We start from the raw sequence: 72,089 nt of genomic DNA on the forward strand, positions 1-72,089 counted from the left end.
GAAGTACAAAATAAAACAGAAATTTCTGAATGGGAATAATACTGGGAAACAACATAAACAGCTGATCAAAACATCAAGAAACTAAAATCTTATCTTAAATATTAAAAACTTTTTAATAAAAACAGAGCTAGTTGCTAAATTACAACCCAAAATAGTTGCTATTCAAGCTATGTTTCACAATTCACATGGTTCTAGTAAAGATCTGTGTACCTTCATGGGAAGGAAATACCACATACATAATTTAGATGAGTTAGATATAACTAGGAATTGGCTACCGATATAAGAAAAGAGACTACTTAATTATAACAGAATAAACTTTTTTGGTGTTTGAGTCCCCCCGGGTAGTGATATGCTAGAAAATTGGAAAGGAAAGTTGTACAAAATATGTAGATAATTCTAGGGCCTATTTCCAGCTTATGCGCAAGTGGGGCTAATAAAATGTGATTTCTCTACACTATCAAAGAAATACCCCAAATCTTGCTTTGCCAAGATGGCATAAAAATTTCTAAATTTATCTAGAAATGCAACTCAGGATTTATTGAAACCAGTAACCAAAAGGTTAATGGTACTACTCACCACTGCAGACTACTAAGCCAGCTGCAATTTTTACTCAGACCTTTCATTTGTCTTTAAATTTCCCAACTCTCTTCCTCCTCCAGAGAGTGAGATTTGAAGCTTGCCCTCCTGTCTCCTTATCTGGCTGCCTCTCAAATAAACCCCTTCTTTGCTACATAACTCAATGTCTCAGTGATTGCCTTTGCTATGCATCTAGCAAATGAACTTGGGTTAATTTACATTACAACAAAGGAAACAATGCAATCCAGTGGAGAAGTAGGATTTTTTCCCAATGAATGGTGCTAGATGAACAGAATATCCATACAGGCAAAAATAAATAAATAAATAAATAAATAAATAAATAAATAAATAAATATAAAATAAAATAAAATAAAATAAAATAAAATAAAATAAAATAAAAAACTGAATCTCTATCTTACAACTTACACAGAAATAAATTCAGTGGACTGCATATCTAAACATAAAATGTAAAACAATAAGACTTTCAGAAGAAAACATAAAAGAACTTCTCTATAACCTAACAGTAGGCAACGATTTCTTAAACAGGACACAGAAAGCACTAACCATGAAATCTAAAAACTGGACAAATTGAACTACATTAAAATTCCAGCTGGGTGTCAAAAATCACAATTAAGAGAGTGAAAAATCAACCAATAGAGTAGGATGCTATACACCATAATGCATCTGACAAAGGATCCTTATCCAGAATATATATAACATATCATATGTAACATATATATATATATATATGTATATGGGGGAGGAATAGAAAAAGGAGATCAAGGATCTGAATCAGTCTCTGCACCGACAGCAGCGAGCCCAATGTGGAGCTTGAACTCACAAACTGCGAGATCATGACCTGAGCCAAAGTTGGATGCTCAACTGACTGAGCCACCCAGGTGCCCCCCACCTCAGAATACATATTTTTAAAAACTATTAAACATAACAGCAAGTGTTTCACAAGGATATGGGAATGCAAACTCGTGCAGCCACTGTGGAAACAAATATGGAATTTCCTCAAAAAATTAAAAATAGGGGCATCTGGGTAGCTCAGCTCAGGTCATACCCCCATCAGGCTCAGCGCTGGGCATGGAGCCTGCTTAAGATTCTTTGTCTCCCCCTCTGCCTCTCTCCTGCTCCTGTGTGCTTTCTCTCTCTCAAAAAAAAAAAAAAAAAATTACAAATAGAATTACTCTTATGAACTAGTAATCACACTACTGGATATTTACCCCCCCCCCCAGAAAAATAATTCAAAGGTTTAAATGCATCCCTATGTTTATAGCAGCATTATTTACAATAGCCAAATTATGGCAGCAGCCCAAGTATCTATTTATAGATGATTGGATAAAGAAGATGTGGTATATATACACAATGGAATATTATTCAGCCATATAAAAGAATGAAATCTTGCCATTTGCAACAACATGGATGGAGCTAGAGTATAATGCTAACCAAAATAAGTCAGGCAGAGGAAGATAAATACTATATGATTTCATTAATATGTGGCATTTAAGAAATAAAACAAATGAGAAAAAAAATAGATAAACCAAGAAACAGACTCAACTGTAGAGAACAATCTGATGGTTATTGGGGAATGGGGATGGGTTAAATAAGTGGTAAGGATTAAGGAGTGTACTGGGTGATGTAAGGAATTGTTGAATTACTATATTGTACACCCAAAACTAATATTACATTGTATGTTAAGTATATTGGAATTTAACATCAAAAAACTATTAAGTATTAATGAGCTAAAGACATACAACTCAATAGAAAAATGAAGAAAAGACTTGAATAGTCACTTCATAAAAAAGAACAGAGAATGACTCATAAAGATGTAAAAAAAAGGTGTTCAACTTCTTTAGTCATCAGGGAAATGCAAAAGAAAGCCACAGTGTAATACCACTAACCACACACAAGCAATAAAATAAAACCGTGCCCCATTGGGTTAATGAGGTTGAAACCAGCAGAAAGTTTAAAGCTTGTTTTTCAGAGAACTGTTTCTCCCTAATCAGCTATTGTGTCTTTTCAGACTCCATTAACAAATCCACTAGCTGTCTCTAAGCAAGCCTGGACTCAATCAAGGTCAACTGATATGGTTCCAGCCTAGGAACAAGCAAGGCCCTGCATTTCTTACCTGAAATAAGAAGCCCCAAACCCACCTAGTTTACACCTGCTCTCAGAGGATGCTGATAGCCTTTCTTCTTGTGTTAAGATAACATCATGAGCTCAGGGGCTGAATTTAGCCTTCTGACGTCTCCACTCCCAAAGTGAACATGGAATGTATCCTACATATATGTTTGCTCAATGCACATGCTCCACCTTTCCTCAAGTTTCCCTACCCTTTTTATCAATATGTATAAATCTCAATCCCTATGATTATTAAAAAACAAAACAAAACAAAAAAACAAACAAAAAATTTGTTCTTTCCCCCTTGGTGAAGCACTTTTGAGGTTTGTCCTCCTAGCTTCTGTTCAGCTGCTTCTCCAATAAGCTCTCCTTGCTGCATACCTGATATCTCAGTGTTTGGCTTTCCTTCACATAGGTCAGACAGATTTGGGTTCACTTACAGAGCAACCACCTTGGAAAATTGCTTAACATTATTTATAGAAGTTGAACATCATAATATCTTCTGACCCAGTAATTCTAATCCTGGATAAATATGCATGTTTCTACAAAAGGCATGTTCCAGAACGTTTAGTTACAATTACTATTTTCCCAAATTGGAAATAACACAAACTGTCATCAACGGTAGAGGTGATATATTTAGGCAATGGAATATCAGACAGGAAAGAATATGAAAAACTCCCAACTACACACAAGTAGCTGAAACAAGTATAAGTTGGGCAGGGAGGGGGTACCTCAACACAAAAAGAGTGTATGCGCCATGATTCCATTTATACAGAAACTGTTAGAAATCTAGGTGATGGTTACTTTTGGGACACCGGATCAGAGTACTGGAAGGGGATCTGAGCGGGTATTTCTGGGGTGTGTGCAATGTTCTGGTTCTCGATCTATATTCTGGTTATATGGATTTATTCAGTTCGTCAAAGTTTACCCATATGTATCCAAAAGAAGAAATTGAAAATTGAAACAAATAAAATAGTGGCAACAACTGTCCAAACGTTGCATTTTAAAACCAAGGAGATCCTAATAAACTGCACATCCCCACCCCCTAAGCCTTGCGCACGCATCAGGAATATAACGTGAAAACCTCATTGGCTGGGACTAGGTGGCGCACTTTGAAAGCCGCGTCTTAGCATCGCCCCTTCCGTCTCCAGGGTGTCCTGCCTTCCCGACAGCCAGCGTCCGCGTCGTCCAGTCCTACGACTTCGGCTCCCTGGACTCAAGTCCTTGAGGCAAAAAGTGACTCTTGCACTTGGTGGCAGTCTCTTTTCGGTGACCACCATCCAACATCCATTTGCTACCCGCCGCCATTATGAACATCCGCAATGCTCGGCCAGACGACCTGATTAACATGCAACACTGCAACCTTCTTTGCCTTCCCGAGAACTACCAGATGAAATACTATTTCTACCATGGCCTTTCCTGGCCCCAGCTTTCTTACATTGCTGAGGATGAGGACGGGAAGATTGTGGGCTATGTCCTGGCCAAAATGGAGGAGGACCCAGATGATGTCCCCCATGGACATATCACCTCACTGGCTGTGAAGCGATCGCACCGGCGCCTCGGCCTGGCCCAGAAGCTGATGGACCAGGCCTCCCGGGCCATGATCGAGAACTTTAGCGCCAAGTACGTATCCCTGCACGTCAGGAAGAGTAACCGAGCAGCCTTGCACCTCTATTCTAACACCCTCAACTTCCAGGTTAGTGAGGTGGAACCCAAATACTATGCAGATGGGGAAGATGCTTATGCTATGAAGAGGGATCTCTCGCACATGGCCAATGAGCTGAGAAGGCAGCCAGAGCTGAAGGAGAAGGGCAGGTACGTGGTACTGGGCTCCAAGGAAAACCAGGAAACCCTGGGAAGCACACTTCCTAGTTCTGAAGAGGATGGTGAGGAGAAGATCCCGGCCGCTGATGATAGTAGCAATGACCACAAGGAACCCAGCAAGTCCATGGAGAGCACCCATGCCCAGAACAGCTCAGAAGATACAGAGTCTACCTCCTAGAACCTGCTTAAGGTATTCTGTTTTCCCTGATCCAATCCCTTGCTACCCTAAATACCGTGGCCTGCCCCATCCCATCCTATGCCATCGCATCCCAGTCCTGCTGGACCACCTGGTGACCTTGAGGAAGAGTATAGACTGGGTTAGAGCAAACTCATTGCTCACTACCGGAAGTTAATAGGACTCCCATTCATACACTGAAAGTAGATTAAATTCAGTAAAAGAAACGAACATTTTCCCTGCTTTTTTGGTGTGAATTATATTTCAGGGTGTCCACATAGTTGGTGGAAGAAATTTCTTCTTTATGGAATTACAGCTAATAAATGCAGAATGAATAATAGGACTATAAAATCACAATTTTGCAACTCTTGGTGAAATAATAGATCTAGCCCACTGTCATCAGTGGCTAACATTATTAGGTGAAAGTTGAAGCCACTTTGTCATTATGAATCAGACTGACAACACTTGAAGTCACTGGGCAAGTATAACATCACTAAAAGAGTGCCTGACAAATGTCATATGTCTCCTAACGCAATAGTAAGTGCACAGTAATACCTGTGAAATATTCTTGCCCAAAGAAAATTTTATGTGTGAGCATGTGTGTGTGACATTAATCTTGAATACAAACAAGGCTTTAGATCTAACTATCATTTTTATAAGAAAGAAAAAAAAAAAGACAGGGACATTAAACCTTGCCATGATGCAATCAGCCAAATCCAGAGTGAGACAAATTTTTTTTTTTCAACGTTTATTTATTTTTGGGACAGAGAGAGACAGAGCATGAACGGGGGAGGGGCAGAGAGAGAGGGAGACACAGAATCGGAAACAGGCTCCAGGCTCTGAGCCATCAGTCCAGAGCCCGACACGGGGCTCGAACTCACAGACCGCGAGATCGTGACCTGGCTGAAGTCGGACGCTTAACTGACTGCGCCACCCAGGCGCCCCATGAGAGTGAGACAATTTTTACAGAACAGATGACCTGGTTTCCCCAATAAACAAAATGTCATTTTTTAAAAGGGAGGAGGAATTTGTTAAAATATATTAACCAAATGCTACTGTTGTGGACATTGTTTGGGTCCTGATTTAAACAAGTCGAATACAAGACATTTTGAGACAACCAAGCAAAATTTGAACACAGGCTGTGTTATTAAGGAATGGTCAATGATTTTGTTTGGTGAGCTAACTGGTATTGTATTTTTTTAAGTCTTTATCTGTTAGAGATACATACTGAAATAATTTGAAGTGAAAGAATAGGAGGTCTCTGATCTACTTTAAAATATTCCTGCAAAAAAAAAAAAAGAGGAAAAAAGTTGGGGGGCAAGAAATGTATAAAATAAGAACGGCAACATATGATCATTCTTGAGGTTGCCAATAGGTACTTGAGGGGTTCATTGTGCTATTCTTTACTCTTTCGAATGTGTGAAAATTGACATAAAAATTTCAAAGAACCAAAATTATTATACTTTCTAATACACGTTAGTACTAATACAAAGCAGCCACTAAAAAGTAGTTTTAAAAGACTATTTCATTTCCCTCAGGAACTTTCTAACACCCTAAGAATTTCAAGGATCAGTGAGCTACTGTCAATGTAGAAGCTTTAAATTCTAAACACAGTCACCTTACCCTTACATGTGAAAAAGGCAACTTTCTCATAACAAAGCCCAGTCATGAGTGATAGACATTACATATAGTTAAAATAAATGTTGTTTGATTTACTCATCCATAAAAATTTTTACTTGCCAGGGCATGAGGCTTGGAGTTGGTTACAATTGTGATCTGGACAGGTTGATGTTTATATCACATAACACTTAAAAATAAATGCATTCTATTTTTTTACACATTTTAATGCTGAAACCCAAACTGTATTGCACACTAACCCTATTTTATTTTCATTCATGTGGTTCCATAGGTTATAAAAATTTGTTTAAAAAAGAGTCTGTCCTCAGAGGAGTCTTTGCATCTGGCTTTTAACAACCTGAATGTTTCAAAATGACTGATTCATTTAGTCTAAGGTTAAGATAAAGGCAGCAAAACAGTCTAAAAGGGAAGGTAAAATTAAACAAAACTTAATTTCTTAAGAGAAGTGTTGTCAGATTTTCATCTGCTTTAAGAACCCTGAAGGAGGTGGGGGTTTGGTTAAATAAGTGATGGAGATTAAGGAGTGCACTTGGCATAATGAGCACCGGGTGATGTAATGAAGTGTTGAATTGCTATACTGTGTACCTGAAACTCATATAACACTGTATGTGAACTAACTGCAATTAAAATAAATACTTAAAATCAGGGGGAAAAAACCCTATGAAGGGTTCTGTCAAGACTATTCTATCTAATTCAACAAGCCTTTTAAAAAATTACCAATTTTCAAATTCCTGTATAGAAGGTCTTATATAATATTGATCTCATCTTTGTGGTACTGGCTTCTCTTCACTTGTTACCCTGCAGCTAAGAAGGATTTTAAGTGGAACAGAGCTAGTTAAAGATAGCTTTAAAAAAATAAATTATATATATTCATATATAAAGGATTTATATTTTTTTAATTTTCATGTTATTTAGATTTTTATTACATATATTTACATTTATATTTATATGTATATAGTTTGATGAATTCAAAAGTACTTACTATGAGAAACAAAAATGACTGTCACCCTAATAGGGGACAAGAAAAAATAAATATGAAATAGGAAAATTATTGTGTCACAATTATAAATCTCAGGGTCCAAATTCAGGCATAATTGAAATGTTTCTTTATGTTACTGTTATTAAACTTTATTTCTAAGTTCCAGGAGATGTTTCCTGCACTTGGCATCATTATCCTTCTAAGTTGATATTTGCTGAGTCATCTTCATGGACCCCATCAATCTTTGGCCCTCACTATATACTTCAAAGTCCTTTCTACCCAGAGGCCTCTTAAGGTCTCTACCCTCTCTGTCATGTTTGGGCCATTTTCCTAGCACAAGGATTAGTCTACATAGGCTAACTGTTCTAAAAAAAAAAAAAAAATAACCTGCAGTCTCAGTAAGTTAACAGAATACCAGCTTATTTCTCACATCTTAGTCCAATGTAGGTCATCAGTGCGATTGGGATATGAAAGGGAGAGGAAAAAAGAGACTCCTGAATAACTGTAAAGTTATTCAGGAATCCATCTAGAACAATTGTTCGTAACTTTTTTTGTTCCATAGCCTCCTTTGGCGATCTGGTGAAGCCTAGGGATCCCTTCTAATAAAACTGTTTTTTAAAGACATACAAATTATATGGGATTTCAAAGGAAACCACTTTTATTGAAATACAGTTAGCAAACTCTGTTTAAATAAATTTATTCCCATATGAAATTTAAATATCAAGCAGTGGGTCTCATTACTGTTACTTCAATGAGAGTTTAGTTGTAGATGATATTTTGAGATACCTTCAACAGCTGTAATATAATTCAAAAATACCTATGGTTTAGGTGTTCTGGTCGGTGACAAAGCCACACGTAATGCTGGTACTGCTATGCATTGGTGCCTACATTCATAATAGAAGGAAATGCTAAATTTCGTTAAAGGTTAATGAAAATACAGGGATTTTTTGTTCCAGATCCAAGGTCATCATCTCCTGAATTCTATTATTAAATCTCAGATCAAGAACCCTTGATTCAGTGACTCTGCCATTTTCTAGAATCATGTGTCCACTACGGGTTTACACACATTCAGCTTGCAGATAGGGGAAGAGAATTTACACAGAGGTTTATGTAGGTTTTAAAAGTCTGTACCACTTTTCTAACTAACTGCAGGGGAAGCTAGGAAATGTAGTTTAGCTGTGTGCCCAGGAGGAAAAATAATGACTTCTGGTAATGAGACAGCATAGTTTCTGCAACAGTGGGAAACATCCTAGTGGTGCTGTGGAGTATCAGAAATTCTGCTTCCCCGCAGAGCTTGGGAACATTCTGCTGCTCCCTCTCCAAAATGTGGCCCAGGGAACTCTTGAGGCCACCCAGTGCTACCTGCTTAGTTGCAGGACACATGTTTTCTGCTCTTGTACAAACTTGGGCGTGGGAAACTGGGATTCTGCCACCTTGCTGCCTTTATGCCTCTCATTAAAGCCCAGAAGAAATGCCCCTTCTATTCTGAGATCCCTTAAACTGCCTAAAATCTCAGTTATCATCCTACTCAACAGGGTCTCACTAGTATATACACTTAGTTGTCTGAATGGGAAAAAGCCTGTGAGGACAGAAAGAACAGGGAGAAAAAAATTTAAAGGTTAATTATCCTGCCACAGTTATGGCACACCCTCTTGTGGAGCTGGAGTTCAAATACCTACGGAATAAAGTCCTTAAAGAATAACTTTCCATTTTCCTTTATCTCCTCCATTGGGTCTAGGCAACAGAGATGGTTAAAGTTAGAAGTGATGGTGAATAGGGCAATTGGTAAAGGAGACTGAATGTCTTCATGTACAAAGCAATAAAAATTACTGCTAAAAATATGAGAACTCACTATGTTGTAGATACTATTCTAGGGAGTGTCTATGAATGCTCTCATTTAATCTTCATAACATCCCCAGAAGTAGGTACTATTACTCCATTTTATAGATGAGGGCTGCATGTCTTACAGATAATAAGTGGAGAACAGGGACGCAAACCACGGTAGTGAGATTCCGTGATGGTACGGATTAAATGAGACAGTTCCTGTAAATTGCTTAGCACAATACCTCACATACAAATATTCTGTAAATTTTAGCTCTTAATATAATCTGTAGCAATAGGAACCATTTAACCTCTTTCCTTTTCTTTTCCACAGTAATCAAATGATAGACTGTTGTGTATGAGCAGCAACAGTTTGCAATCTTGGAAGGGAGATGCATCTTAATGATTAAAATAGCTTTCACTGACAAGCTGAATGTCAAAGCATTCAGCTGAATCAATGCTAATCAACAGCAAAGTTTCTAGGGAGCCATAGCAATGAAGACAGGTCAGTTCAAAACATGCTAGTTGAGGCAGGAATGCCATCAAGCTGATGCTTATCTCCTGACAAGAAATATGTGCTTGATGATTAATAACAAAAAAGAAAAAAAAAACGCAAAAAGCTCAAAATTTTCCATTGACTTGGCAATATTGAGTTAGCCAGGGTTACTTCAGTGACTCTCCTTTCTGGTTTATTCTTTCTGTCGCTAAGCTGTCATCCTAACAAAAAGTTGTTAAATGTTCACATGAGCATTCACTGAAATAGACTGTTCTTAATTTTACCAGACAACTAATTATAACTGGAATGATATAATGAAATATGGAAGAAAGTTAGAGACTGACAGGTCTGGTAAATTCCTAGTATAACCTTACCCCAGATATGCCAGAAACCATAGATTTCAAATGCAAATGCACTCTATGAAGATAAAGAGGGGGTTGGGAAGAGATAAAATATTGTTTTTGAAATACTAATCAGATAGATACAATTTGTTGAATTATTTATAATCTCTAACAATGTCACTTTTCAGTCAGTGAATGATGTATATTTAGGGTGAATGAAATACCAACTTTGTCAGGGGTAACTGATAAAAGCAGAGGTTTTTCCTAAATTCTGTACTCTATCTCTGCTCCAGTATATAAATTCTAATGAGCTTTATGGTAAAAGATACAAGGAAGAGATGATATGTGAATGGCAGTGGTTCTAGGAACCAGAGGAACAAACGTAAAAATGCAGAATGAAAACATTCTGCAATGCTTTTCTATGGACTAATATCCTCAAAACATCATAGGTTTTTTTTTTCTTTCTTTAAGCAAAGCATAAAAGTAAAGCATAAGTTCTGTTTTGTGTTCATAAAATCTTGTTAATAATTAAAATATTTCTCAGGCTTCCATTGCCCACCTTTAAGAAATCCTGGATATGTAAAAATTTGAACTTTAATAAGCTCAATTCAGGGCTTTAATATTCATATTTTAAAAAGAATCATTATAAAAAATGTCTGTACCGTTAAACAGCAGACTACCCTAGGGCATTTATTATTTCTTTATTTGACTTTTAAAATTTAACTTCTTAAAATGATCAAGCAGTACTTACTGAGAAAATTAAAACAACTATGTAATATTTGGTTTTTGTATAACTACCTTTGCATGCCTATCTTAATTCTATTTGAAACACATTGAAAAAGGTAATGATAATAGTCTTTCTGACCCATTCTCTCACATCTTATTATTTTTATATTACAGTAAATACACTTTAAAAAAAAATAAGATCTTTGTATTGTGTGCCTCTGACTGTCCTGCAACTTGATTTACTATTGTTATTCTAGAAACTGACTTTTCTGTAAGTATGATTTTGTGGAAAACAAAATGCTTTTTAACTTCTCTGTGCATCCTAGCCTTTATGTTCTTATTTTTATTTTATAGACGAGAAAAATGCACCTTTCTTGTTGTAATGTCCCATTGTTTTGTTGGCAGCCATTCAGCAATGGGCAGCAATACTCGACTAGCTTTTCTTTAACTTATATATTCCGTTCACATATCCTATACACCTTTCTACCTTACTAAGGATAGGGTCCATGTCTCATTTATCTTTGTTTCCTAAACTCTTGGCACATTATTCATTCATGGTAGGTACTCAGTAAATATTCAGCGAAGGAAGGAAGGAAGGAAGGAAGGAAGGAAGGAAGGAAGGAAGGAAGGAAACTCCCAAATTACCTCTGCAGTAATTTTAAAAAGGAAAGTAGGGAAAAGGTATGAAAGGTACTACTTCCTATTACCTAATATAATTAGGACACCTTAAGGTTATGAATAAAGAGACATAATGGATATTTTGGTTTCATCTCCAGGCCTCACAGAGAGAAAATGTGACTTATAGAATCAGACACATTGTATCCAGCTTATCAAGAGCTAAAAAAGGCCTCTCTTTTCTTAAGAATTGAAATAAATTTCTTTTTGAGTGGAGTAGGATGGGCTAGAATTTGAAGATGCCAAGAAAAAGCATCTTGGTTTCTTTAGGTTTAAAATAGGATTTTGCAGGGTGTTTCAGTGTTCTCCCTCCTCCCCGTTCTCCTGGAAGAAGTGGCTTTGAGGTGTCAGGAAAAGTTCATGTGTCCTCATGGCTGAGAGGGGAGAGAGCCCCAGATCCCTGTGTGGATCTTTGTGCTGTCATCTAAATTCCCACTGGCATCCAGAGATAGATCTAGTCTAAACGGGTTACTGGTACCTTATTGGTCTGCTGCTAAAGCCAGTATTTTATTCTTTTAGAGTGGTTAAAACCTGTAGCCCTCTCTTGCTCACCTGCTCTCTTCTCACTTCTCAACAGCATTGCAGTTCCTCGTGTCTCAGCCACGCCTGCCCTCTGAGCCCTGGCTCAGCCTATATGCTCTGCAGCACCTTTTCTGGGGTCATCTCACAGTGACCCCAGTGGCTTCTCACTCTCAACAACCTTCCACATATCCCACTGGGATTATAAAGGAACACCTGGAAACCAGAGCCTCCTGCACAAGAGCCAAGAAAGTTTGAGGCCTCCCATCACAGAACCTTCTTTGGCCTCCTCACACCATGCCGCCGTTTTACTCTGTTGTAGTCCTGTGCTGGGTGTGGTTGTCTAGCAAGGTTGCCTCTTCCTGGAATGCTAAACAGGAAGCCCCTCTGCTTTCAGTTTTTGCCATTATTTATCTGGGTTCTCATCCTTGAGGGGGCTGTCAGAACCATCAAGTCAGACCTCGTGCCCCTTTCCTCTTCTTTCTTCCTCTTTGCTGGAAGAAGTATTCTGTTTTCTCTTCTTTTCTCTGGGAACTCGTCCTCTGTCACACCCTTCCCTTTCTTGAGGAGGTATTCTCCTTTCCAGTGGGAGAAAGTCATGAGCAAGGGCCTCTACAATGTAATCAGAACTTGGAGATATTAAGAAAAGGACAACCAGTAATTAAATTGTAATATCTGATCTCCTTGTTTGTGTCAATTTGGTTTTCTTGTTAATGACATAACTTGCCATTTACTGAGTGCCAATGATATTCAGGCAATGCTAGGATTCTTATTAATGACATATTTAATTTTCTCAGCAACCTTACAAGGTAGGCTTATTATTCCTGTTTTATAGATGAGGAAACTGAAACTCAAAGAAGCAAAGTAAATATCTAGGATCTGAACCCGAGTCTATTTGAATTCAAGGCCAAACTTCCTTTCACTTTCCTATTACCACTCTTTGCATTTTATTTATAAAAGTGTGAAAACTATAGCAAAAAAAAAGAAAATCTATGGTTTAAAATGTTCTGTTGACTTGATCCATGGCAACTATATGTCATTTGTAAATATTTGTATATAATCCACCATTATAATTCTGTTTTACTCTTTTTCTCCCGTAAAAATAAGTGAAGACAAAGTACTTTGACCTCTGCAGTATAAGTCACCAGATAAATACAGAGTTACCATTACTTAACGTTGCTCTTATATCCCTGAATGTGAATTACCATAGTATATAACATTTCGTATGTTTAAATTTTTATGAAAACCAGTGTATATGGTTTTAAGTCAAATCCTTGACATTAACCATCTGATGACAAGAAATAAATCTGTTCTCTGTAATCATAATCAGCCCTGCTAAGCACTTCTTACAAATCTGCCCCAATGCACTCTAAGAATGCTTACCTAATAGTAAATGATTGCCTGAGGCATATAAAAGTTTTTTCCCTACACAATAAGGATTTGCTATTTCCTGTGGTAATACAAACCTCTCATCTATCTTTCCATTTTTCCTTTTTTTCTTTTTAATTTTCTCTCCCAGCTCTAAAACTATTCCTTCCCCTCAAGCATGTGTTTATCTCTTTATTTTTAAATATTGCAGCTTTCTAACATCTGTCTCTAGGGCAGCATAATCTTACTGATGAAATATTCCATGTTTTCCTTGAGCCCTTGTCAATATGTCTTCGTGTTAACAGCTTAGCAGATGGAGAAACAGAAGGAGTAGCCTCAGCTTACCTGAATGATTTCTCTCCAGCACCAGGCACATTACTGTCTGTATTAACTTGATGATAGGAATTGGAGTAATTGGAAAATAAGAAATGATATCTGAGTTTTGCAGTTATTTACTAAAACTATTGGCTGCTTTTCTTTGTTACCATTATATCCTTTTTCCCAGTCTCCTACCAAAAGAAGGCAGAATTATAGCAACTACCTAGTTTGGACTGTGCCTATGTAGATAATGAAAGTAAAATAAACAATAATACTAATATTGCTTTGGATGTAAATTAGCATGTTCCCAAGTGGTTCCAGAGTAATAATGGTGATTTAGCAGCAGCAGCAGCTTTCTGGAACACTGAAACGGAGGGAACCTGTGACACTTCTGTTTGTAATAACATTGTTCTTCTTGCGTAGAACAAATTTTTGTCGTTTTTTAAATGGGCTGACTTCTTTTTACTTAAATACAATCCTAGAAAGACATCAGCAAGACTTTGAAGCAAGGATGTAGGGTAGTTAATGATGAGCACCATTGTACTAGCTGCAGAGAATGACTCACACCCTCTCCTTTACTTGGAAGAACCTACTGGGTGGGCTCAGGTCTGTCAGAAAATCATTCAGAAATATTAATTCTCAAAATGAAAAGTTTTCTTTGGCCAAAAGAGAGAAACTTGCGAATGAAGCCTGTGAGTTACCTAGTTCAAATCTGTATGATTTTCCCTTTGAAAATGAGAACGAGGGGCAGGAGATGCTCATCTAAAATAAAAGTCATGGGGTGTGTGGATGTGTTGGAAAAGTAGGGAGTTGTGCTGGAAGTTAGTTCAAAGCTGGGAAAATCTGGAAAGGATCAGGACTCTGAAATAGCTGAAGGGAAGTTTTCTCAAATTTTTACTTGCAGATGAGTCCTCTCGGGGATCATGTTAAAAATGCGGATTTTTGTTTCGATGGGTAGATGAGTCCTCTCGGGGATCATGTTAAAAATGCGGATTTTTGTTTCGATGGGTCTGGGGTGGGGGCTGAGTGTCTGCATTTCTAACTAGTTCCTAGACAACACTGATCTTGCTGGTCTAGGAACCACACTTTGCCTAGTGAGGGTCTTAAAGCTCATCTCCAACCTTGGAACTGAGTTCAGAACACCTGTGACTGGCCCTTGGGTCGGTTTGGATGAGACACTAATTCAGAATCCCATTCTGAAATACACAGTCACATAGGTCCAATTTGTCTTTGGAATTTTGTTACATTACATTGACAGCCTAATAATTTCAATGAAAATTCCAGATATATTTCATCAAAACGTGTACACCAAAAAGTATATATACAGTACACAAAATATGTTGATAATAATTGACATTACATCATCTATTAGAGAGTTTTGATACATTAATATTTCCTCACCTTTGATGTCCAAACAAGTAAACAGTATATGAGATTTTTAAAAATTTCACTTTCCACTGTCACTCAATTTATTGTGTTCTTTGGTTCATAGACTGCTCCAGACACTAATAATTTTTTCCATGCTGACATCTGACACAGAATTTGAAAATGAACACAACCTTTTGTTTTGTTTTAAATTGGAGCATCAGACATCAGACCTTTATGTGGAGGTGGTGTGGGAAGCACTTTCAAGAGAGTTTTCTGTCCAGGGATGAGGATTTCTGGCCCAGGAGTTTTCAACCTATGCATCAAAGTCACCCAGGTGCTATGTTAAAGATGCAATTTCTCTGACTCCAGCTCAGATTGTTTCGCATTCTGCCGTCTGAAAATCACTGACCAGTACAAGGTATTGAATTCCTCATAAAGGTAATTTTAAGGGCATTTTTTTCCATGGTGATACTCCCCAGATTTAAATTAATTTGTCAAAAGTGGCAAAAAAAAGAGAAGATACAACAAATTTTTGTTTCTAGTAAAATATATACGGGGATAGTTGAGGTGGTATATGAGAACTCTGTACATTCTGGTTATTTTTCTGTAAACCCCAAACTGCTCTGAAATAGTCCATTAATTAAAAAATAAAATATACATACATAGAATTTTACATACGTGTGATCATTTAATACATGTATATGATTATTCATGTATTTTACATAAATGTGATTATATTATGCATGTTATTTTGAGGACATCCTTGTTTTGGTCATGACTTGCCACCCATCCTTTCCCAAATCCACCCACATCCCTTTCCTTTTCCCTAGCACGTTAACATAGTTTTATCCTGTGTTTTTTCTCCCAAGTTCTTGTAAAGCAAACAGTAGTTACAATTTAGCAATTGTGGTGTACAGAACAAGCTTGAAGAATAAGAACACTCACAAATCACATTGGAATGTTCTTGTTTCTAGAACCAAAAGCTCAAATAATGCAATGTACAGTTAAGAACCAGATACCAGGCCAGTGTGGAACCACATGCCCTTCTATTCATGTTTCATTAACTCCTCCTATCCCATCATCATTTGGGTGTTCTGAGTTAGAATTTGTATTAACGGTACCCAGCCAAAAACCAATGAAACAGACCAAGTGACTTACTAGCAAGGTCCTTCTTTATACTTTTTTCTAGACCTGAATGCTTCTTTGAAATCTTAAAAGATACAGTTCATTTCCTTGAAGCACACTTGAAGGGTTATTTAAACGCCATGTTTCCTTATATGGACATAGGAATTACATTTTGTGAATTTCTGGGGGAGGGAAGTCCTTTCATTGTAAATCATACATAAATTGCTTTCCTACACAAAATTAAGATAGATTTTGCACTTTGGGAGCGGGGTCATCACCTCCACTGCATATTATAAAAGCTTACCTAGAGAACATAGTCTTTAGCAAGTTGAGCAATTTTCGCAAGAGGTGGTTTAATAGAGTGGGAAATCACAGACTTCAGAGTCCAAAGGCTTAACTTTTAATCCTGGTTTGGTTTATTACTACCTGGATATCCTCTGCCATGTCAATTTTCTCATTTGTAAGATAGAGATAAAAATAACTTCCATACCCTCAGGGCCATTGGGTAATGAGGTAGTATAAGAAAAACTTCAGTGTAATTTGTAAGAAGACATGTAAATGTTATTACTAACACTTCTACTTTCAGAGGTTTTTATCTCCACATTCAAACCTGTGAAAAATAACAGTGATCATTCATTTTCCTCCCTAGGCATCCAGAAAAAAATCAATGCTTTGGCATGATGAATGTGTAATGTGTGTGAGTATTTTAAGGGATGACGTCTGAAGAAGGGAGTGAATTCCTATAAACGTAGGAAATCAACTATATATTCATTTAAAAAAGGGGGGGGGGCGGGGCGCCTGGGTGGCGCAGTCGGTTAGGCGTCCGACTTCAGCCAGGTCACGATCTCGCGGTCCGTGAGTTCGAGCCCCGCATCAGGCTCTGGGCTGATGGCTCAGAGCCTGGAGCCTGTTTCCGATTCTGTGTCTCCCTCTCTCTCTGCCCCTCCCCCGTTCATGCTCTGTCTCTCTCTGTCCCAAAAATGAATAAACGTTGAAAAAAAATTAAAAAAAAAAAAAATAAATAAAAAAAAAAAATAAAAAAAAATAAATAAAAAAGGGGGGGGGGGCTTCTTAAAATTGTTTATCTCTTGCTGTCTATGACCTAAGCATTCATATCAGTAAGATTAGTCATGCAAATCAAACTGTACTTACCTCCCATTTGCATGGTTTTAAGTAAAAGATACACACACACACACACACACACACACACACACAGTGACCAAAGTTTTCACATACTCAAAAGCTTTAGTGAACTATGGTAGTGCATTGAGGCAAACATCTGGTTGGTTTTCCATACCCAAGCCCTAAAGAGTCCCTACTTTATTACTGAAAGCAGATACAATTTAGTTAAATAATAGATGTTACAAAGAATTTTGAAAACTTATGGACTCCTTCACATAAGGAGTCTTGTAGAAAGCAAATATATATATATATATATATATATATATATATATATATATATATTTAATGTTCATTTATATTTGAGAGAGAGCATGAGTTGGGGAAGGGCAGAGAGCAAGTGAGACACAGAATCCAAAGCAGGCTCCAGGCTCTGAGTTGTTAGCACAGAGCCCGATGCAGGACTCGAACTCACAAGCCATGAGATCATGACCTGAGTTGAAGTCTGACTCTTAAAGGACTGAGCCACCCAGGCACCCTGAGGAAGCAAATATTTCTAATTGGACATTTTGTGTCCTGGGACAGTGTGCCCTACGTAGACTCTTGGTGAGTGAGAGGTATACTTTTCTTTGGTAAAGTAGAAGAAAGACTAGTGTGAAGGAAAGTTGAGAAAGAAGAACCCACGCCACCAGAGTGGTCTTATCAGTCTAGGAAGATGTACATTTGGAAGTTGAGAGTATAGATTTTAAGTCCCTTAAAGTCACTCTTGCCTGTGTATCCCTCGTAAAGTACTCCTCGTATGAAAAGCAATGATTTTCAGCACTTCATACATGTGCCTCGTTTTATTTTCTTCCTTAAAATTGGGGTTCTGGGGCAGGATTAGACTAGTTTCTATCCAGTAAGAATCTAAGGCTAAAGTGTCACAGATTTTGTGTGCCTAGTTGATTAGCATCTTTGTCTCAACTGCCGTAAGTTAATGGGTAGTGGTATTGGATAGTGGTTAAGCTCACATATTTCAGGTTACAGCTGAAGTTACACTCTGAGGCACCTGCTCTGGAAATATTTAAATAATCCCATATACCCTGCTTTGTAAGGATGGCAACTCTATGAAAACTAACCCTTCGCAGGCTTAATAATAGCACCTGAAATAACCTGAAATAATTGTTCGTCAGCTGGTGATAAACATCAAAATTCAGAGTTAGAAAATCAGTTTAAGAGTGATGGTGTATAATAATGGAAGAAACTATCAGCTGTTAGAAACTCAAAGATTGCTTGTGAAATTTGTTTTAGGTCTTCTGTTATCCTTGTCCAAAAAAAAAAAAAAAAAAGTATAGATCATTTTTAAATAACTGATTGGAATCCTATTTGCACAATGAAAGGGGATAGTTTCAGAATAAAGAAGGCTGCATTTATAGTTTAAATTTTTGTATACAAGTACAATTCTAATTGGAAAACATTTGGGTCAGTTTCACTAAAACACAGGAGTTCCTGTTTTTGATGAGGAAAAAGCATAATAGGGGCTTATCTTAGAATGTAAAGCTTTTACAATCACCCTGTAATTCATGGCTTATCCCTGGGAATTCAAAGCTTTATAAATTATAAACCTTTTCCAGGACATGGTACACACTGTCTTATGTCAGATAGGGCTAGGCTAAGCCAAGGGCATAAATTAATTTTCACTTTTTCACCCTGAATTCTTCTTCCATCCCTGATACTCAGTATTCTACTATTCTTTTCTGGCTTAAAATTTACACCCCTTGCCTAGACCTGAATTCAAAATAACTCGTATTCTTAGATCACATTATCATTTTTCCCCTTCTGTTCCTATTTCCCATAAATAAGCCAATAGATACATGGTTACAGATCTCACATCAGAGCTGATAATAAACAGGTTTTTTTTTTTAATTCACATTAAATGATTAATAGCTGGCAGGCTTGATCCTTTAAAGAATATATGTATTTAATTCAAATGAATTTCTCTCTGATTGGTGGCCTAAACCTGCATCATTAATATCATTTTTATCCGGTGTCTTGGAAGATCTAAACTGAGACTCCATGGGGGGTGTCCTGCCATCTTGGGCCACAGTTTTCAACAGAAAGGAGGAATGTATTTCTTATCTGTGAGCAAATGAAGGGATAGGGCACTAAGTAAGTAATGTTTGTTTTGGAAGACCCAAAACTTTTTTTTTTCTTTCTGCATCTTTCCTCTAGTTCTTATTCTTTCTCCCATTATCTTCAATAATCTTAAAGTCTCAATTTCTACATCCACAAAATAGGAATAATTGTAGGAGTTCTGTAAGGACTGTAAACTTGTTGTAAGGGTTAAATCAGAAAATTAATGTAAATTATCCAGACCAATATTCGTAAAATATTAGGTGCATAATAAATATTGGTTCCAGCCACTTCCCTTTGAATTAGTAAACAGTTTAGGAGGCTAATAATTCGAATGTAGGATTTTATGTTTGAATATCATTTTATGCAAAAATATTATTCAGTGATCATAGCTGTTTCTGTCTTCCTGATGTCTATTTCCATTCTCCTCTTATTTATCTCTGAGTGCACTCAGGCAATAGCAGGTGCTCAAGTAACAGCATGACTGAATGAAAAGGAAGGGTTCACAGATGAGGAATAATTGAGCCAATGAAGATTATAACAAATCCCACTATATATCAAATAATGGTAGAACAAGGGTCTTTTGCAATCAATAAACCTTATTTTAAGAAGAAAACACTCCAGTGCAGTTTTATGCCAATACTAAAGTGCTTCTATTTCCAGTCTGTTTTCAAATCTAAAAGCCAAATAATATTATCCTAACATTTCCTTGCATAAAACATAAAAATAAGAGGTAGAGTAACTAAGAACACTCACCAAATCTCTTAATCAAGATGTGTTTCTCCAAATATAATAGAAGAAATTCATTTAAAGTAAGAAAGCACGATTATCAGTGAAAACTGGGACTTGCAAATCCAATTTGCACTTTGGATATTAAATTAATATTTGAAATGTTTTTAAAATACCACAGTAAAATGTGTTTTTCATAGGTATTTCTTTATGCTTTTGAAAGGGGAAAAATAGCTAAAGTACTATTTTATTCTCTGTTCAGAACAAAGTCTGTTTTGTCTATGAAAAAGAATAAATGAGAAACGATCTCCAAGAAATCATCTTGACCAGCATTAATGACTAGTTTGGTAGTTAACAGCCTGAGGCATAGCCAGAGGCCATTAAGGCTCTTGTAGGGGGAGAAAGGTTGGGGGATTGTGGTTTACCAGTAATTAACTATAGGTATGAATCAAAACTTCCTAAGAAAATAGATAAAAGTTCTTTGGATGATTCTATCAGTATTTATCTTTTCATTAACCCCTCCCCCACTATTTTAATAAATAGGAAAAGAGGATGTTACCATCATGTCACAAACCAGGTTGGATTGGAAATAATTCATTTAATGAAATGAGGACACTCAGGGGACCAATTAATGGTTTTTCAGGCTTAGACTATACAACTATAAGAACCACTTAAAAAAAAAAAACTGAACCCTCAGTCTAACACATTAGTTGATTGTTGGTGAATTGAAACTCAATCATGAGATCATAAGGATTTTTTGGAGCTTCCAACCCCTCCCCTTTAGTTTTAATCCTATCTCAATAAAGGTAAATACATAAGGATTATAAATAAACAAATCTGAAGTAATATAGATTGGGAGAACCTCAAGAGGGTCAGGAGATAATGAAGATTATACCTCAATATTGGGATTATGATGTTAGTTCTTTATTTCAATAAAAGTGGATAGAGATCTTTCATATCAGGGACAGGGCTTAGCTGTAAGGACAAAGTAATCTTCTGGGAATTATGCATACAGGCTTGACATCATTTTTATTGGATGGCTGATGAACTGGAAAACTCCAGGATAGCCAGGCTTTAATTTGTAATCTTAATTTTCATATAAATCGGTACATTTCAGGGGGAGGGAGTTGGAGCTGTGGGGGGACTTTGATGCTTGCTAGCCTTGCAGTAATAAGACAGCGCTGAAACACAGACTGCAATACCAACTCATCCAGTATCTGATTCTGTCTTTTCCTCTATCCATCTGTCTTCCATCTTTACATCTATCATTTAAAGAAATTTACAGCCTGCAAATACCAGAGAAGCTAATGTTAGCGCAATCTTCCCTCCACCTCCTCTTGGAATGATCTATAGTAATCTACTTATCATAGACATGCACACTGTAATGTACAATAATTTAGTCTTCAGCCAGGAAAATGACTGCAATTGTTTTGCAAGTATAAATTAATAAGGGGTTTTTCCCCTCCTTTTTATCTTTTTTAAAGGCTATAGGACATGAGACTATACTGGTTTCCCTCTATAAAATAATTATCTTGGTGTTTCCCAAATATACTTTCATATCCATAGGATTACATAGGAGCAAAGTTACCAGATGGAACATAGTAGTGATTTATTTGGTTGTACAACAAGTTGGCCCTTATATTTCCAATATAGAATACAGATGCCCTCTGCATTGTAAAAGAAGTTAAGTGCTACTGAATGGAATATTTTAGAAATAAATCAATAAAATAGAATTTTTTTTCTCTAGATTGTTCTAGCCTCTTACATCATAAGTAAAATTGAATCTTCATGAAAAATTATTCTGATCAAAGAATTGAGTTGAATCAACCATAGAAAACAATATACAAAGGTGAAATTATTTATTCACAAGAACATATTTTCTCTCTCCCTTTCAAATAATGCTTCTATAGCTTTTCAATTTAAAATTTTTCATTTTCCTTTTGTTGTTTTTCCAGCTATTTTAATTCCTGGTCCAAAATTAATATGTCTTCCCACTGACCACTTTCTATATTCCTTCTTTTGCAGAAATGTTGACCTAAGTCTTGTGTATGTTTAGGCTAGAATGATACTTGAGGCAGGTATACTCAGGGTATATAGTGTTTTACTTAAAGAATCTCATGACTTACTGGGGAAATAAATTTACCATCAGAAAACCTTGAGAAATCTTCCAGGAAGAAGTGATATTGTAGTTGGGACTTAAAGACAAGAAGAGGTCAGCTAACCAAAGTTAGTGATGGAAATAAAAATGGGGTAGAACAATTTCTAAAGGCAGAGCATATGAAAGAGAATTGGGCACATACTGTAAGAATGGATTCGGCAAGGGTTTACAAAAATGTATGAGTCTAGTTAGTATAATTTGATAAATGGTGGAACCTCAAAAGAAAAGATATTGATACAATCTTCATTCAAAGGTATTAATCTTTAATATAATATCCATTACCATTACCTGAATAATTCCAATGTTTGGAATCTCATTGCAATAAAAATACTGAATTTATTTTCAAAATTCTAATATTTTGGAAATTCCCAAAATTTTCTAAATTTATAGAACTAGAAAATATATAGCTATCTATTTTAGTGCTTTAACTACGTGGAATATGATTAGTCTTCTTTTCCTATTATTATCCTTGAAGTGTTTGAAGATACTTATGAAGTCCTTCAAAGGTCAGTTGCTTAAAATGTTCCTTATTTATAATAGTTTTCACAACTTTTAACATTTTGATTTCTCTTCTCCAGATAAGCTCCAGATTTGTTCCTTTTAAAGTATGGCATTTGGGACTGAAAGTAATAGTCTATGTTTAGCATGACCTGTAGAGAGCAGAAAGGGAATATCCAACGACCTTTATCTCATCACTTTATTTCTATTATTGTGCCTAACTTGAGTGAGATTTTTTGGCAGACTTATATTAGTAATTTATACAGAACTTCCATTCAACTAAAATGCTAAATCTTTGCCATGTGTGCTCCTGTTTAGCCATGTCTCTGCTGTCCTTGGTCTGGGTTTTTAAAAATCCAGAATATTACTTATACCTCTGTTTAAGTTCATTACTTTAATTTGTTGCTCTCCATATATCAAGTAACAAGAAGTCTTACATATGATACAGTGTAAAATTTGTCAAAATAAGCGAACGGAATATTATTGTTAATACTTTTTGTTAGTAATTAAACACAAGGGACTAAGGACATATGATACCCAGTCAATATAAACAGAGTAAAGTAGCTCTTAAATTAAATAAGTACAAATGTGTACATATTCAGATATTTCTCTTTACTCATTAACCACTAAATTATGTAGATAGTGGGTAGAGCAATTTAGAATTAAAAGTGAGTTCATTCATTGGCATACTCTTTATATATAACAATGACTCAAACAAGTTAGACAGGCTCAAGAGTAAGATGAACATCTTTGTGAACCAAAATAAAGTATAAACTCAAAAGACATGAATTCCATGAGCCACAGGTCTGGAAGCAGGTAGTTAACAGACAAGCATCCTGTGGGATGATAGGGAATGAAAAGTTTCCAGGGAAATCAGGAAACTGGAGTTAGTATCTCTTAAAAGCCTGAAAAAAGTGCTGCCAACCTAATTTTTCAGATAACAGATTTATAGGGAGTTGAGTAGTAGGATTGTAGAGAGTTGATTGGGGGGACCCTGGGCTTTCCTTGTCCCTCAAACACAGCTGCATTGAGGTCAGATTACTTGGAACACCCAGGAAATTCATCTGTGGAGTGGTAGAAGGATCTCCACAGTTGGAGGGAGGCAGATTGGCAGATGCAAGGTGCATGGATGTGAATTGGGGGAGAGAAAAATGGCGGCACCATGCGGGGGTAGGAAACCCTTTCCATGGAGAGACAAAAGGGAGAAAGAGAGAGGGGTTGAGATAGTGCAGCATCAAGTTAGCACAAGAGGGAAACCTCTCTGGGCCACAAGAGGGGGACCGAGAAGTACTGAGTTTCAAAGTTCTTTTTTTGCAAACAGCTTTTGGAGCTCAAACTCTGAGATTCTGGAAGTGCGTGACTTTCTCCAGTAACTAGAGCAGAGCTATTGTGCATGCTCCTGGGGAGGAAGCAGCTGGCCCTGGAGTGCATAGCATGGTATAGTGATCTTTAAGGTGCACTGGGAGAGAACAGTCCCTTCCTGGAATACTTTTGGAAGAGGGTTTATTGCCTCCCCAAGGACAAAAGACCCTGCAGGTGCCAACCAAAGACCTTTCATCAGCAGGGTGAGAGACTCTACTCCAGAGGAAGGGACTGGAACTGCACCGTACTGGGTCTTTAAGACTATGGGTTTTAAATCCCAGCCATGCATCAAAGAAGAAATGTAAGAGAATTTTGATACAGGGTGAGCTAACTTCCCTTGCTATTCTATGACGGCTACCTGAACAGTGGGGAGTGAGATCCCCAGTCCTGGGACAAGAAATGGGGGTGGCACCATTTTTCCCTCCAACACCAACAGGATGGGACTTCAGAGAGCAACATAGCAGGCCCCAGTAAGGCATACTTGCTTACACCAAACCCTACCCCTCCATGCCCGTCAACTGCTTATTTACTGGGGCAAGACTGATGCTGAGTCAATGCAGTCCACCTCTCCTTCAGACCAGCACAGACACCATCCCACAGGTACCAACAACAGCTCTTTTTTTTTTTTTTTTTTGTCTACTTCTTTCTCTCTCTCTCTTTTTTTTTTTTAATGTTTATTTATTTTTGAGACAGAGGGAGACACAGCATGAGCAGGGAAGGGGCAGAGAGAGAGGGAGACACAGAATGTGAAGCAGGCTCCAGGTTCTGAGCTGTCAGCACAGAGCCCGACGCGGGGCTCGAACTTACGAACTGTGAGATCATGACCTGAGCTGAAGTCGGATGCTTAACCGACTGAGCCACCCAGGCGCCCCTTCTTTTTCTCTTTTGAAATCAGGTTCATAGTTCTTTACTGTGTTTTTTGTTTTGTTTTCTTTTCATTTTCTTCTCGCTCTCTCTTCTGGATTTGGCTTTTTTGCTTTTTTTTTTTTTTCCTTCTTTTTTCTTTTCTTCTGCTTTTCCCCCTCACTTTTTCTATGGAGTCAGCCTTATAGTTTTCTGATTCCCTGTTTGCCTGTTTTTTTCTTTGTTGTTCTCTTTCTTTTTCTCTTTTTTTGGATAAGCTTTTTCCTCCTCCCCCCCTTTCCTTTTTTTTTTTTTTCCCCTAGGGTTACTTCAACAAACAAATCAAAGCATACCTGGTTAAAGGCCAAAACTCTCCACTGCAAGCAAGGAGGAACTCTGCAGAAGACTGACCAGTAGGAAAGAGCAGCTAAGATGCAACAGCAGAGTGCACACAGCATAACCAGAAACACTTCCTGGAGTGCCAGGCCCTGGACAGTGTATGACCCCGATTTGGTATAACAGTATTTTCAGGTGCAGAACACACATAACAAGCTTTTAAAACATGCAAAAGACAGAAACTTAGCCAAAATGAGATGGAGGAATTCTCCCCAAAAGAAAATTCAAGATGAAATCACAGCCACAGCCAGCGACTTACTCAAAACAGATATAAGGAATATATCTGAACAAGAATTTAGAACAACAGTCATAAGACTACTAGCTGGGCTCGAAAAAAAACATAGAACACACCAGAGAAACCCTTGCTACAGAGACCAAGGACCTAAGAACTAGTCAGGATGAATTTTAAAATGCTATAGCTGAGATGCAAAATAAACTAGATACAGTGACAGCAAGGACTGAAGAAGCAGAGGAGAGAATAGGTAAAATAGAAGATAAAATTATGGTAAATAATGAAGCTGACCAAAAGAGGGAAAGGAAATTACTAGGTCATGAGGGGAGACTTTGAGAACGAAGTGATTCCATGACACAAAACAATATCCATATCATAGGAGTCCCAGAAGAAGAATAGTGAGAAAAAGGGGAAGAAGGTTTATTTGAAAAAACTAGCTGAGAATTTCCCTAATCTGGAGAAGGAAACAAACATCTAAATCCAAGAGGCAAAGAGAACTCCTTTCAAAAATCAACAAAAACAGGTCAACACCATGATATCTCATAATGAAACTTGCAAAATACAAGGATAAAGTGAAAATTCTGAAAGCAGCTGGGAAAAAAAAGGTCCTTACATACAAGGGTAGTCACATAAGGTTAGCAGCAGACCTGTCCACTGAAACTTGGCAGGCCAGAAAGGAGTGGCAGGAAATATTCAAATGTGCTGAATAGGAAAAATATGCAGCCAAGAATTCTTTACCAAGCAAGGCTTTCATTCAGAATAGAAGGAAAGATAAAGACTTTCCCAAACAAACAAAACCTATAGGAGTTTTTGACCAGTAAACCAATGCTGCAAGAAATTTTAAGGGGGATGCTCTGGAGAAAAAAAAAAGAAAAGAAAAGAAAAAAGAAAAAAAAAAGTATACCAAAGCAGCAAAGACTACAAAGGATGAGAGAACATCACCAGAAACACCAAATCCACAGATAACACAATGGCACTAAATTCATATCTGTCAATAATCACTCAATTTAAATGGACTAAATGCTCCAATCAAAAGACATACGCTATTAGAATGGATAAAAAAACAAGACCCATCTATATGCTGCCTAGGAGAGACTCATTTTAGACATAAGGACACCTACAGATTGAAAGTGAGGGGATGAATAAATCATCTATCATGCTAATGGAGGTCAAAAGAAAGCTGGAGTAGCCATACTTATATCAGACAAATTAGATTTTAAGACAAAGAGTGTAACAAGAGATGTAGAAGGGCATTATAACATAACTAAGGGATCTAAGCAGATCAAATAATTATAAATATTTATGCCCCCAACTTTAAAGAACCCAAATATAAATCAGTTAATCACAAATATAAAGAAACTCATTGATAATAATACCATAATATTAGGGGACTTTAATACCCACTTACAGCAATGGACCCATGATCTAAGCAGAAAATCAATAAGAAAACAATGGTTTTGAATGAACACACGGGGCTGGATGGACTTAACAGATATATTCAGAACATTTCATCCTAAAGTTGCAGAATATACATTCTTCTTGAGTGCACATAGAAAATTCTCCAGAATAGATCACATACTGGGTCACAAATCAACATTCAACAGGCACAAAAAGCTCAAGATCATACCATGCATGTTTTCAGATCACAAAGCTATGAAACTTGCAATCTACCTCAAAAAATAAATTTGGAAAGCCCTCAAATACACAGAGGTTAAAAAATATCCTAAAGAATGAATGGGTTAATCAGGAAATTAAAGAGGAAATTAAAAAGTACATGGAAGCAAATGAAAATGAAAACACAACAGTCCAAACCATTTGGAAAGCAACAAAAGCATTTCTAAGAGGAAAAAGTACATTGCAATTCAGGTATATCTCAAGAAGCAAGAAAGGTCCCAAATACACAACCTAACCTTACACCCGAAGGAGATAGAAAAGGAGCAGCAAACTAAGTCCAAAGCCAGAAGAAGGGAAATAATAAAGATTAGAGAAGAATGAAATGATATAGAAAGCAACCATCACCACCACCACTACCACGGCCGCCACCACCACCACCAACAAAACAGTAGAACAGATCAACTGGTTTTTTGAAAGAATAAATTGATAACCCCCTAGCCAGATTTCTCAAAAAGAAAAGAGAAAGGACTCAAATAGGTAACAATCATGAATGAAAGAGGAGAGATCACAACCAACACCACAGAAATACAAACAATTGTAAGAGAATACTACGAAAAAGTATATGCAAACAAACTGGAAATTCTGGAAAAAATGGACAAATTCCTAGACATTCACATAATACTAAAACTCAAATAGGAAGAAATAGAAAATTTGAAAAGGCCCATAACCAGCAAAGAAATTGAATCAGTTATCAAAAATTTTCTAACAATACGACTCCTGGGTCAGATGGCTTTCCAGGGGAATTCTCCCAGACATTTAAAGCAGACTTAATACTGATTATTTTCAAACTATTCCAAAAACTAGTAATGGAAGGAAAACTTTCAAACTCATTCTATGAAGCCAGCATTACCTTGATTCCCAAACCAGATAGAGATCCCACAAAAAAGGAGAATCAAAGGCCAATATCCCTGATGAACATGGATGCAAAACTTCTCAACAAGATACTAGCAAATCAAATTCAACAGTGTGTTAAAAGAATTATTCACCATGATCAAGTGGGATTCACTCCTGGGCTGCCAGGCTGGTTCAATATTCACAAATCAATCAATGTGATACATCACATTACTAGAAGAAAGGATAAGAACCATATGATCCTGTCAATAGATGTAGAAAAAGCATTTGACAAAATACAGCATCCTTTCTTAATAAAAACCCTCCAGAAAGTCGGGATAGAAGAAACATACCTTAACATCATAAAAGGCGTATATGAAAAGCCCCAGCTAATATCATCCTCAATGGGGAGAAACAGAGCTTTCCCCCTGAGATCAGGAACATGACAGGGAAGTCCACTCTCACCACTGTTGTTTAACATAGTGTTGGAAGTCTTAGTCTCAGCAATCAGACAACAAAATGAAATAAAAGGCATTTAAATTGGCAAAGAAGAAGTCAAACTTTCACTTGTCGCAGACGACATGATACTCTACATGGAAAACCTGAAAGACTCCACCAAAACACTGCTAGAACTGATATATGAATTCAGCAAAATCGCAAGGTACAAAATCAATGTACAGTAATCAGTTGCATTTCTATACACCAATAATGAAGCAACTGAAAGTGAGATCAAGGAATGGATCCCATTTAAAATTACACCAAGAACCATAAAATACCTAGGAATAAACCTAACAAAAGAGGTAAAAGATCTGTACACTTAAAACTGTAGAAAACTTATGAAAGAAATTGAAGAAGACACAAAGAAATGGGAAAATATTCCATGCTTATGGATTGGAAGAACAAATATTGTTAAAATGTCAATACTACCCAAAGCAATCTACATATTCAATGCAATCCCAATCAAAATAGCACCAGCATTCTTCTTAGAGCTAGAATAAACAATACTAAAATTTGTATGGAACCACAAAAGACCCTGAATAGCCAAAGTAATGTTGAAAAAGAAAACCAAACCTGGAGGCATCACAATGCCAGACTTTAGCCTGTACTACAAAGCCATAATCATCAAGACAGTATGGTATTGGCACAAAAACAGACACATAGACCAATGGAACAGAATGGAAACTCAGAATTGGACCCACAAATGTATGACCAACTAATCTTTCACAAAGCAGGAAAGAATATCCAATGGAAAAAAGACAGTCTCTTTAGCAAATGGCGCTAGGAGAACTGGACAGCAGCATGCAGAAGGATGAAACTGTACCACTTTCTTATACCATACATAAAAATAAACTCAAAATGGATGAAAAACCTAAATGTGAGACAGGAAACCATCAAAATTTTAGAGGAGAAAACAGGCAACAACCTCTTTGACCTTGGCTGCAGTAACTTCTTACTAGACATGTCTCCAGAGGCAAGGGAAATAAAAGCAAACATGAACTACTGGGACCTCATCAAGATAAAACTCTTCTGCCCAGCAAAGGAAACAGTCAACAAAACTAAAGGGCAACTGATGGAATGGGAGAAGATATTTTTCAAATGACATACTGGATAAAGGTTTAGTATCCAAAATCTATAAAGAACTAATCAAACCCAACATCCAAAAAACAAATAATCTAGTGAAGAAATGGAAGAGAACATGATAGACACTTTGCCAAAGAAGATATCCAGATAGCTAACAGACACATGAAAAGATGTTCAACATCACTCACATCAGAAAATACAAAGCAAAACTATAGTGAGATACCATCTCACACCTGTCAGAATGGCTAAAATGAACAACTCAGGAAACAACAGATGTTGGTGAGGATGTGGAGAAAAGGGAACCCTCTTGCACTGCTGGTGAGAATGCAAACTGGTGCAGCCACTCTGGAAAACAGTATGAAGTTTCCTCAAAAAATTAAATATAGGACTACCCTATGACCTAGCAATTTCACTTGTAGGTATTTATCCAAAGGATGCAAAAATGCTAATTTGAATGGGCACATGCACCCCAATGTTTATAGCAGCACTATCAACAATAGCCAAATTATGGAAAAAGCCCAAATGTCCATCGACTGAAGAATGGATAAGAAATATGTGGTACGTATATATAGAGAGGCACATACACGTACAATGGAATATTACTCGGCAATGAAGAAGAATGAAATCTTACCATTTGCAACGTTGATGGATTTAGAGTATATTATGCTAAGTGAAATAAGTCAGAGAAAGACAAATATCATATGATTTCACTCATATGTGAAATTTAAGAAATACAACAGATGAACATAGGGGTAGGGAAGGAAAAATAAGATAAAAACAGAGAGGGAGGAAAATCATAAAAGACTCTTAAATACAGAGAACAACCTGAGGGTTGCTGGAAGGGATATGTGTGAGGGTATGAGGAAAATGGGTGATGGGCATTAAAGTGGGAAGTTGTTGGGATGAGCGTTGGGTGTTTATGTAAGTGATGAATCCCTGGATTCTACTCCTGAAACAATTCTGCACTGTATGTTAACTAACTTAAATTTAAATAAATGAAATAAAAAAATACAAATATGTAAAGTAGCACAATAAATATAATTGGATTATCATATTTAATTCACACACATAAAATATGTTCGTCATATATTACTTACTGGAAATATATTTAACCATGTGTCATAAAGCCTATTTCTCTAGTAACCATAATACTTACTCAGTGGGTTCATGTGCATTGTGTCCATATTGTCAAAGACGGAAGCTATGTATGGGCTCAACATTAATTTTCCCTCACCAAGGCTGATCTAACTACCACCATTGCTGAGTGCCCAACATGGTTGCAAGTTCATCATATTGGATCCTTTCTGTCATGGTGGTATAGCAATTTGCCTTTATAGAAAAATAAACTTATGCTCATAAGGATTTCCCTCTCACTCTACAGCACTTCTGCCAATACCATTATTTGTGAACTTAAAGAACACCTTTTTCATTGCCATGTAATGCTACACAAGCAAGGAACCCTGAACAAGAAACACATTTTATAGCAAAAGAGATATAGCAATGGTCTCATGCCCGTGGAATAATTGCTCTTACCTTACGTCCCGTCTTCTAGAAATGTCTGGTATAAAACAACTGAACTGAAAGTTCAGTGGCATTCAATGTTGAGATTTTGGGAAACTTTCTATAAGAAATAGCTTGTATCTTAAACCAGGTGCCAATGTATAGTGTTATGTCTCCAGTAGTCAGAATATATTGGTTTGAGAGCTACAGAGTGGAAGTGGTAGTGGTCCTTCTCATACTATACCTAATAGCCTACTTAATTTTTGCTTCCCAACCTTATAGTATTGCCTCAATGGGTTTAGTGGTCCTAGTATTCTAGAGAGGGATACTTGTATCAGGTCTATTAAATTGAACCTGTGACCATCCCTGGCCATTTTTGGTTCCTCATGTCTCTGAACCAGAAAACCATTTTGACCACGATAATTGATGCCATTTTCCAGAAGGAAAACTGTGTTTTTGCCATACACTTGGGCAAAGAAGACTATATCTAGAATACAGGAGTTTCACTGAATCACGTCTTAGTACTCTCTTGCCTGGGTGGCAAGACACCCACTCTCTGCCTGGGTGGCTCAGTTGGTTGGGTGTCCACTTCAGCTCAGGTCATGATCTCACGGTTTGTGGGTTCAAGCCCCGCGTTGGGCTCTTCGCTGACAGCTCAGAGCTTGGAGCCTACTTCGGATTCTGTGTCTCATTCTCTCTGCCCCTCCCCCACTTGTTCTCTGTCTCTGTCTCTCAAAAATATATAAATGTAAAAAAAAAAATGGGGGGGGGAGGTGATCTTATCAAGTAAAAGCACTGATCCAGCTAAGGGTCAGCAGAGGGAAAGGAGAACATAGATGAAGTGTTTGTCTTAGTGTGGCTAAGCTACCCTGCTCTATTTTATGGAAGGCTGACCTCTATGCATTCCCTTAACTAGATTCCCTTGTCCTTTCTAGTTTCTAGTTAGGATGGGTCAATGGAACCAAGTAGAAAGAGAAAAATAGAACCAGATACCTACTCCTCAGCACCCCTTCCTCAGCCATGATTTTTAAGTTTGATTGATTTCCTCTATCTATGGCCACAACCCTTGTCCAGCAGACACTCTCCCATGAGTGCTTCTTTCTTCCTAATCTGTAACAGTTCTCTTCACTTTCCCCTTCAGACCGAGGGATGGTAATTAGTGTGTTTCTGATGTTTGCTACATCATTCCTTATTGATCTCTTTTGTTCTTCTCAGGCCTTTATAAACAGACCATCATTAAACTCTCTTCAGTTACCCTTTGTGGGTGTGCCATCTGTTTCCCAAAAGTACCAAAATCAATCCACCTTTATATCTCTAGGTATCCTTATATCGCTGTTACTTTACTTATCCGTTTTAAATAATATCTCTATCCATTTATGAAAAAAAGAGGTCAGCATATTTATTCCACCTCTTACTGCTTTGTCTCTCATCTCAACTTTTGTTGGATATATAAATTCTATTTGTCCAGGTGTTTAACATTTACATTCTAATTTTTACGATAATTCTCATACTTGTGATCTTAGTTCCAGGGACAGTGGATTCAATTCTCACAGTCCATCCTTTTGACTGTTTCTCCATTCATTAAAGGAAGGCTGAAATTAAAAAAAAAAAAAAAAAAAAAAAAAAAAAAAACTTGAAAAACTACATTCTGAGTTCCTATATACTCAAAAGTGTCGCCTTTATCTTGTATTGCAGTTTGTCTAGGTATAAAGATTCTTGAATCATTCTTTTTTCAAGGATTTAATTGGCATTGATCTGCAGTTCGTTTTGCGTATTGACAGAGAAAAGACTGAGGCTATCCTGCATTTTTTCCCCTCCTTAAGTGTCTTAATCTTTCTTTCTGGATGCAGAATATATTTAAATATATATTGAAACTATGAAATTTTACCAGGATGAGTTTTTGTGTTGATCATTCTGTGTTATTTTTTTTCCCTTAGATATGCCAAACGCATCCCATCTGTAGATTCAAGTCTTTTATTTTTGGTAGGTTATATTGAATTATATCTTTAGATATTTTTTTGGTTATATTATTTTGGTTCTCTTTGTCCATGACACTGATTTACTTTTCTATATCTACTATTTTTTCTCTTGCCTTTTCAAACTATTTTAATTTCATTTTACATCTTTTCTAATCTCTACCCTTAACTGTGCCTCTGTTCAGAAGAAGCTATTTTCCTTTGTGCTGCTTCCAATCTGGCTCATTTCTATAGTATTTAATTTTTTTTCCCTTCTACTGTATTGCTTAGCTTTGCCAGTTTCATATCTTATCAGTTGTGATTTTTGTAGAAAAGAGATGGCACGGAAAAATTGAAAAAAAGTAACAAAGAGATTTTTACAAAGGTGAAGGCAGAATGTAGGGAACTCACAAGAGTTAGTGCAGTACCCAGTTGGGCCATTGTAATGGACTATAGGTCTGAAGGGGCAAGGAGAGGGAGTGGTAACTGGAACCCAAAGTGAATGCCATCTTACAGGAGCTCTTTACTTCAAGTCAAGGGATGCAGCCATCATGAACCCATGGGGAGAGCTAAGGGAACAATACCTTTATCTGATTTCTCCTTTCCTTCCATTATCCTGCTAGCAGTCTCAGTTGGCCAAGCCCAGCTACAAGTAGAAAACGGAACTTCTGAAGAAGTTCCGAAGTCAGCTTCCTAGGGCACAGAGGAGGGTGGAGAGGGGATACACGTGGAAGGGCATTCTTCCTGAGCTGTTGCATCTCTACTATGTCCTTTTCTTTTTCAGTTACTGTTGTCTCATTAAGTTTTAGGTTTTTGTTTTTTGGTGTGTGTGTGTGTATGTGTGTGTGTGTGTGTGTGTGTGTGTGTGTGTCTGTACTAATTCTTGATGACAGATGTGGTTATAATTTTACCCCCTTATGGTATATTTTTCTTGATGAATGTTCTTCACCTGTTGTTTTTCTTGTTTCTTTACTTATTTTTTTCCCTTTGTAGGAGCTTTGTTTAGAGTCTATGATGCTTCCTGTTATCATTATCATTCACCTTTCAAATAAGCACCCTTCCCATTAGCCCTTTAAGGAAAGTTTTGGTGGAAGAGTGGATAAAGCTGTGTTGCAGACTCCCAGCAATTCTGCTTATGACAGAGTTGCTTGTGTAAGTGAGATATTTTAACTTTTACATCTTCCCTGCTAACAAACTGCAGCACTGTTAGCAATATACAGTGTCCCCCTTCTCTTTGCTCCAACCAGAGTTACTTTCTGCAGTCATGGATTGTTCATGTGATTCTTCAATCAATCCCGACTTACAAGCATCCAGAGATATTCCCTATTCCTGCGGTTGCAAATTAAATATCTATTATTTCATGTTTCTGTGGAACATACTTATTTGAGAGATTCGTGTTGAGTTTTTGTTGAGCTCTGTCACTCTCCAATTCCTCTCTTCACATGTTCATCTGCCCCCGTTGGCTTTGCACTGCTTTTGGCAATTATTTTTTTTCCTATTTTGTTGTTATTGTATTGAGATTTCTTGTATCTCTGAGTTCTCTTGAAGATCAAATTTGCGTTAATTTTTCCTCATTCTTTTTTGGCTTTTGGATGATTTCTTATAAAAGAAGGGGACAATTCATAGACCTCAGTCCATCACATTCAAAGCAGAAAATCACATGTAACCTTTTGATCTTCTAACAACTACTTCTATCTCCTAACAACTTATAAAGAACACATAAGGCTCATATTCTGCCATGTGAAAGAAAAAAATCCCTGGCCAAAGCTAAAACTGCATAACTCACTAAACATAAGAACATTTTCCAAATGTTGGGTATGTCTAAATGACTCTGGTTTAAGATTTTCCCCATGGTTTAGAGGTGTTTTCATTTTCCAAAGACAAATCATCTGTTCCCAAGCCTGTTTTTCTTTGTTTGTGTTCAGAAGTCTTCCTAGATGCACAGTCCTCTGAAATGTCAAAATACTACCTTCAGAGTAGAAAATAGATTCTTCCAGTCATATCTTATCCTCTTATCCTCCAAAGCTCCCAATTTGCCAGTGAAGTAGCACGAAAGTTGAAGGAGATAAATTCTGTGATCATAATCCCAATTGGTTGGCACACTCATCTCTTAAACAGTTCTGTCAACTTGGATTTATCTTCATGGAAAGCATATAAAGCATCGTTTACATAAATAACATGGAGCTTTGAGTTGGACAAATATCAGGGATGAGTAACTGCCCTGGAGTAGACCTATTAAATCAATCACTGGAGCTCAGACAATCAGAAAAGCATTGACTATAGCCATACAAAACCTGATCACAACATAATCTTCCTCTGCTTCTTGATGAGGTAACAAAATATGCCGTGTTCATTGAACAGCTGCTTTCATAAGGAGAGCAATAATGAAAAAAATCTCCCAGAACCTTCAGTACTTGCACATGGAAACAAGATTTCCAGTGAGAAAATTAAAATGCCAACAAGATTTATGCTTACCTATGTAGATGTCCTGCAGTCTTACACACATTCCATTACTTTTAAAGTGCAAGAAGGAGAAACAATGTCATTTTTTAAAGTACTGTTATTGAAAACTGAAAATAATAGGCATGGTTTCTGTTATAGGCTGAATTATATCCCCCCTCCAAAATTCATATGTTGATGTACTAACTTGTATCACCTTAGAATGTGACAATATTTAGACAAACAGTCTTTAAGGAGGTTAATTAAGCTAAAATGAGAGTTGGCCCTAATCAATATGACTTTGCCCTAATTCTTATAAGAAGAAAAGATTAGGACATGGATACACACAGAGGGAAGACAATGTGAAGACACAGAGAGAAATGGCCACACACAAGCCAAGAGGAGACATTAGAAGAAACTAGCACTGCCAATACCTTGACCTCCTGTAGCCTCCAGAATGGTGAGAAAATAAATTTGTGTTGTGTAACCTACCCAGTCTGTGGTACTTTGTTATGGTGGTTCTAGCAAGCCACTAGAGTTCTCCTTCTCTTTTAAAGGCAAATAAGGAAATGAAGATCGAAAAGGTCAAAGGTAAGTCATTTCTACTTTGCTCAGACAAAATTCTGACACTTGGTGTAAACATCCAGGTTTTCAATGATTACTTATGGAAATCAGCATTCCCTTAATTATTTAAACTTTGGTTTGTGAATATTCTATCACTTCATCTCTGTTAACAGTGAAATGTCACAGAATTAGTTGGAAAGGGGCTTGCCAGAGCTGCATAAAGAACGCATGAAAGTAAGATCCCTATAGAAACATGTTTTTACAAGCGACTTAACTCTGAAGTAAACATATAAGTAGTTTGCTAATTGGTTTCCAAGTGGGTGTAAAGAAGAAATATTTGTAAATGACCAGGGGGAAAATGATGGAAAATAGCTGTTCAAGGATTATAGAGTTAGACTATTTCAGATTATTTTAATAGTACCTACAAAATAAGGAAAAGAAGCTGAGTTTGAGGTGTCCTATTAAAGATGACATTTATTTTTTCTTTCCCAAACATTCTGTCTCTTTAAGTGTCCTTATAATGAATAAGTAAATGATAGGATCACATCTCCTTGCTTACATGTTTGTATTAAAAGCTTCCCCATTTTGCTGCTTCCTATCAGTGAGAGTAGGGTGTGAAATAAAGCCTTTGGGGACCACAACATCACTCGCATGAAACAAACATATTGGCATCTACTCAGATGCACACCTTAGGGAAAAGGCTCTGTTCACTTTATCCATGCTGGTTCTTCTGGAGCACATGAATGATTTTCAAATTATTTTAGGTACAAACTCTACTAAATCTAAATCTCAGAACACTCAAAATGAACTAATGATCATGTGACTGGAGCAGTGGTAATTTTTTACTTTGGGAAATACATGTAATACAAACAGAACTTCTAAAGAGCAGTTTTGATAATATTGGCCTTGTTTTCCAAAAATTCGTATCAAATCTTTAAGATCCAGGTAAAGCATTTTCCCAGTTATTAAGCACCACTTCATTTTACCATTTCACTTCATGCATGTTGGGGGAGGGGGTTTCTATTTGAAGATAAAGTCCACAGCTGGTAACATTGACCTATCTGGTCATGTGTCAGATGTGATCCAGAAAAGACATGGGTCAATCCCAGTACTCTTCTCTACATGAAGAACCAAAGAATATCAGAAAGAAAGAATTCAGCCCACAAGGAGAGGCTACTGCTACTGTGACAGAGAGATGAGATGCCACCAACAATGCGGTGGCAGTTTCTTAGTGCAGCATGTGGGAGATGAAAGCTAGTAGAGGGAGAAAGAAAAGTAGGCTCTTTATTCCTGATTCTACACTATGTCTGTTTCTTGCCACGCGAGGCCTGGGCTCTCAATATTACACCATTCTATTGACAGAGTGCTTTTGATTTGCACTCACACAGGTACAGCACACTCATTATATTACAGTGAGGGGCCCAGAATGGGTTCTCAACATCATTTGATTTACCTGAAGCCAGCTTTCCTCCGTCCCTAGGTTTGGGTGTTGCATTGAGTTCAAGTCTCTCACACACAAACCTTCTATGGAGTATGACCATATAAGAATTCCAAACTAGGATATTTTTAAGAATGAAATAGGGTACTACAAGTATTTAAAATTATATAATTTCTTCAAAATATGTATTTTGACTTATAATTTGGTTTTATTATATTGGTTATCCAAATGAAGTATTTCTATTCAACAGCTCATTTAAAAAAATCTTGCTAAAAATACAAAAATAACATATCTGCATTCATTTAGCAAAAATAAAAATGTCTTTATATGAATTATGTGAACATTCAAAAATAAACAAGATATCCTGACATTTGCAACAACACGATGGGCTTTGAGGGCGTTATGCTAAGTGAAGCAAGTCAGACAAAGAAAGACCAGTGCTGTATGATTTCATTTATATGTGGAATCTAAAAAATCTGAACTCATAGAAACAGAGAACATATTGGTGGTTGCTAGAAATAGATGTTGGGGGAAATGGGTGAAGGTGATCAAACACACACACACACACACACACACACACACACAAACAAGACAATTATTATTCTTGGTTCATGTACACATTTTTGGCTGTATCTATCTCTAACCCTATGTCATTTGAATAATTTTCTTGAAGAATATATTTTTTAATATTGTATTATTTTATTATTTGTGTTGTATTTTTAAGTAAGGTTGCCTGCTATTTTCTTTAAAATTATCTTTTTTTTAATTAATAAGATTAAAATTGACTCTCTTCTGTAGACTATGATATTTTTAGTTGAGAAATACTATCTATAGGTACTGAGGCTATTGATAAGAACAGAGAAACCCTGCTAAATAGAAGATATTCTCAATTCTAATTGTAATGAAATACGTAAATATTTCGGTCCAAGTATTTTACCAGTTAAAAGATAAAAGTGACGCTAGAACAGAAAAAGATAAATGGCAGTTGAAGAAATCTAAAAAAAAAGATTCCATGGAGAAGAAAATTATGACCAAATACATCAACGGGAGTTTTAAAAAAATTAATAGAACAATCATATCTTAAAAACAAAAGTATAATTATGGTAGATATAGAGCTTGCGGAAGACCTGGATTTCTTTCTTAGTATGGGCTATCTAGGTTCATTACAGAAACATTCTAATCATTTTGACCCTTAAAGTGAAAAGGTCTAGGTTATTTTACTCTTACTCCTAGAAGGCTACTACTTGGTCTTCCAACTTATTCCTAGAAACTTTTACACCCACCAGGGAGTATGAAAAAGATGCATCATCCAAGCCAAAATAATATTAGTTATATTCTCCCCCAAACAATTGCGGAAATATTATTGACTTATTTTAAAAGGCTATCAAAGTGGTTTTTCACAGACCCAAAATCTGTCTGCTACAAGAAACTGTCCTAGAGGTGCCTGGGTGGCTCAGTTGGTTAAGCTCCCGACTTCAGCTCATGTCATGATCTCGCAGTCTGTGAGTTTGAGCCCAGGGTAGGGCTCTGTGCTGACAGCTCAGAGCCTGGAGCCTGCTTCAGATTCTGTGTCTCCCTCTCTCTCTGCCCCTCTCCCACTTATACTCTGTCTCTGTCTTTTAAAAATGAATAAATGTTAAAAAAATTTTAATAAGAAAAAGAAAGAAACCCTTCCTAAATTCACTGATAGAAATAGAACAGCTAGTTACTTTTAAATGGCAATTTAAATTTCCCTCATTTTCCCTCCTTAAATTAAGTCCTACCTCACCCAGCAGCTCCCCCCACTGTTATCTTTAGCACCATCACTGTGATTAATAACAGTTCAAGAAGAAATGATCAAATTTGCATCTGAAAATAAAGTTTGAGAAAAGTGAGTGACTGCAATGCTTTTTTCAAAGATCTATGTCAGTGGTAAAAACTAACCTGTAAATTTACTTCTCTTGTTGTTTCTTTCCAAACTAGGAATGACTTCGCATGCTTTTAAAAAATATTTATGTTGGGAGGTACAGGTGAAAAATAAAATTTTTGAGGAGACAGGAGTAAAAAGAGAAGAATATGTACAAATAAAGTCAAAATGGCAAATACATTACTTTGGGTATATTTGAAGTACCTATAAAAAAAAGACTCTAAAATTCAATGGCCCAAACAAAATAGAATTTTATTTCTTCCTTAGTTAAAGGCCTAGGGGTGAGCACCTCCAGGCCGGTGGTGAAGCTCTTTCCCTACAGATCTCTTGTTACTTATGCTTCCAACACCCAGAATGTTGTCTGCATTGGATAAGGCTGGATCTACAAATTCCACCTTGTAAGTATGGAGAAAGAGATGAAGCGCAGGCAGGCAATTTCTTCTTTAAATCATGTTATTTGAAAGTTGCACTTAACACTTTCATTATGAGATAGTTAATGCCACAAATATGGCATATGACACATATGTATGTATGTACATATGTATGTATACATATACACATATGTATATATACATGTGTGTATATATGTATATACATGTGTATATATATATGTATATCCACATGTGTGTATGTATATATGTATATACATATATACACACACACAATACAATTAATACACTAAATATGCAATAAAGATGTAGACATTATATATATATATTTATTTATTTATATATTTATATAATCTGACAGTGCAATGACACAACTAAAATGAGACTATTGCAAAAACATTTGAGTGTTTTTATAGAAAATACACTTAAACTCTGTCAGATTAACATTAGTCAGCTACCACTTATCCCTTCTTATTTTGGCCCACCACCATTTTGACTGTTTTATAGATTTTTAGCATTGCAACCCAAATTGAACAGGAATAAGTCAGTCATATTTTCTTTGAGTAACCATTTGTTGCATAGGAGTACTAACAGTACTTCTCAGAGGAAAAAACATCCGTACCTCTGGGGAGACTGATATAAAGAGTGGATGGATAGATGGAAAGACAGCTATTTCAGTATCCCTTCAGGGGCCAAATTCCAATGTTTACCTGGAATTCCTTTTATGTGATATCTTGCCTTACACAATTACAGATGACGTAGCATAAAAAGAAAATTGGGACTAGTATAAAATACTTATACTAAATGAATTAGAAGATACTACATTGAACAAAAAAGAAATCATAGATAATTAAGCATGACTCTTGAATCCTTTATGAAAAATATATAAAGTCATTACTAGCAGACATCTGCACTACAATTTTAAGACATTCTACTCTGCGGTATCAATCTATATTAAAGTGCACATTTCAAAGCAAAATTCCTCTGATGCCCTTGTAGCCCACATAACACATTCAGACTCTCAACATATTCCATATGTTGTTTTGTAAAATTACATATGTAGTTCTACTAATACAAGGCCAAATAAACCAACTCAATGGATTGAGAGGAAATTAATTCAGCCAATCTTTAATTTTTCTCTAGTTCTGCTACAGAAGCATCTTAGCATCTGCCATTTTCAAAAAAAAAAAAAAAAAATAGAGATTCCTTAAGACTGCCTCTCATTTGAGACAAATGAATTGTAAGCTTCCTTTAGAATAACAGTAAGTTGTGGAATGAAGATTAGCTACTATTTTTTTTTTAATTTTTTTTTTCAACGTTTATTTATTTTTGGGACAGAGAGAGACAGAGCATGAACGGGGGAGGGGCAGAGAGAGAGGGAGACACAGAATCGGAAACAGGCTCCAGGCTCTGAGCCATCAGCCCAGAGCCCGACGCGGGGCTTGAACTCACGGACCGCGAGATCCTGACCTGGCTGAAGTCGGACGCTTAACTGACTGCGCCACCCAGGCGCCCCAAATTTTTTTTTTGAACGTTTATTTATTATTGGGACAGAGAGAGACAGAGTATGAACGGGGGAGGGGCAGAGAGAGAGGGAGACACAGAATCGGAAACAGGCTCCAGGCTCTGAGCCATCCGCCCAGAGCCTGACGCGGGGCTCGAACTCACGGACCGCGAGATCGTGACCTGGCTGAAGTCGGACGCTTAACCGACTGCGCCACCCAGGCGCCCCAAGCCATCTACTATTGAAAAGGGTATCTTTGCCCTAAAAAGTTAGAATCATGTTCAAATATTCATTGTAGGTTATTATAGAATCAACAGCTTTTTATTCCTTAGCTAGCTAGAGCCCTTGTTCCTGCTAGGCCCCAGATTGGAGTTCTTCTGCTTTTCCACTGGTGCCCAGCCTTTATCACCACTCTGTGCAGAAATATTTTTAACTTAATTCATTGTCCTTTTAAACACTTCGAGCAGAGGATCTAGAACTGGGCTCTAGAACCAAGAACTGAGCCACGGTGACATTGCTTTTTATGGTTAACCTGCATTACAATTTCCCTGAGTTCTGGTAAACAGGAATTGACATATTGAGCAATACTAAGCAATCAATAAATTTGCAATAAATAAATGCAGTAAATAAATGTGCAAGCTGATGCAGGCGCAATCGAGAATACAAAGCAAAATAGCACCAACCCTTAAGGAAGTTATAAATTAATTGAAATAAGGAAGGGAGCAAAATATTTAGTAGTATAATGGGGCATATGATATTTTAGGAATTCAGACACAGGAAATATTACTGTGCACGAGACCATTCAAGGAAGTCTTCATAGTGGAAATGCAATGGAGATGGGCAGATTCTAATAAGGCAGAGAAGAAAGTGGAAAGAAATTATTTTTTAAAAAGTTGGGAGGAGGGCATTCTAATCAAATTCTTTACCCATCTTCCTTAAAACTCATCCACATTAATAATAATGTCTGTTAACATTTACTGAATGCTTACTCTGTGCCAGGGATTCTACAAGGATTATTTCATTTGAACTCAAAACACATTTTTAATCTGGATGCCAAGATAATTCTACTGATGAGGATACTGATACATAGATCAGTTTATTAATTCATTTAAGTGGCAAAGCTAATAAATGATAGAGACAGAGTGCAAACCTTGTCTGACTCTGGAATTCACATGCTTAACCACTGTAATATAACAGCACTTTTGCAATGTTATTGGACTTCGCCCCTTCCATCTCACTTCTACTGCCAGTGATTACCTTTTAGGCCCTTATCATACCCCGCATGAACTGCTATTACTGTTTACTTACTTATTCCCTAATTTTAATATCTGTCTTTCCACTTAATTCTTCACAATGTCCACCCTGTATTCTGATCATTCACCCCTGTTCAAAATCTTTTAGGGAATCCCACTGCTTTAAACACACACACAGGGGCGCCTGGGTGGCGCAGTCGGTTAAGCGTCCGACTTCAGCTCAGGTCACGATCTCGTGGTCCGTGGGTTCGAGCCCCGCGTCGGGCTCTGGACTGATGGCTCAGAGCCTGGAGCCTGCTTCGGATTCTGTGTCTCCCTCTCTCTCTGCCCCTCCCCCATTCATGCTCTGTCTCTCTCTGTCTCAAAAATAAATAAACGTAAAAAAAAAAAATTAAACACACACACAGACACACACACACACAGACACACACACACACAGACACACACACACAGACACACACACACACACAAACACACAATTAAACAAACTCTCTAATGTTTGTATAACTCCAATTTACCTTTCTATACTTTGCCCTTTCCACTGCTAATTCTGCTTCATATCAGATTCACTTATGTACTAGTTTGTCCTTATTGCTAGATTTGCAATTATTTAAGGACAGAAGCAATGACTTTTCCTTTCTTCTTTAGTTTCTCGTAAAATTCCAAGTATACAGTAGACACTGAACAAATGTTTATTTGAGTTTTGCTGAGTCGGCATGTTGTGAGCACAGCGAGCCGCTTGTGTTGACTGCAGCAGGTGGGATGTGGAGGGAACAAATGACAGAAGTGGCAAGGCAGATAGGCCAGATTGTGGGGGCACCTTGAACACCAGTGTGAGAACTCCGGATATTAACCTGAAATGCTCTTTGTGCTGAAACATGTTTGGAGGTATATAGCAAGGTATAAAAACAAATTTCACTGTATTGCTTTGCTCCCCCTGCACCAATTCTTTCTTTCCTCATACAAACATGGGCAGCATTGCACCACCCCTGAGGAAAATCATCTGCCTGCATCTTTCAGGAGAAGCAGTTCTCAATGTCATTCCATGTCATTATCACAACTTCCCAAATTGTTCTGCTCTTTCAGTGTCTGAAAGCGCTTGCTCCTATGAGCATCAATGCCTCATTTAAGAAGGTACAACAGATTGCCATTAGTAGCATAACTGGACATGTTAAAGCACGACATCTCCATCACCTGAAAGTGCATTGGGAAACCAAGCTGAACCAAGCCACGGTTCGTTGGCAGTGGTAGCCGGTTCTGGAGCATTGACTTCAGACTTATTAGCACCTGTCACTTGCAGTCTCCAATGCTAATAAAATTATACCTCGGATATCACAGAGTCACATCAAGAGGTTAGAGTTACTGTCTCTTGAGGAAGCAGGATGCCCTGGTATTTACCATCTGACAACAGGATCTCTCCTGGCTAGTGTCCTGGCTAAGGTCACAATCCTAATGTTGATGGAACTGCTTCTGTTGAGATTCTTTACCCATAAAATAGGAAAAAATACCTATCGAAGATATCTGACAGCTTTTGTTTTGTTTTTGTTTTGGGGGGAGGGAGGGTCAACTGATATAACAGATATCAAAAAAAATTAAGTATAAACCAAGATTCAACATAAGGAAGTGATTTTTTTAATGACCAATCTCTATAAAAACTATCAGTCAGAGTTTTATTGAAGATTCAAACCACAGTTACAACATTAATATTCCTACCACCTTTTTCAGTCTCTTTCTGCTGGGCAAATCATTGCAGGGTCTATGAAAACACAGCCAGATGCCATCTGGAAACTTCTAAAGTCCTTTACCTTATGGTTATAACATTTTTTATCTTTCAAAAATGTAGTGAGGCAACATTTTATAGTGAGTACGGTGCAGGATTGAGCATAAGCCATCATGAGGATTAAGCATTGTGTTCAGGAAGACATAACTTCTCCAGGTCTCAGGTTTTTTATTGGTAAATAAGGCAGGTAGGTACTGAATTCATTGCAAAAGTCTCTTCCTGTTATGAGGTATAATGATTTTGTGATAGCAAATTTCTCAAAATAGACCTCAAGATAGAAAAATGACAGATATTTGGCAATAGTCTCATTGCTACACACGTGGATTTTGTTTATTTCATTGCCAGTTCTTAAAGAATAAGATAAAATCCCTGCTCTCAAAAGGTTTATAACTTAGTAAGAAGGAAAAGATAAAGGCATTTAATATAAAGCAGAATGTGGTAAAGTACTATTAAAGGTTAAAAAGAGGGAAGACATATAGTCAAGTGAAATCAGTGGATAACATGTTACTAAAGTGTTAACATGTGATTTCAAGATTGAAGAATCAATAGTCTTAAGCATAGATAGAGATTAGATGGATGGGAAGGGTGTGAAAATCTTAGGAGCACACAACAGCAAAGGAAAAGCACTCAGTAGTCTACGGATGAGAATGAATGTGAAATCATTGGGTGATTTCAGATGACAAAACTGAGTGGTACAGTAAGGCATACTGTGGTAGATTAGAATTAAGATAGGCTAGAGGAGCCTGGGTGGCTCAGTGGATTAAATGCCCAACTCTTGGTTTTAGCTCAGGTCATGATCTCACAATTTGTGGGTTTGAGCCTCGCGTCAGACAGTGTGCTGACAGGATGGAGCCTGCTTGGGATTCTCTCTCTCCCTCTCTCTCTGCCCCTCCTCTGCTCACTCTCTTCCTCCCCCTTCTCTGCCCCTTCCCTGCTCTCTCTCTCTCTCTCTCTCTCTCTCTCTCTCTTAAAACAAACAAACATTTAAAAAATAATTAAGATAGGCTAGGACAAAGAATAGAGAGGCTTGCATGCCAGACACAACAGTTCAGAAGTAACGAGGATCTATGGTAGATTCTGAAAAAGGGAATGAAATGAAAAGTTCACAACTGAACTTTAAACTGGTATCAGTTGAAGGTTGGATGGGAGACATTAATGAGGAGCTCTTACCCAGATAATAAAGGACAAGATATAGATCTGGCTGCATAGATGAAACGTGAAAAGAAATGAAGGGAGGGGCATTCTAGAGCTCAAAAGTGTTCAGTTTTATACATGTGCCTACCAAGTACTAGGTACCTGGGACCAAGATGTAGAATACAAAGATGAACAAGGCGTCCTCTGTCTCAAAGAATGGAGTATGGCCTATTGGTTAAAAGGATGGCCTCCGGAAGTTGAAGCCTGGTTTCATAGATTATAAGCTGTGTGACCCTAGGCAGGTTCCTAAACCTCTGTGTGCCTTAGTTTCCTCATCTGTAAAATGGGAATAGTTAGAAACATTCCTCATAGCATTATTATGAAGATTAAGCGAGTTACTATAAAGCACTCAAAACGTTGTCTGTCATGGAAGTAAGGGTTCAATATATAGCTATTTCTACTTCCACATGGAATTATACAAAATGAATTAATTTCAGAAGGAGGAATTTTGGTTAAGTGAAGGAAAGAAATTTCAAGTAGAAAAGAAAAAAAGGATGTCCTTTAAAACTGTTTTTTACAAAGCCATCTATAAATATTAGCTCAGCTCAAGACTGAATACAAGTAACTAGAGGCTTCATCTAATCCAATAATTTAAAGACGTTATCTTTCAGAGGAACAGAACTCTCAGGGCAGAAGAACAAATTATATATTTTATATTAAATCAATAAAAAGAGTTCATAGTTATAATCAGTCTTCTGCATTACTTGATCAGTGATGGAAATAGAAAATATCATAAGAGGGGCGCCTGGGTGGCGCAGTCGGTTAAGCGTCCGACTTCAGCCAGGTCACGATCTCGCGGTCTGTGAGTTCGAGCCCCGCGTCAGGCTCTGGGCTGATGGCTCAGAGCCTGGAGCCTGTTTCCGATTCTGTGTCTCCCTCTCTCTCTGCCCCTCCCCCGTTCATGCTCTGTCTCTCTCTGTCCCAAAAATAAATAAACGTTGAAAATATCATAAGAATAATACTTTATCCTTGACTATCTAGTTTTCTTAAGCAGTCTTTTCTCATTGAACAAGATCTTTCACAACTGAAGATTATATATGCTATTCATTGGAATATGTAACATTTCAAACATTTTCTCTCCTGCTCCCCCCTCTATGCTATCTGACTGGGCTGCCTCTCTCCAGTCCTTGAAAGTTTCAGATTTACCCAGGGAACCTGGAAAATTGGGAGTAATGAAGATTCCCAGTGTTTAACATTGGGGTTCTTATGATTTTAAACAATAAACTTAAGAGTTTACACTTACTCTTCCTTTGTGTCTGAAAGTACTGATAGACTGTCACCAGCATCACTTTTAAAGGCGTTTCATTGTGTCAGCATTTATTTTAGCTTTTGTTGTCAAAGATTATCCAATTCAATCTGAACACTCCTTAGTCACCAATCTCTTCTGGAAACCTACGGTGCTGCAACAGATTTCCTAAGCAGGATGGAGTTAAATAAAATACTCGTTTTCTAGGATTTGGAACATTTGTCCTAATTTCACACCTTATGCTGCAGCTCAGTTAGTGCTCGAAAGGCAAAGGATGCAGCCAGAAAGTAAATTCCAATATCACCTCTTCTTTTTCATTACTCCTTTTGAGCCCCTTCGACAAGGAAAGATGTACTGATACACCTGTTTGCTTTATAGTCAAGCACTGTTTGGAGAAAGTTAAAACCAGAGACCTGGAAACAGATTCTCAATTTACGTTCAAACCCCATTTCAAACCTTGTCTACTATAATCTCTATAAGCCCTTTTATTGTTTAAAAAATAATCCCCCAAATAGTTTCAGTGATGGAAAGCAATTTATTCACACAACACATATTTATTAAGCATCTACTATATGCACACCACCAAAATTGATATAGAATGGGGTGAGGACATGGGAAAGGACAAGTCGAATAGATTATACAAAAATAGTCAATAAGATTTTTTTTTGAAGAGTTCAGAATCTACTTGAAAGGAGTATGTGGACTGTGCACCCCTAGAAAATTATGGATCAAAAATTTTCACTTCAGATTCATTTTTATTTTTTCAGATACACTGAGATGCTTAAATTTAAAATCATCTTTCTTTTTTTTTTTTTTTCAACGTTTATTTATTTTTGGGACAGAGAGAGACAGAGCATGAACGGGGGAGGGGCAGAGAGAGAGGGAGACACAGAATTAGAAACAGGCTCCAGGCTCTGAGCCATCAGCCCAGAGCCTGACGCGGGGCTCGAACTCACGGACCGCGAGATCGTGACCTGGCTGAAGTCGGACGCTTAACCGACTGCGCCACCCAGGCGCCCCAAATCATCTTTCATTAAAGATAGAGAGTAATGCTGGATTTCTTTATTAGAAACTGGAAAAAAAACACCATAGAGAGTACTTTGAATGAAGCCACCAGATATAAGCAAAAAAAAAAAAAAAAAAAAGGGATCTTTCAGAGGCACCTGGGTGGCTCAGTCGGTTAAGTGTCTGACTTCAGCTCAGGTCATGATCTCACAGTTTGTGAGCTCAAGCCCCACATCGGGCTCTGTGCTGACAGCTCAGAGCCTGGAGCCTGCTTCGGATTCTGTGTCTCCCTCTCTCTCTGCTCCTCCCCTGCTCACACTCCGTCTCTTTCTCAAAAATAAATAAAGATTAAAAAAACATTTTCAAAGAAAATGTGCCTAGTACAGGCATACCTTGGATATATTGTAGGTTTGATGCCAGACCACTGCAAAAAGGCAAATATTGCAATAAAGCAAGCCAAATGAAGTTTTTGGTTTCCCAGTGCATAGAAAAGTTATATTTACACTATACTGTAGTCTACCAAGTATACAATAGCATTGTCTGGAAAACAATGTCCATACCTTAATTTAACAATACTTCATTTCTGGGGCAGCTGGGTGGCTCAGTTGGCTGAGCGTCCGACTTCAGCTCAGGTCATGGTCTCTCACAGCTCATGGGTTCGAGCCCTGCATCAGGCTCTATGCTGACAGCTCAGAGCCTGGAGCCTGCTTCAGATTCTGTCTCCTTCTGTGCCCCTCCCCTGCTCTTGCTCTGTCTCTCTCTCTCTTTCAAAAATAAATAAACATTAAAAATTTTTTTAAAAATACTTCATTGCTAAAAAACTGCTAACCATCATCTGAGTTTTCAGCAAGTAATAAATCTTTTTGCTGGTGAAGGGTCTTGCCTTGATGTTGATGGTTGCTGACTGATCAGGGTGGTGGTTTTTGAAGGATGCAGTGGCCACAGCAATTTCTTTGTTTTTTTTTTTTTTGTTTTTTTGTTTTTTGTTTTATTTTAATTTCAGAGTAGTTAACAGTGTTATATTAGTCTCAGGTGTACAACGTAGTGATTCAACAGTTCATATATCACCCAGTGCTCATCAATATAAGTGTACTCCCAATCCCCTTCACCTATTTCACCCATGCACCCACCCCCCACCAGTTAACAGTCTGTTTTATGGTTTGCCTCTTTTTTTCCCTCTGTTTTGTTTCTTAAATTCCACATATGAGTGTTATCATCCTATTTCCCTTTCTCTGACTGGCTTATTTTGCTTAGCATTATACTATCTAAATCTATCCATGTTGTTACAAATGGTAAGATTTCATTCTTTTTTATGGCTTAATAATATTCCTGTGTGTGTGTGTGAGTGTGCGTGCGTGTGTGTGTGTGTGTGTGTGTGTGTCTTTATCCATTCATTTACCAATGGATACTTAAGCAGTTTCCATAATTTGGCAATTGTAAATAATGCTGCAATAAAATACGGGTACATACAACCCTTCAAGTTAGTGTTTTTGCATTCTTTGGGTAAATACCCAATAGTGCAATTACTGGATTGTAGGGTAGTTCTATTTTTAATTTTTTGAGGAAACTCCATACTGTTTTCTACAGTGGTTGCACCAGTTTGCATTCCCACCAGTGCATGAAGTTTCCTTTTTATTCACATCCTTGCCAACACTTATTATTTCTTGAGTTTTTTATTTCAGCCATCCTGACAGTTGCAAACTGATAGCTCATTGTGATTTTGATTTGCAGTCCCCTGATGATAGTAATGTTGAGCATCTTTTCATATTGTGTTCTTTGCAGAAATATCTGTTCATGTCTTCTGCCCATTTTAATTGGATTATTTGTTGTTTTTTTGTTTGTTTATCTTGGTGTTGAGTTGTATAAGTTATTTATATGTTTTGGATGCTAACCCTTTATCAGATATGTCATTTGCAAATATCTTCCCCCCTTCAGTAGGTTGCCTTTTAGTTTTACTGTTTCCTTTGCTGTGCATAACCTTTTTATTTTGATGTAGTCCTAATAGTTTATTTTTGCTTTTATTTTCCTTGCCTCAAGAGACATATCTAGAAAGATGCTGCTATAGTCAATGTCAGAGACATTACTGCTTGTACTCTCTTCTAGTATTTTTATGTTTTTAGGTCTCACATGTAGATACTTAATCTACTTTGAGTTTATTTTTATGTGTGGCATAAGAAAGTGGTCCAGTTTCATTCTTTTGCATGTAGCTGTCCAGTTTCCCAAACACTATTTGTTGAAGAGAGCTGTGGAAATTTCTTAAAATACTGCATTGATTGACTCTTCCTTTCATGAACAATTTCTCTGGAACATATGATACTGCTTGAAAGCATGGTGCCCACATTAGAACTTCTTTCAAAACTGGAGTCAATCTTCTCAGACCCTGCTGTTGCTTTATCAACTAAATTTATGCAATGTTCTAAATCTTTTGTTGTCATTTCAACAGTCTTCATAGCACCTTCACCAGGAGTAGATTCCATCTCAAGGAACCATTTTCTTTGCTCATCCGTTAGAAGCAACTCCTCATCTGTTAAAAATTTTAATGATGGGGTGCCTGGGTGGCTCAGTTGGTTAAGTGTCTGACTCTTGATCTCAGCTCAGGACATGACCTCAGGTCATGAGAAAAAGCCCTGCATCAGGCTCTGCACTTGGTGTAGAGCCTACTTGAAAAAAAAAAAAGTTTTATCATGAGACTGCAGCAGTTCAGTCACATCTTCAGATTCCAAGATCCCATTTCTAATTCTAGCTCTCTTGCTATTTCTACCATACCTGCAGTTACTTCCTCCATTGAAGTCTTGAACCCCTCAAAGTCATCCAAAAGGGTTGGAATCAACTTCTTCCAGACTCCTGTTCATGTTGATAGTTTGACCTCTTCCCATGAGCCAAAAATGTTCCTGATGACATCTAGAATTGTGAAGCCTGTACAGAAGGTTTTCAATTTATTTTGCTCAAATTCAGCAGAGAATCTTTGGCATCTTTAGCCATACAAAATATATTTCTTTTTTTTCAACATTTTATTTACTTTTTGAGAGAGAGAGAGTGCAAGTGGGAGAAGGGCAGAGAGAGAGGGGGACAGAGGATCGATCCTAAGAGGACTCTGTGCTGAAAGGCTGAGAGCAGGGAGGCCAATGTGGCCCTTGAACTCATGAACCGCGAGATCATGACCCGGGCTAGTCATGACTGAGCCACCCAGGTGCCCCACCAAATGTATTTCTTAAATAATAAGACTTGAAAGTCAAATTACTCTTTGATCCATGGGCTGCAGAATGAACATTACATTAGCAGGCATAAAAACAACATTAATCTCACTATACATCTCCATCAGGGCTCTTGGGTAACCAGGTGCCTTGTCAATGAGAAGTAGTATTTTGAAAGGAATCTTTCTGTCTGAGCAATAGGTATCAACAAGGGGCTTAAACATTCAGTAAACCATGGCTTTGTTGTTCCACTTATAAAGCACAGGCAAAGTAGATTTAGACTAATTCTTAAGGGTCCTAGGATTTTCAGAATGGGACACAAGCATTGCCTTGAACTTAAAGTCACCACCTGGATTAGCCCCTAACAAGAGTCAGCCTGTCCTCTAAAGCTTTGAAGCCAGGCATTGACTTCTCCCTCCAGCTATAAAAGTCCTAGATGGCATCTTCCTCTGATATAAGGCTGGTTTTTTTCTATATTGAGAATGTGTTTAATGTAGCTACCTTCATCAATTATCTTGGCTAGATCTTCTAGATGACTTGCTGCAACTTCTCCATCAGGGCTTGCTGTCTCACTTTGCACTTTTATACTGTGGAAATGGCTTCTTTTCTGAAACCTCATGAACAAATGTCTGCCAGCTTCAAACTTGTCTTCTGCAGCTTCCTCACCTCTCTCAGCCTCAGAGAATTGAAGAGGGTTAGGACCTTGCTCTGGATCAGGCTTTGGGTTAAGGGAATGTTGTAGCTGGTTTGACCTCCTATCCAGACCACGAAACCTTCCTCCACATCAGCAACAAGGCTGTTTTATTTCTTATCATTTATGTATTCACTGGAGTAGCACTTTTAACTTCGAAGAACTTTTCCTTTGCATTCACAACTTAGCTGTTTGGCACAAGGAACCTAGCTTTTAGCTTATCTCAACTTTTGATGTGCCTTCTTAACTAAGCTTAGTCATTTCTAGTTTTTTTTTTTTTATTTAAAGTGAGAAACTTGCAACAACACTTCTTTTCACTCAGTACTTAGACGCCACTGTAGGGTAATTAAATGGCCTAATGTCATTGTATCTCAGGGAATAGTGAGGGAGAGATACTGGGGAATAGCAGGTCAGTAGAGCAATCAAAACACACACATTTATCGATTAAGTTCACTGTCTTACATTGACTCAGTTCATTGACTCAGTTCATGGTGCCCCAATACAATTACAATAGTAACATCAATGATAACTAATTACTGATCACCATAGCAAAGATAATACTAATGGAAAAGTTTGAAGTATTGCAAGAATTACCAAAATGTGACATAGAGACATGAAGTAAGCAAACACTGTTGGAAAAAATGGTACCAACAGGCTTGCTGGATTCAGGGTTGCCACAGACCTTCAATTTATAAAAAAATTTAGTATCTGCAGAGAACAATAAAATGAGGCTTGCTTGTAAATAGCAGAAATTTCAAAGATTAAGTGACATTTATTTGAATAAACAATGGTCATGTTACTTGCTAGTTTGCATTTAGACACGTTTGTAAACATTCCTTTTTTCAGCTTGCCAAAATTCAATTTGATGTGCATTGTCTCTACCTTTATTTAGTCTATCATCTATCTATCTATCTATACATATATCTACATATCTACACATATATAAAAACTTCAATCCTTCCTCCATCACCAACTTAGAAAAATCAGTATCTGCCTTCCACAAACATCGATCAATTGTTTGAGTTGAGTTTTCACAGCTAAATTCCTCTTTACTCTGTATCTCTCTTCCCCAAGTGTAGGGTGAGACCGAAGGGAAACTACATGGAAATAAGTCCAAAGAGCTTATGGGTCACAGGCTAAATCCTTAGTGACTTGGCACATGAGCTGTTTTTAAAATCTACAAATGTGGAACACGTAACTGGAATTTCTACATTAAAAAGGAGGAAACAAAAATGTACGAGTTGATTATTCAGTTTCTCATTTGTTCTTTACCATATTCTCATTAGGCTGAGCTTAATTTATTTTACATACTTTTTGGGTAGACCAGAAACTAGTGGTATGACCACGTCAGCATAATTAACATAGTGGTTGAAAGCATGGGCTGGAGCCTGATTTCCCAGGCTTAGGAGGTTCTGTCACTACCAGTCATACATACTTGAACAATCTTCTTCACCTCTCTGTGCCTTAGTTTCCTTATCTACATCAGGGAAATAATGGTATCAAGCTCATGAGGCTGCTGTGAGGATTAACTGAGCTGATTATATGTAAAGGATTTAGAACACCGCCTGTCACATTCTAAGTACCTTTAAGGTGTTGCTATTACAATATTATTGTTCCATAAAATAATATCAGGAACACTTACTATATCTTCCTATTCCCAGAAGCACTTTAGCAGAGCCAAAAATTAAAAATAAAAGCACCACAGGAGAAAAGAGTAGTGTCTCCTGATTTTTAAGCACTAACGTAACTGTTTTTTTAATATCCAATTTCTGTGACCTAACCAGTCACCAATATTTCCCTTTACTATGATTCAAATGACGTCTGCTTCAGTAGTCATAATTTTGCAAGGTGCTGACACAGGGAATAGAGAGCTTGGTGCTAAGGAAACTTTCACTCTTATTTAAGTAATAGTTGATATTAAGTATTAATATTTAAAATTCTCTGTAAAATTATGCTTCTCTTTTCTTCTTTCTTCCATCACTATGGCCAACAAATATAATTTCTTTTGTTTATTTATAAATAACCAGAGAAATTTAGCACTCTTCCTCTAAAATCTAAACATAAAATCTTTTTAATAAAAAAACAACAGGTTAATCCTGGCTTTGGAATCAGACAAATCATATTAAAATGCATACCCTGTGATTCATTCAAAACCTGAATATAGCAATATAAATCCTATAAAGCCACATGGATTTTAAATCAAGGCAAAAAAAGTAAATCAAACCTGAAATGAATGGATTAGCAGAAACAAGAGTGCTACTGTAATATTCCTTTGTATTGAGTAATAGAGAAGCAGATTTTATCAAATCTTGCTTTCTAATTCCCATCTGGAAAAGCCTTGCTCTGGAAATGAACAGGTTCGAAGGAATTCCTTTGACATCTGTAAAGTTAAAAAGCATCAATAATTGGAATGGGCTTAATCCCCCATTCAACAGCAGGTACTTTATGTACAATCATAAGAAGTGATGAAAGTCAGACACAGATGTACAAATTGTTAGATTTAATCAGATTGGTCCTCTACCCCTTAGTCTACTCTGCTGTAGCTTCCACTGAACCTGGGCTAACTGATGGTTGGATATGTAAAGAATAAATCCAGGTCGAAAATCAGGAGTGAGGTATCATTTGATAACTTATTTTAATTCCGTGAACCACCAAGTATAGAAAGTTTTCACTGGTAGTTTTGCGCATATCGCTGTGCATAATTAGTCTATATTAAATTGAGTCTATGAAATGGACCTAGTGTTTGCCCCTTTGAGACTCTGAAATGGGAAGAAGAAACTGTGTGTCAGAGAGGAATAATGGTGATAGAGTGGCCATACTAAAGAGAGGAAGTAGACAAGGGAGTTAGTGGTTTAAAACACTGGCTATTTATGATGCCTAAAATGTTCTTTGGAGTAGCATACACATTTAGTTGCTCTGAAATCCATTCTGTGTTCACAGCTCCAGCTGTTAACTGTTCATGTCTTTTCCCACATGGTTGTATGAAGACAGAGGAAGGAAGATGAAATTTGTAATTACATAATCAAATAGCAATATTGGTTTCACTAGAAATTGGTTCTAAAAGTTATGCATATCTATAAACTTATCCCCAGTATTTCGGGGGTGTTTTTACTCCAATTATCTGCTATTATTCTGTTCTATTATAATTCTAAAGTAAAACTTGTAAATTGGCTGAAAATATCCCACCAGTACCACTGAGCATATTATTACCTACCACTAGATTCTTTATATAGTGCTGCATATGCTCTTATAAAAGAAACCAAACACTTGGGTTACTGATTATATTAGAACTGATACTACTAGAAATGGTACAATGTTCTTTTGTTTCTTCATTTATGTATGAATTTTTTTAAGAGAGGACCATGAATGTGTCTTTAATCTGTAAACTACCATATATGCATACTGGTTGTCAGTATTAGTATCTTTCCACAATGGTAGAAATACCTTACAATTAAGGGCATCATAACCAAATAAAGATTTATATTCAGCGAACACAGAAAACATCCTGTTAAGTTTTGTCTCATGTTCATGCAAATAAGAGAATTTTTTTCCCTTAATCAATCCTGTCTTCATTAAGTTTCAGTTTCAATATAAAAAAAAATTTGCAAACTCCATATGCAGCAACCTCTCTCCCTCTTCTGACCTCAATCCCCACAACCATAAAACACACAAAACTTTAAAATTGAATTATTTCTTACCATATGGGATCTGAGAGTGAGATCAAACCCAACCTAGACAAATGCCATGCAAGTTGACAACTGTTCCTGGAGTCCTGGGCAATGCCTGGGAGAGTGCCTGCCAGGGCCTACTGTTTTCAAACGAGTTTCATTTCTCTAACAATTTAAATCTGCCAAGAGGAAACCGAGACAATCAAGCTTCGTGCCAAAAAGCCCCAAGCTTAAGCTAGAGATATATCCTCTCTTTAGCCTGCTGATGAGAGAGGGAGCAGAGGGAGAGGAAAGGATAAAGATTCATAATGAGTAGGACAGAGGCACAAGTATGCATTTGGAATGCCACAACAGGGCAATTTCTGGTCCTAATTATGTTACTTTGTTGAGCTCCATATCCAGAATAGAGAGTACTTTCTTCTTTTCCCTTTATGAACTCCCACTATATCTGGGGTTGAATACTGTCTGGAACATAACTTCTTCCTGTCTTCCCATCCTAACCCTCCCGAAACTGTGTCACCAGAGAGCCAGCCTCTCAGAAAGGCCATTCCCCACTGGTCCAATTTCAGAACAATGTTTTTGTGCCAAGGAAAGTTTCCTAAGGAAGACTCAAGATTGCCCCTACTCCCAGCTTTCCGGTTTTTTCTTTCTTTTGGTATCATCTCAGATTCACCCACAGAAAGGAGGCCAACAAGAAAGTCACACTACTGGGGCACCTGCGTGGCTCAGTCAGTTGAGTGTGAGACTCAGCTCAGGTCACAATCCCAGGGTTGTGGAATCGAGCCCCATGTCGGGCTCTGCACTGACAGTGTGGAGCCTGCTTGGGATTCTCTCTCCCCCGTCTCTCTCTGCCCTTCCCCTGCTCTCTCGCCCTCTCTCAAAAATAAATATACTTTTTAAAAAAAGGCCACACTATCATAGGAACTCCAGTGTGTGAGCGGAGGAGAGGTAATTGGAGGACTAGTGGTAGCTTCCCACACCAGAGAGCCATGTGCATTAAGAAAGGATGAGAACTTCTGCCAACCTCGCGCCAGCCTTCCCAGCACGTCATGTTTGAGAAATGAGACCCACTGTTTCTTAGCACATGTCCAGGTGGTAGAAATACATAGACAATCTAAGCAGACACCTTCAATCATGATAGCAAAATGACAATAGATTGAGAAGAAAGATAGTTGTTGTAAATATACGAATAAGCTACAATGTGTGCTATTTGAAGGTACGGTATTTTCGGAATCACCAGGTTAAAATCTTTCCTATTTTTTACAGTAGCTGAAATATGATCTTTTGAATTAGGCCTCTCTGCATTCACATACCAGCTTCCCACCAACGAGCTGTGTGAGCTTAGGCAAGTGTTTATAAATGGCCTGAACTTTGGCTTCCTTGTTTTAAGAGGAGCGTAATAAACTTACCTCACAGGTAATTGTTAGGATAAACTATAAGGTAATAGATGTAAATCACATAGAATTGTTGCCAGGTTATTACCATTGATACATGGTAAGCACTCAGTAAACGAGAGCTATCAGTAGTTTTCAATTTGGGATTAAAAATGTGATATTAAAGGATCCTACTTATTTTGGTCTTAAGATAATTGCTGGGAATATTTTGCTTCTAAAATTTTTTCAAGAAATGTTGTTCTCTCAGTCATCTTCAATTAAACCCGGAAAATCCATTACTTACTATATAACAGTAAAGAAGAGCTTTAAAATCACAAGACACTCTTAAATACAGAGAACAAACTAAGGGTAGATGGGGGGAGGGAAAATGGTTGATGGGTATTGAGGAGGGAACTTGTTGGGATGAGCACAGGTATGTAAGCCAATTTGACAATAAATTATATTCATAAAAATAAGAAAATTAAAATAAAATAAAATAAAATAAAATAAAAAGAAACTAAAATAAAAATCACAACTGACAATGAATTTGAAACAGATGTCGTGTTGGGGGCAAACTGAGATGACCTTTATGGAGGAAAATTTGGCAATACCTGTGAAGCAATTGGAACTCCATTTCCAGAGATGTGTCCAAAGTCTTGATCAGGATACAGCTCTAAGGATGCTCACTGCAATTTGTTAGGAATTGGAAACAATTGTGTGGCCATCCACAGAAGACTGCTTAAATACATTATGTTATATTCAGTGAGGCATTATGTAGCCACCAACAATACTGGAGGAAAATACTGAATGACACAATGGAATAATCATACAGTAAGTGAAAAAAAGCACACCAAAAAACAACATTACAATATTCCATTAAAAATTATGTATTTCTTTGAGAAAAAATATTGGCAGGATACACACCAAAATAGTAACATGTTTGTATCAGCACAGTAGGATTATGGCTGATTTGATTTTGGTGTTTTTATTTTTTCTTCTCTGAGATTGTTATTTTTTGCAAAACATGTATTGGTTAGTAATTTAAAAATAATATAAGTGAATTTCCTTTAGTTTTAATTTTTTTAATTTCATTGAAAATTTGGAAATGTAAACAATGATATCCATTAGTCTATACATACCCACACATATTTATTCAGATTTCCCCCAAATGCCAGTGTATTGATTTATTCTATGCTTGCAAAAGAGGCATACTCTCAGGGATAAATGAAAAACCCATACTAATTTCTCATAGAAAAAACAGATATTTCTTCAAATATCCATTTAAAACCCAATTTTAAGCCCTATTTAAGACACAGTTTCAGAATATTTTTTAATGCTTCTTCTTTGTAAAGTCTTCAAACGCTGCTGACCTTGCATAATAATTTTTCCCTTACAACATATTAATTATTGTTCTGGCACCTCTGGCCTACTCATGAAGTCAATGAAGTGTGAAATGCCTCTGTGCAGAGTAATATTTCATATTTGGTACTTTATGTATTAATTACTTTTCTGTTTTTGCTAATCCAGTCAGAACAAAAAAATAACCTACCTCATTTTGTAATGAATTGTCAATGAAAAAACAAGAAAACAGCCAACAAGTCACATTTGCTGACCTACTGAAAGCTGCTAAGAGAAGAGAGACTTCCACACCAGTACCGTTTTTATTGTCACATCATCTTTCTCAGGTAAGCCTGCTGCTTACTAAGTGAGGGTCCTTATAGCAGTGACTGGCTTTCTTCTTAAAAAATAGATGTGAAGTCTAAAAGGCAAGTAATCTCAATCATACCTCCTTGTTTTGAGCCTGAAATAAAAAATAAAGCCCAAAATACAGAATCCAATTCAAAGTCAACAGGAGGTACACAGAGTGTAATTCAAAACTTTAACAATTTGCCAAATTAGAATCTGCAAAGGGCAAAATTAGGGGAAGATGCTAGTATATTAAAATTCTATTTACTTGCCACTTCAGCTGCTCAATGGTTAACATATAAATCAGTTTGACAGTCTGAAAGCAGTTTTAATCCTGAATTCTAGGAGCGTATGCACTTTCTCTCTCTCCCTCTCTCTCTCTCTCCCCCACCCCCGCCACCCCTCTCTAATGCCAGTCATTCAGCCTGAACAAAAAAATTCAGGTGTGACATTTTTTGATTCAAGAGCTGTGTTAAGCAGTTATAAAGCTGCTGTAATTTACAGCAAAGAATAAAGCTAACCTAAGAGACCTCAGCCCCAATTTGCTAAAACTTATTACACCTCATTGGCCACTGAATAGCCAAAAGAAGAAAAAAAGAAAAAAATTATCTGAATAAGAAACTTTACTAGCATTAGCCTAATGAGAAATGATTGGCTTAAAATTGCTCTGGCTACATGGATAGGTTCAGTTTAACACTATTTACGATGTTATGATTTCCTATTTCCTGAGTTATATAAAAGCCAAAGCAGTTACTGAAACAATACTAATGAGTCGATAGATGTTTTCAGATGTGTGTTTGACTCTTGAGTCTAGTTAAATGTCTCAATATGATGTATGTAGTTCTCTACTGAATATCCTAGCTGTTGAATTAATATTTTAAGAAAATTATCTTAAGCTATAGTGACTTTGATACTATCGATATACCAATTGTGTTTTTCTTATTCACCCATCACTTTATAAAGTACAATGACCATGCTAAATAAATGAATATGTGATCACTAATAACTAACCTCTTGTTAATGACACCCCAAGGTTCTGTAAGGGAGAATGCACTGCCTGGGTTTTCTCCCACACCATCTTTAATCCATGTTCTTAATGAGAATTTTCCACTGCGATATGTATTCTCTTTTGCCAAAATAATTTGGGTAATGCTAAAGGCATAGGATAAATTCATGGTCAAAATGTTATTAAGTAAAAGGAAAGTAACAAGTGATTGGTTTGCTCTAAATTAGCATTCTTGGTCCAAAATAATTCTAACATTCTCAGACATTCATCCATAATGGTAAGTTTGGTAAGGTGACTTATTTCCCCACAATTTTCTAAAAGTTGCATTATGTATTAACAGGTATGTAACATACAGTCTTTGTAGCACAAAACCTCCACAGATCTTGATATTTAGACTATGAAAGACAAAGTTCTGAGGAGTGATTAGGGGAGTCACAACATTTTTGAACATGTACCAATCCATTGCAATATTACATGACTTTTGAGATTCTCAGATCTGAGAACTTTCTAAAATATAGATCAGGTACCAAAACCATATCCGTGGCTATAGAGGAAGGAAACATTTAAAGGTATTAAATACAGACAAATCTATAGCATATGTGTACTTTAGAACACCTACAAAAACTTTCCTTAAGAAACACATAAGCAAAGCAAATCTGCCTTTATGTTATTACCAACCCCCTCTCCTCACTCAAGAGGTTGATGTGTGTTTGCTTTCTATTTTAGGTTGCTTACCCATTTTACAGCTCATATATGGTAGAGATAATTCAATTATGGGGGGAAAATCATGTATATATGTTAGGATAATATTAAATAAACTGAAAAGCAATCATTTCTTGCCTCTTTATTTTTTTTAGTTTGTAGAGTAAAATTGAGTTGACACAAGGGAAGGGAAACAAAAATAATACACAAACAGGGAGGGAAACAAAACATAAGAGACTCGTAAGTATGGAGAACAGACGGTTACTGGAGGGGGTGTGTGGGAGGGGGATGGGCTAAATGGGTAAGGGGCACTAAGGAATCTACTCCTGAAATCATTGTTGTACTATATGCTAACTAATTTGGATGTAAATTTAAAAAAAAATAAAATTAAAAATAATAAAAAAAATTGAGTTGATCTCAGAATCATTAAAGAAAATGAGCAACATATGTTCTGCTTAGAACACAGTACAATTTGAAAGTAAAACCAGAAGACTGTTGAATAGAAGGAGCCCAAAGGTTAATGTGGAGAAGCAGAAATCACTTATCATAAATCACTGACTTATAAAAATAAAAGGCTTACCCTTTTCTTTTATTCAAGGTGTGATTGTCCATCTCTGCTACTACCCATGGCAGTTAGATAATCATTGCTGGGAGAAAGAAAAATAAAAAAAAGGAATACTTGAATGTCCAAGGATGTATATAGTACGTTCTACCAAAGTTTCTAACACTGAAGTGTTTGTATTATTAACACCCTGTAAAATTTACTATAGTGACTAATTTGCTATAGTCACTGGACAGAAATCATGCAGCATGATTTACACTACTACAAAATCTTTACTAACTTGGGCACCATAAATTTGATCATTTAATAATTTAGTGCTAAATCTCTTCTTTTAATGAAAGGAGAGTGATCATGATTATTATTAATGCTATTTTTAGTTAGTTTTAAATTATGCCATTATGATAAAACATTCTACTTAATTTAATATTTCAACTCAAAATTAATTTCCAAAGTCTTTAATTCTACTCAGTCTGCATAATTACAAGGTATTGTAATACTCTTGCAACTGAATCTCTAAAGTGCATTTAACAATAGAGAATGTTAAGTGGATATTTTATTTAGGTATTCCAGCTTAGACTTGATCTTGGTTTTCCAGAATTACAACAGAGAGCAATCTAATTAAGAAATTAAAAATCTTTTTAATTCTTAAAGAAGAGATAAACAATGGATAAAGCCATTTATATCATATTCTGATACAAGAATTGCATGATTTTAAATGGTATGTTACGATTTTCCTATGATTAAAAAAACGGCTATTTTTGAAAAATAACAGTTAACATGTCATCTCAGAATGCTCTCTTATGCGATTGTCTTCCAATTTGCAGCATCCAATGAATGGAAAAGTGAATTTTGACATTTTGTGGAAAGAAGTAGTTATTTCACATGCTGACAGGTGTTACTGTAAATGCAACTTGCAACTTAAGACCACCATCTACTGGCTCTGACCAACTCTGCAAAAGCTACCCACGTAATATCCAACTGATTTTAAATGCACCCTACCAAAAAATCTACAAACACCCTTTTAAAGAATTTATTAAACTAGTCACCTACTGACCGACCGATATGTTAATATTCAATTTGCACGTTCTTAAAGGCATTCACCATTCTTCAAGAAAACACAATAACTAGACTCTGTTGTTAGATGCTGTTAGCAATGATGATTAACTGCAGGGGTTCCCCCCCTCCCCACATAATAAACCTGATACTCTTGAACCAGACTTGATTGATAGGCAGGGATATCAAAATTTATGCCCTGCCACAGAAGATGCTCTATGACAGTCAGGATTCTATTTAGGAACTAAATAGAAGGACGCTTTGCTAACAAGGCTTCATTATACTAATTCATATTGCCTTTCTTTCATTCCCCAAGACCCATCCATGGTTTGGTATTGATTTTGGTGGGATACTGCTATCAGAATGGGGGCTTAAATTGTAACCTAGGATCACAACCTTCTCTGGAGCCTTTTAAATTACTCTGATTAGTAATTTCTAGAACCAAATGAGAATTGAGTTACATCTCCTAAGAGTTTCTACCTTAGCTCTGCTCCCTCTCAACTACACTTTTATTTTTAAATTTAGAGATAAAGCATTACACTTATGAAAGCTTTGTTTCCTTTATGTACTATTGCACCTATCCTGGAAAAAATGTAATTCTTTGCTTTCCAAGTTCTTCAAATCACTGTATTCATTCATTCAATCATTCATTCTTTCAACAAATATTTATTAGGGCCCTGGGCTCCGCAGCAGTTAATGGGGGTGTACAGTGTTAAAAAGAAAACCATAGGCCCAAAATGGTGTCACTTAGGTTAAGATCTCCAATCAGTAAGCCATAACTTAATACTTAACCTTACTCAGTTTCAACCACCCAGAAAGGTAGTCTTATCCAATCATTTTGGGAATTTTCTCATCAGCACCAATAAGGTAATCTGTCACATGAGCCCTCTTCATCCAGAAAAGGAAGATGAGGTAATCTACCCACTAAAACCCAAATGAAGGTCACTGAACCTGAAATAATCCTTTTATTTTTTGTTTATGACTTCCTTGTCCTGACTTTATTTTTTTTATTTTTTATTTTTTTTTAAATTTTTTTCAACATTTATTTATTTTTTTGGGACAGAGAGAGACAGAGCATGAACGGGGGAAGGGCAGAGAGAGGGAGACACAGAATCAGAAACAGGCTCCAGGGTCTGAGCCATCAGCCCGGAGCCTGATGCAGGGCTCAAACTCACGGACCGCGAGATCGTGACCTGGCTGAGGTCGGACGCTTAACCGACTGCGCCACCCAGGCTCCCCTTGTCCTGACTTTAAAAACGTTTTCTTTTCTGTAGCCCTCTGGAACTCCCTTCTACTTGTTAGATGGGATGCTGACTGATTCATGAATTGTTTGATGAAGCCAATTACATCTTCAAATTTACTCTGAATTTTTTTTTAACAACAGGTAAGTAAAAACTACAGTTCCAATGAACATAACAGATTTATATGAGATTTATACATGTATTTATTTCTATGCTCCCTGGTTTCCATAAAGGTGTGAAATATATCACTATAAGTGATTTTTGAGTATTGATATTAAAAATTCCTTTTAGGAGTTTGCAAAATTATTTTTTCCCCCTTCCCTAACCTCCACCATGTGAAAGATATGCATAGCCAGTGAAGGCACTTTTAACAGAGACAGATGAAGAAACTATCCACTTCTAAGCCTTCTGTTCATCTCTATATACCCTGTGAAGTCTCCATACACCCATGGAGATTTTCTCTGTGTAAGCATGTGGTGTATTCTATTGTTTTCCAAGTCACCCAGACTTGAAATCCTGCCTCAGCTTTTCTGATTAAAATAAAAGCTATGAGACAGAAACTCCCTCATCTTCCCAAAAAGAAATCTACCAGTTTACCTGAACCTCTAACTGTAATTTCTGCCTTCCTGTCTGTTTTAATGGAAGACAGACCCCTCCTATCAAAAGTCAGATCTTCACGTCACCCTATACACATTAGCTCTGGATCCTTAAAAAATTTCCTCCTGCAAATAGGACTCTATTTATACTGCAGTATCAACTTCCCCCTCTCCACTCATCATTCTCATTAACATATAAAGAACTTTTAGTTTTGTGCATTAAAAAATTTTATAACTACCCCATTATATTACCCCCATTCACAGCAAAATTTCTTGAAAAAGTTGTCTATATTTCCTGCTTCTATTGCATCACCTCTTATTTTCTCCTCATTCCTTTTAATGGGCTTTCTGGCTCACCATCCACTGCGATTGCACATTAACATCACCAATGATTTCCCTGTTTTCACATCCAACAGTAACACTTCTGTTCTCATCTTTACAGACTTCTCAACAGCATTGGACCATTCTGTGCTCCTGGAAAGCCTCTCTGTTTTTGGCTTCAAGATACTTCACTGCTAGCTTTTCCTCTGTCCTTACTAGCCATTCCTTTGCAGGCTCCTTAGTATGGATCTGGGACTCTTTCTCTTCTTTATCTATACCTTCTCACTAGGTGATTTCATCCAATCCCATGGTTCTAAAGAATATCTATATTTCCAGTGATTCTGCGTTTTATTTTTCTAGCCTTGAACTTTGCCCCCGATTGGCTTTTAGATCCAATTGGCCTCTTGATATTTCCACTTGAGCTTCTAATATGCATCTCATTAACATACCCCAAACAAAACTTCCAAGACCTGCAAAACCTGCTTTCCCCTTGTGTTTTAACTTGTCATACAAAGCACCACAGTCAACCTGGTTGATCAAGCAAATATTTAGAAGTCCTTTCCTTTCCTCTCCTTCCTATGTCTAACCCATCAGTAAATCTTGTCAATTCTGCCTCCACAGTATCCCCTGAATCCATGAACTCCATCTCTATCATGACAAAGTGGACCGCTGCTATGGTCTCCTAACATGGTACTTAGCTTCTCCTTTTTTTATATGACTATTCCTTTTTCATACATTAGCCAGTAACTTTCTTTAAAACAGAATTTGTATCACGTAACTGCTCTATTTAAACCTTCCAAATTAAACCCCCTAATCCTGGCATCCAGTGCCCTGTAGAAGGCGGGCTCTGGTCACTGCTATGTTATCATCTCTTTATACTCTTGGCTCACTATGCCCCAGACACATTTGCCTTACATGGGTTCTTCAAGCATGCCAGATGCCCAGATCATTCTTCCCTTGGGGCTTTTGTACTTGGTCTCTCTGTTGGGACACTTGCCCCAGATCTTTAGATGGTTGGTTCCTTCCCATCATTCAGATCACTATATACATGTCAATTCCTCAGAGAGACCTTTCCTTCTCTATCACTTCACTCTTTTATTTTCATCATAGCATTTACTGGTATTTGGTTTATTTATTTATTTATTTATGGTCCGTTCCTTCTCAGTAGAATGTGTACTCTATTATGACAAAGACCCTGCCTGCCTTGCTCACCATGGCATCATAGTGCAGATGAAATAGTTCATGACATTTGGTAGGTGCTCAATAAATGTTTATAGAATTAATGGATAAATTACTAATTAATTTTGGCCCCTGATTTTTCCCAAATATCCACCCACATCCAGTGAGACCAAGTCCTGACAACACTTTATTCCTACAGCTACCACTCTAGCCCAGATTCTTATTACCTGGATTCTCTACTGCCTCCTTGAAAACTCTTTCCTCTCCCCATCTGCATAGCCATACTATGGCTCTATACTATGGAGGCAGAATGATGTAATGGTTAAAGCACAGACTCTTAAGTCAGACTGCCTATGAGCCAGTCCAACTCTACTACATAGTAATTGTTTGATCTTAGGTAAATTATTTAGCCAGTCTGTGACTCTGTTTCCTCATCTGTAAAATGGGTACCCATCTCATAGACTGTTGTGAGGAATTGGTTAATTTTCATGGTAATCCATGGTAACCATTTGAGCCAGAGCCTAGAAAGCGCTGATAAGTGTTAGTTTCTTCCATGCATGTCCAATTAATCTTTCTAAAATACTGCTTTACCTACATCACTGCCTTACCCATCACACACTGAAACTCTGGATAAAAAAACATTCAAGGCCTCTCAATTCTCAAATAATTAAGAATCTGATTTCTCCTTCAAGGCCTTCCTTGATATAGTACCTATATCTTTCTTTATATTAATTAACTTCCTTCATTCCATCATATAAACACTTCCATTCAGTCCAGGCCATGTGCACATGTGTTATTTCAGCTAAAATTTACTAAGTACATGTAATGGACCCAGCATTGTTGCTGTATATATACATAAATGAAAGATGCCACCTTTTCCCCTCAAAGTCTTCAGAGTCTCCTAAAGCCATTTAACATTTAGGGTTCTCCAGTTACAAGAAACTGAAACTGACACTGGAAAACCTTAATAGAATACATAAATTTAACAAAAGCACATGGAACATTTTATAGAATCCAAAGAAAAGCTGGAAAGGGAAAAAAAAAAAGACTCAGAAAGGATAAGAATCAAGGTAGGTCTTAAGTTACAGAAACCAAAGCTAGTGTCTTCAGGGTCCTAAGAGGAGTCAGTGGCAACAACTTTCACCTTTTGTCATTTTTCTTCTCAAAGGGCAAATCCCAGGGAAATAACATAATTAAACTGACCTTGACTGCATTTCCATCTCTTGGCTAGGGGAAGGCATAGTATCTAGAGGAGGAAGGATAGCTCCCCAAAACAAAATTGATAGTTGAAATTCAGAAATAAATGGAGCCCTAAGTCCAAGCTTTTTCATCTTCAACTTAGTTGTCCACTTTTTTCTCCCAGCTTTCTTTCCCTAACTGTCATTTCACTTGCTAACTACTGGCCTCTTCTTAAGTACAGGTCAAGCTAACTGCCTCCCTGGGGCCTTTACAAGCTGCCCCAGAATTTAACCATCACTTCTTTCTAGGAACTTCTACAGGAGTTATTTATACCTGACATCTGGCACTTAGCATTGCCTTCTTGCATTGTATTTTATATATTTTTGTTTAAATGTTCTCACCCCCCCCAAGAGAATACCCACTTGTAGGTTCTATTATACCTTATGAACTTCTCTTAGTTTATCCCAGGTTGAAAAAGGCCCATGGATTATTGGTACTGGTTGTCTGATAGGAAATGAACATATCTCCTGGAACAATGTCAGTTATGTCTGTTCTCTTCTTCAAATGCACCCGCATCTCCCACCCAATACCATCAGGGATCTGGTTTAGGGTAGAAGGCCAGGGGTGTTTTCTTTAAAAAATTTTTTTTTGTTTATTTTTGGGAGAGTGCAAGCAGAGCAGAGGCAGAGAGAGAGGAACAGAGGATCCAAAGCAGGCTCTGCACTGACAGGCTGACAGCAGAGACCCCATTGTGGGGCTTGAACTCATGAACTGCAAGATCATGACCTAACTGAAGTTGGACACTCAACTAACAGAGCCACCCAGGCACCCCAAGGGTGTTTATTTTTATCTGAGAAATCCTAGGTTATCTCATTTGAAACTTTACTGGCTAACCCCTTAGGAGCAACGTGATTCTGAGACGATTAGATATAGAGTAGGTTTACAACACATTCTCATATTTATTTACCCATTTGTTAATGTCATTTATCCAAAATTTATCCATTTATTTATCTCAGGCATACAGAGAGGCTCAGAAGCTCTGGTCAGCACTGGGTACTAAGAGCCAAGATTGGGCATCATAGCAAAGTGATGACCTGGAGTTGAGATGATCACAAATCACTTTCTAATCTACTATATAATTAATTTAGGTACAATGTTGCTTTTTATTTTCTGAAACTCCCACTAAAACATATATTCCTCAAGACCAGAGATTTTTCCTCTTTTTTCTCTGATGTGCCCCAAGTTCCTACAACTGTGTCTGGTGTAGAGCAAATGCTTGACACAGATTTATTGAAAGAGTGAATGGATGAGAAATACACAAGAGCATCCTGGAGGTAGGCTCAGCAACTTGCAGAAGAATCTATAGCATCAAGTCCAAATGGAGTAGGTGATGAAAGGTAAAGCCAGGAGAGGTTTTGTGAGATCTTGGAACTGAGAGGCAGAGAGGAGTTTACAGAGCCCCTCTGGCTTTGCACATGGGTGGGAAGGGATTAGGGACATTGAACTAACTGGGACGATAGCAACCATTTTGTTTACTCAGAGAAGACATTATTGTTCCCCTTTCTAGATAAGGAAATAAAATTGGAGGAGTCTTAATTCCTAGGTTACATAGCAAGCAAATTTCAGGGCTAACTTGAGAACCCAGAATTTAGGCAAAATTTAGTTTAGTTCAAAAGAACACTTAAGAGAGCCAGTTAGACCTGTATTATAACCCTGGCTCCCCTACTCAGCAACTGTGTGACCTAAATCCAGTTATGTATTGACTCTAAGTCTTGGTTTCTCAACTGCTAAATGAGAATAAAAGTAGTACATATCTCTTAGATTTGCTAGGAGAATTAAGTGAGAAAATTCTTGCCAAGTATTTAGTTCAGTGCCTAGCACATAGTAAGTAACCAATAATACTATTATAATAATCTTCATCGGCATTTTAATCATTGAACAAATATTTATGGAGGATCCACTATAAAGGATGTTAACCGTGCAAATATCAGTAAGAGGCAACTTTCAGCTTTCAAGTATCTCTACAGTCTAGACCTCAAACAGATAAATTAAAAACAATGAGATGTGAATGGTAGAGATAAGCCCAAGAAACAGCACAGGGAAAATGCAACTATTATGCTCTGACTGGTCCAGAGAGCTTCTTGGCAGAGATAACTCTGGAGAGAACTATTATGAGTATCTAGGAGTTTTTCAGGCAAAGAAATATGAACAGGGTATTGCCAAGAAAGAGAACAGTATGAATAAAGGCATATGTGCAGGGTGATTACAAGCAATTTCAAGAACAAACTTCAAAGTAGAGATGTGAGAGATGGGATTGAAGAAGTAGAAACCAGGTAATTCAGGGCATTGTATGACATGCTAGGAAACTTAAACCTTCTTTTGGCAATGTGAACTAATAGAATGGGTTTAAGAAATAATACAGCATGATCAGATGTTCATTGACTAGATCACTGGCAACTAAGTGGAAAATAAATTTGAAGGGGAAGAGAATAGGAACAGGGTTACTGTAAGAGTCCAAGCAGGAGCCAAAAGGGGATGAAAATAAGGCAGTGGAGAGGGGAGAAGAGGTGAGGAAAAATGTGAAGCACTGGAACTGGTTAATTGGATGAGGTTGAGGTTGGTAGGGGAGATAGTAATGGGAACCCAAGAAATGGAAACTAAAGAAAGGGAAGCTTCTACCGGCCAATTTTTCTTTTCCAAAAAAGTTTGCAAATAAATCACTCCAGGATGCGTCCTGAGCCAGAGTTCATTTTCAGCTACACTTAGGGTGTCATATGCCTATCTTTCTTCGTGATGGTGCAGTTATGTTTTTGAGGATTCACCAGTCTCCACTGGCTTTTACTCTCTTTTCTAGTCAACTCTTTGCATTTTCTTTTTCTTTCTTTCTTTCTTTCTTTCTTTCTTTCTTTCTTTCTTTCTTTCTTTCTTTCTTTCTCTTTTTCTTTCCTTCCTTCCTTCCTTCCTTCCTTCCTTCCTTCCTTCCTTCCTTTCCTTCCTTCCTTCCTTTTTGAGAGAGAGAGCACACATGTGCATGCACACATACAGGGTAGGGGCAGAGGGAGAGGAAGAGAGAATCTTTTTTTATGTTTATTTAATTATTTTGAGAATGAGAGAGAGCATGAGCGGGGAAGGGGCAGGGAGAGAATTCCAAGCAGGCCCTGAACTCTCAGCACAGAGCCCACAGGGCTCGAACTCATGAATTGAGAGATCATGACCTGAACCAAAATCAACCAACTGAGCCACCCAGGCACTCTGAGAGAGAGAACCTTAAGCAGACTCCATGCCAGGGGGCTTGATCTCAAGACCATGAGATCATGACGTGAGCTGAAACCAAGAGTCAGGCGCTGGATGCTTAACCAACTGAGTCACCCAGATGCCCCAACCTTTGGATTTTAAATGCATTCTCCCTGCAAACAAGAACAAGATCACAGGGGCAAGATTTCCAAGTAGGAATCAGAAGACTGAAAGTTACTTTTGTTTAAATTATTATAAAATGAATTAGATGCTCTAAGTCTCAGTTTCTATAGCTAATGAATGGGAATAGCAGAAACCATGCCTTCCCTTTATATGAACAATTGTGCAAGACATGTAAAGAATTTCAGCAACAGAAGAAAAAAGCATTAAAATATTCTAGTCCTTTTAAAATATCAAATGCATTGTCAAGGTGACTTAACATTGGTTTGATTAAGGTCTCCTCCTTCTAAACTGTAAAGTTCTTAAACATAGTTAAATTAATAAGCATTTGTTAGTACCCAACAGAATGCCAGACTCACTGTAAATTTAGCATGTTGCTTACAGCATATCCTGCTAAGTCTGAACTCACCTAACTTTGAGAATCTTCTCATTTTGAATGAGAAACAATTTCACTTCTCCTTTCTACTAGTTTTCAAGCATCTGATTTTTTTTTCCTTGTCCATAGTAAACTAGAACCTGGCTCTATTTTTCACAATTCTAGATTTTGATTGCACACTTAGATTTCAGGACAATCTACTGGCTTCACAGAAACATCAAATATAAGTTCGAAATCAATAGAATGTACATAAAAATCAGTGTAACCTTGTAAGGTCTATGTCCCATTCTTATTCATTTTCCTAATATATATTTCCATATATAATATGCATATTTCCATATATTATACATATAATCCACATGGATAATTTATGTATATATATTTCCATATACATATTATATATTTCCATAAATTATATATATTTCTATATATTATATATTTCCATATATTATACATATAATCCACATATATAATTTATATATATTTCCATAAATATATATATTCCCATATATATAATACATATATGAAAAGAGAATAAGAGCTGATTATATATTGGTTGAATAAATGAGTGAAAATATTGTCTTACCCTAGGACAAAATCTCTGTCTGTTAGACTATCATTCCTAAAATGATACTCAACATGTAGGGGCAAAAATGCCTCAATTTTTCCCTTTCTTATGACAGAATTCACTCAAATTCTTTATCACCTCTCCCTATGACAAACAGGTCTTCCTCAAAAATCTCCACCATGAAACTGTATACTGGGAGAATTGCATCCAGAGACAGAATTTGATCTCTATTCTTTCCAAATGATGAGGCATATAGATAGCAGTATATTTCAATTTCACAATGTGTATGTACTGTGTACTTAATGAGCATCCAAAAGAAAAAAACTCTATAGCAATCTCTGGGAGGAGAGAGTATTAGAATATAATTACCTAACAAATCTAACAACAAAATTCTTCAATTATTATCTACCCTGAAAATATCCACTTACAGATTCATATTTCTTCCAAGCTGTCAACAACTAGACCAGTAATAGTATCTAGGAACCATCGTACGTCCTAGTTTTCAGTCTTTGGGAAACTAACATATAACTCTTTCCCTGGAAAGCAAAAGAAAAGAGAAACTACGTTAAGTGTCTTGTATGTACCTGGCTATAGATTTGATGCTTTTATGAACGTTACACTAAGTATGATCACCATGAGAGTAGCCACCTTGAATATGCTCCTCAGGCTATATCCACAGCCTAGCAGGGCCAAATACACAGATCTTTAGTAACAATAGCTGAGATTTTCTGGGTACTTATTATTTGCCATGCATTGTTCTAAGTAAGTACTTTTCATATACAAATTCATTTGATTGTCATAGGTGTACCCTACAGTAGGTATTATATCCATTTTATAGATGAGGAAACAAAAGCTAAGAGAAGTTAAGCAACTTGCCCAAAGCCACACAAGTAGCAGAGCTGGGATGCAAACCTGGACAGTCCCAACTTCTATAGCTCGCGTTTAATCACTAGGTTAGACTTGTCAATGAACAAATCAACATAGTTTCTCTTAGGAACTGGTGACTTTTTACACTGAGATAGTTCTGAGATCTATGTGAATGTACCTTTTTTCCCAAAGCCATAGTGCTTGATTTCTGGAGCACAGATAAAGCAGTGTTTCCCCTCTGCTTCATAAATCGCAGGTAAAGGCTCTTTCTCCCGCACTTCACCTCGTGTTCTTCACAGCTCAGTACTAATCATCAGCCCATAATGCAGTGTAGAATTGCCAACACCATCTCGATGATGTAGTTATTTCCAATTGGCACTTGGGAGCAGTGAGGATAGGAGGCATTACTCATAGCCAAGAGTACAGATGTTTCTAATTGCTTTCCATTACCAAGAATAACAGCTGTTTACATCTATCAGCAAATAATTCACAAGAGCTCCAGACTATTAAGATAACACACCCCACCTGGTCACCATCACAAGTTGTCAAGGCCAAGATAGAGGCTGCCAGAATCCCCTTCTGCATCTCTGTTCATCAACTGACAGCATGTGTCACCTTCAGATATCCTT

The 72,089-nt window shown here is 37.2% G+C and overlaps 1 protein-coding gene and 1 pseudogene across 1 annotated transcript; one reads left to right on the forward strand and one right to left on the reverse strand.

The window, feature by feature from the left end:
* Positions 1 to 3,854: 3,854 nt before the first annotated feature.
* NAA11 (N-alpha-acetyltransferase 11, NatA catalytic subunit) lies at positions 3,855 to 12,576 on the forward strand. The gene is made up of 2 exons (XM_045473628.1): positions 3,855 to 4,717; positions 11,956 to 12,576. The coding sequence occupies exon 1, from the start codon at positions 4,013 to 4,015 to the stop codon at positions 4,703 to 4,705; it is 693 nt and encodes a 230-aa protein (XP_045329584.1). The 5' UTR covers positions 3,855 to 4,012; the 3' UTR covers positions 4,706 to 4,717; positions 11,956 to 12,576.
* A 35,953-nt stretch (positions 12,577 to 48,529) lies between these two features.
* LOC123596437 lies at positions 48,530 to 51,939 on the reverse strand (annotated as a pseudogene).
* Between the last annotated feature and the right edge of the window lie 20,150 nt (positions 51,940 to 72,089).

This window comes from Leopardus geoffroyi, chromosome B1 (genome assembly GCF_018350155.1).
Source record: "Leopardus geoffroyi isolate Oge1 chromosome B1, O.geoffroyi_Oge1_pat1.0, whole genome shotgun sequence".
In the NCBI taxonomy this organism is placed as follows: domain Eukaryota; kingdom Metazoa; phylum Chordata; class Mammalia; order Carnivora; family Felidae; genus Leopardus; species Leopardus geoffroyi.

Coding starts and splice junctions, on each gene's coding strand:
- NAA11 (XM_045473628.1), top strand. CDS start 4,013: ATGAACATCCGCAATGCTCGGCCAGACGACCTGATTAACATGCAACAC.